At 39.5% G+C, this 60948-nt stretch overlaps 1 protein-coding gene across 1 annotated transcript; it reads right to left on the bottom strand.

Moving 5' to 3' along the window:
• Positions 1-2984: 2984 nt before the first annotated feature.
• On the bottom strand, positions 2985-35348 carry BMT2 (base methyltransferase of 25S rRNA 2 homolog). Its single transcript, XM_032205787.1, has 6 exons — positions 35220-35348; positions 34971-35061; positions 23392-23533; positions 14325-14498; positions 8718-8832; positions 2985-3743 (listed from the first exon to the last, which is right to left on the bottom strand). Exons 1-6 carry the CDS (start codon positions 35346-35348, stop codon positions 3114-3116), a joined length of 1281 nt encoding a protein of 426 aa, XP_032061678.1. The 3' UTR covers positions 2985-3113.
• Positions 35349-60948: the final 25600 nt, after the last annotated feature.

Genomic DNA, 60948 nt, shown 5'->3' with positions numbered 1-60948 from the left:
CCTTTCACAGCACCTGCACAACTCAAAACCATCATGTGGAGGAATACAGGGATGACTTCAAAGGGCAAACTTACCGCAGCTGCTGCAAAGATATTTCAGAAGGACAGAGGGGAAATTAAGAACCTCTATAATGGAAAGAGGAACTGTATTACTAAGTGGTCACACTATAAGTAGGCAGAAAATAAATATGATACAAGATCAACTAGAGGAACTCCAGAAATATGTCCATAAAGCTCATGTCACAACTAAGATGTAGAAATTTAGTACATGAGTTTCAACTTAACTTCTTTACTAGATTCCAGTTTATAAAACAAACCCAGACAAACCCAAGTGTTTTCTTGAAAATAAGAACTATGCATTGGTTTTATTGGGCTTCAGTGTAAACCAACTGCAAGAGAAAAACAAAAAAACAAAAAAACAAAAAACCAGAACACCCACATATCAAAGAAACAGTTTTTTTTTTTTTTTTTTTTAATAAATGTGCTTTGTTCACAAAAAGTAGTGACATAAAGACAAAAATGCAAATACACTTTTTTTTTTTTTCCTCTCCAGCATCTTAAGAACGAGAGATTTGTGTCATCTCTTGCCCAGTCAAAATTTTCAAACATTTCATAACCTAGAAACATTCCTCTTACACCAAAGCTAAATATCCAACAACTCCCACCATCACTAGTATTGTTCAGGGAGGTGTAAATATTTATGCAAAACTGACTTTCATTCTCCACAATTCACTGTCCCTTGTAAAAAAACAAAACAAAACAAAACAACAAAACAAAACAAAAAAAACACTTCAGGTATTTAGAATAAGCAGCAAGAAAACCAAACTGTTACAAATCTCAGGTCCCTAAACCACAAATACAATGGTGTCAACAAGCTGCCAAGAAGGCCTAGATTTTAAATAATTATGTTTTAAACTCTTTAAGGATAAATCTTGGCTCATTTGTATGAATCACAAACCGATTTACATTGGCCAATGCCAACATTTCTGTCAGCTGGTACGCAACTTTTTTTTTTTTTTTAGAGGAATATAAATTAAAATGCTAGGCAGACTTCAAAGCATGTGCAGATTAGATTTCTAAAAAACAGCTGAATTTATAGCACCAATAGTTTAACACTAGCATTGCTGGAGTCAGTGAAGGAAGAGAGGTTTTGACTGATGAACATTTTAGTGAAATGGTAAAGCAGTAGATGCAAACACTGAATTACAGCTGGTTTTGAATCTGTTGTATATTTCATTAGGTACTTTCCATAAAAATTAAGTCAACCATAATAACTTGTCCTTTTTTTTTTTTTTTTTTTTTCCTAAACACAAGCTGTATGGGTGTTTGGTTTGTATACAACTATATCATTCAGATTGAATAACAGTTTTGAATCAGATGTTTGGGTACACTTTAAATTTATGAAAAGAGACACAGAAAGCTTATATTAAAGAATAAAGCATTGCAGTCCAGTTCGCGTTTGAGTGTAAGCAGGACCAATACAGTATGACTCTTTGTAGGAAATTGTATACAAGAAAAAACAGACAGGTCAAACTGGCACTTTCAGTGCAAAACTTCAATGGAAAGTTTTCATTTTTGTAGCAACTCCTGTTAAATCCACACTAATACTTCAGTTTGCCTGGTAACATCTGTATTATAAAAACAACATGGCAGATTGAAATGGTGTAAGGTGTGTTTCCAACTATGAAACTTTACGCTGTATTTATATTTTCTACTACGTTGCTGCTGTCAGTCTTAAATCCATGATGTAGCACCTAGTTCCAGTCATTTGTGATAGGCACTCACTTACAGATTTTAAAGCCTAACATTCAAATTTGAAAATCCTGGTCATTTTTAAATAGAGGGCAATCTAAGCTAAAGTAATACTGAATCCTCTATTTTTAAATGCTGAACAGATTTTTTTTTTTTTTCCTGCAAAGTACTCACAAATTTATTACACGATTTAAAAAACTTCATAAACATAAACCACTTGGTTTACCTTCTTACAGTGCAGACCAGCTTTCAGACAGCTATGGGGTTTTCATTTAACTAAAATAGAAGACTGTGGTCCAAATAAGCAAACAAAATAGTGTATGTTAACTTCACTTGTGTGGTCTGAATATGTCTTTTGTGCAAATACACGTCCTTGAAAATCTTGTGAAAATGTTCCTTTTTTTTTTTTATTAAACAAAATCAGTCTGTAGTTATCATACAATTGTTCTTAACTGTAGACCTCCCAACTTAAAGTTTGTTTTTAAAACACATAAATAATTTACTTTAAAACATGACAAAAAACCCACCACCACTCCCCTCCCACCCCAAAAAAAAAATGAAAAAAATACAGAACACATTGGGGAAATACTGATGTATGTTAGTGCTTGTACACTGAAAATTGCAAAATCATATTCCAGCTTTTAAGTGAAACAATTGTCTAGACGTACCATACTTCTCTGTGTCTGGGGGATAACCTCTTCAGAAACCTCACATCTATCTGCTCTTTATGCAATGAAATTACACAACATGTATAACTATGGATTAATATATTCCAGTGTTTTGGTGTTATCTCAAGAGGGCTGCAATTAAAGTAAAATTAAATGTGCATTATAGTTTCTCCAGCCCAGGCTTAACCAGAGCAAAAGAAATTTTGGAAAGAGAGCTTTGTTCCATAATTAAAAAGGGACATGTGTAACCAAGCATCTTAACCTATCTGCACATTTAATTAAAGTGCAAATTATTTCTTCCTACGTATACTTCTCAGAAGCCCACCAACTCCAGTGCCTTATGCTCAACCACATTAAGAGTTAAAATATTGAAACAACATTTAGCAAATTAAATAGAATTCACACTTCACAGCACTAAAGAAAAGAATGGTACCTTTCTGGAAGAAAATTAGTGATACATATTCTAAAGAAAGTAACAGCAATTTATGCTATGACAAGAGTCATTTGCATAAAACTTGTATTTTTTTCACTTTCATACAAGAATAGATTTTAAAATTCAAAAGTAGAAAAAAATAGCAAACTCTGTAAACTGTTGCATTTTCTTTATGCAAACCGTTGTTGTGTGTTGAGCCCACGTTAGTATAGCAAAATTAGTTAAGCAAGAGGTTTTTGACTTAGCATGTCAACTACTACGTTAACTTAGAAGCAATATAGGATCTTCGAGCTCATAAAAAGGAATTGAACTAGACTGGCTTTCTCCAGAGTCTGAGTCATACGGAGCATCAGGTAGCTCCATAAAACCGTAAGCTAGCTGTTCATCTTCTGTATCTGATCGAACGTAGCAGGAAGTGTTGGAATACTCCTCATCCTCTATACTGTTGAAATCCTGCGGGATATACAACATTCCCGGATAGTTCCTGCTAACTAAGTCACTTGTTGTTTGAAGGGAGGTTTTCCTAAAAGCCATCAGGTGCATGTGAGAAAACTTGGAATACTTGAAACGTTTAAAACCCAAGGACTCTATGGCAATCTTCCAGCTTTTCATCATCATAGCTCGGCGATTCTGGTGAGATGAATCAGGAGTTATTACAAGCAATAAGCCATTTAAGACGAGAAGTTCGTGTGCCTTCTTGCAGCATATCCATCGTTGATAGGGTGAAGGAAAGTAAGAAAGGAGGAGCGAGAAAACAACGACATGGAATAGTTCTCCAGGTAGAGAATCAATAGGGTTTTTCAGTTGCTTAAGAAAGGCATCTATAGCATCTTGTGCCAGTTGGAGAGGTTGCTGAATTTGTAGATTCAAGAAGTCACATTTGTATACGCTCTGGTGGATTAAGAAAAACAGAAAAACAAACAAATATCAAGGTTAGTTTAAAGAGCAAATACAACTCACACCCAGATAATGATCAATAACATCCTCTTCAATTCCTTGAGAGAATTTCAAGCCTGCTGAACATCCCTCTTGCTATTAAATCAAGCACTCTAAAACAGCAATTTAAAAGTAATGCATATTACTAGCTTTCACAGTTGCCAAGAATGATTTGAGATATGCAGCAATTTAGGGGAGATTTGATAGCTGAGAACTATTCATTTAAAACAAAGAAATGAAATAGAAAGCCCTAATAGAACATATCAAATCAACTATCTCACAATTGATTTAAGAAGAATTCAGATGAGTGTACGTTGCTCGTTTCCCCCAAATCCCATGCTTTCATAGCATATCATGCATTGCCAATCAAATTCCATGTTAAGGTGTGGCAACAGAGTAAAACAGTGCAATTCTTAAAATTCCGATCTAGACTATATTGGGTTTCAATTTATATCTTTTTATTTTTTAAACAAACAAACCTGAAATAAGTAAATAGGAAATAAATTCAACATCATCAGTATTTCCACCAGCTTTTTAAAGAATCCAAGAGGCTTAATAATTTGGTCATTTGGAAAAAAAAAAGAGACGTTCCTTAGTGGTATAGAAAAGGGAAGAAACTATGGCAAGGCAAAATACATCAGAAAGTTACAGTACACTAACTAATTTGTAACAGAGATGAAGGTACAAGTTTTAACCTTGCTGCAAATGCAAAGCTTACCAGTAGACATTTGGGCAAGATAAGAGTTTTAAATTCATCTTTTAATCACTTGTGTGCTCAAGCTGTCAAAGATTGAAAGTGACACCCTGATACAACGTACAAAAGAACAAATTCATAACACCCTTAATCACAGAGAACTCAAAAAATACAAAATAGTAGGCTATTCACTAGGCTTAAGTTTTGACATTTTATATTCAAAGCCTAGTACTGACTTCTCTCATGAAAAGGTATTGAGATACAAGGCTGCAACTTGATAGAAACAAAAATTGTTATTAATGCTTACAGAACATGCAGTGAAAAAAAAAAAACAGACTGCTAAACAGCTATGTGAATATTAGAGCCGAGACAAAACATTCTCCAGAGCATATCAGAAAGGTGGAGGCAGACCTGCTGCATTTTCATATCCCCCTCCCCAAAGTATTTCTAACATATTTTATGAAGCGATATTAAACAAATCAACATTATTGCAAAGGTATTCACAAAGCAACTGATATGCACCATTGTTCCCAAGTAAAAGATAACATTTCTGTATATATCAAATCATTCTCTCCAGAGAACATGCAGAAAACTAGAAAGAGTAAATCAATCTTCCAAAAATTTGTAATTTACTTTTCAATAGCTTTAATCTTGGCCTCTGATGCAGATGAAAAAATAATTCAAGAAAGATTGCAATTAAAATTCCTTGATCATTGTGAAATAATTACAATCATATTTGCAGGGTTATATTCCGCTTCCTTGTACTATTTAGAACAGGAAATCAACAGTAGTAACTTCAGGATATATAGTAACAACTTCAGAAGAAAAGTGCTTTGGAATGTAATTTTCCAGGGCAACATGCTAACTTTGCTTGGAAGGAGAACTTAAAGGCTACACATACACAGCTGAAAAAAGTTTACACTGCAAGCATTTCTCTGCAGTAGGAAGATACTAATAAAACAGTTATGCAGAAGAAAATTTCATGATTAAAATATGTTTCAACTGGAATCTGAACTCTGCAAGGCAGTTTTATGACAAAAATGTTGCTCTGCTGCTAAAGTGGGGATTGCTACTCTAGATGGACAAGTCTTGAACTGATCTTACAGTCTTTCTAGACACTGAAACAGCCAATTCGTATTTCAGTGCATACATTGACATTTAAGAACTCAATCCAACTTGTCTTTTGTCTTTCTTAACTTCAGTACCATTCCAGACTTTTTTGTCTCAGGCTGTATTTACTCCAATACAACATCTGCTGTATATTCAGCTTGTTTCCCAGCACTATAAAATCGTATTGGGACTTTCACCAAATTGAGATTTGCCGTTCATTTCAATTACAGTGTTCTCCCTTCCCCTGACAAGTAAACAAGATAAACTCCTGTAGGAAAATAACAGCTGCTAATTATTCTCTGGAATATTTGTGCCACCGAGTGTTTGAAGGAGTGACCAACAAAAGCACCACTCAAGGAGAAACTTGTTCTGCTTGCCTTAGTCTCTCTTCCCCTTGAGCAGCCCCCCCGCCACACAAAGCACACACCTGTTTAACAGAAATGTATTTCTGCATTCATATCACACAGTTGCATTTTCTGTATAAAAACATAGATTCTAACCATTGTGAAGACATTTATTCTTTTGTTTATGATTTTATGATTCTTATTAAATAAAGATTTTAGTTCCTCTGACAATGTTTCAATTACATCTTCAAAATTCCTCAAATTATCTGAAGTATCTTACTCAACTGCTACTTCTATATCTAACATACTTATATACAGATAGTGGATTAGCCTATTCTTATCAGTACATAATTATTTAACTCTTTATTCAACAATATTTAACAAACTGACTTCCTAAAAAGCCTCTGTGTTTCAATTTGTTTCAAAAAACATTTTAGTATCTTACGTAAAAGATCAGCTAAGTGAGGAGGTTTTACAGGTTCTTCTATTTTCAACTTCAACCACTAAGTTACTGCATTGATTTTTTAGGTCAGAAGGCAACATCAACTCCCACAAGAACCCTCTGGCTGTTATTCTGAAATCTTACAATCAGTGCAGACAACTGCTGGCCAAGAGATAAATTTATTCAGGTTACGCTGCTGATGCAGCTCAAAGCAGAGTCATCCCAAACACCAGCGCTTATTAATTCCAGTTTGGAGGTGGGCCTGAACTTACTACAGCAGTAGCATTTGAGTGCACCAGTTGTGCTCCTTTTTACTCCAAGAACGCTAGCTAAGTTGTGAGGTGCCCTGAATACACCAAGGTACTACCAAGAGGATGGCAGTAAGAGAAGCTGATGAACCTGAGGCAGGCCTCACAGTAACCATGCTGATCTGTATGGCAGTGCTCCAGTGAGTTCCTGTCATCAAGGCATGTTGCTATGTCGGAATGCAGGAAATCAATTATCTTATCGTTCAACTGTACTGGGAGAGAGCCTGAAGAACTGGTTAGTACACAGATTACACAAATGCTGACTACCCCCTCTCTTCTGTTGTCTGGTCTGGATTACTTGTATTCCTCAATTACATCCACAGAAGCAGCCTTTCTAGATTTTTTTCAATAATGATTCTGGTCACTGTAAATTTAAACTTATTTTCTTAAGAAGATTTTTTTTTTTTAAAAAGAAAATAGCATGACTGAATACATAGTAAACTATTACTTATTTATAACCTCAAATTAATGGTTAGACTCGTGTCATGTAACTTCAGGTGTCCAGGCTTCTATTACAGTCACTGTAGAGCTAGTCAATAAAGGATCAGAGATCATGAGATCAGAACACAATTCACCTCACCTGTGAAATTCACCTCATCCGTGAAAGAGGAGATTTTTAAGTTTCGCTGATTCTAGTTTTAACAGAGCTGCACTGACTAATTTGAACATAGAACCTTGGATGTAGACACCCGGGCTGCACACCTCTCAGCTTGAAATTTACTTGCCATATACTGCCATTTTAAATTACTTAGGCTGCCACTTCACAATGGCATTTATCTTCTTCACATCCCACATCATGAGCAAGAAACAACCCTATGCTGATGTCCTACAGCATCTCAAGTGGCAGCAATTGTGTTTGGGCAACTGATGCCTATTCCTAAAATTAGGCAAGATGAAGTCCATTATTAGTTGCTTTGTGTTTTAGCTGAAACTAGCACTGAGTTACTTTAAAAAGCAATTTATATGACTCAAATATTTGTAAAGATTTTTTTTTTTTTTTTTTTTTTAAATATATGTGCTCAGAGATAAACTAGGTGTTAGGAACTAAACCTGGTGACCACAACAAAATGCCAATTATTTTGCGTGTAAACCACGCTGCAGCAAACAGAACACTCACTATTTTCATGTTAACTGTATTACTGTACTCGTACCTGTCAACACCTGAAGAGGGTTACCTTAAGCCACTGATTTTAATTTTACGCTATTATAAAAATTTAACTTTGTAGAAGTTAGCATGATATGTATGATCAAAGGTCTCACATTTTCTGACAGAAATTCATTCCTTTATGTCTCTTTTCTTTTTTCTACTTTGTCATTTTGCCTGGTTAATAAATACTGTGTGCCTGGTTAATAAATACTACTAGGACTGACAAAAAAAAAAAGTCAGATCAAGAGTGAAAGACAGAAGAGACACGATTACAGCAAAGTTAATACAGTTGGAAATCTTACTACATAGGGAAAGTGAAACAATTGTATTGTTTGCATTACCCCAAATGTATTACTCACCTTACAAAGTTCCCTAAACAGTAATCTTGTACTCAGAATTACGGTTTAGTATCTGTAGCAATAAACTGAAAATCCCCTTTATAGAGCACTTCTAGTTACTAAAATTCCCCATAAAAAATACATCAAGTAGAGGTAATGATTATTTCTTTCTGTCAGCAAATGCAGCTTACCAGAGGTTCAAGCCTAAGCACAAGCCTACTCAATTTTCATTTATGGCTTTTAAGATGCAAGAACTCACCTGAGACTGCATTAAAAGATGGCTACTGAAGTTTTTCCAGTTTTAAGATGCACAACAGCATTATAAAGGCACAACTCTTGAACAAAAATGTATTTTAAAATCAAAGCTACAGTTAGCTATTATTTTGGAGCTTGTTCATGGGAATGGATGTAATAGAAGGACCACAGTTCCTTTTAAAACAAAGACATTTAGGATACATACTGATTAAGTATTAAACACAGCCATTTTGAAGCATTCTAAAATATCTGAGAGCCGAATTTATATCAAACATAGTAAATGTTACATACCTCAACAGCTGGAACAATATCTATGCCAACTGTCAGAAATTCTTCAAACTTCAAAAATGGATTAAAGCAGCTACCAACGTCAAGTAATCTGATCTTTCCCAAGGAGTGAAGCAACCTAAGAAGCAGCAAGAATTCAGTTTTATGAAGTGTTATTTTTGAAGCTATATTCTGAATTACAATTTCAGATAATTAATGCAAAAGAAATTCTTGTTGAATACTATGGTAGTGACTAATATAAGTGAATGCCTTAATTGAACTGCTGAGACGTCTAAAGAACCAAAAGAACAGTAAAGCAGATGATCCCCTCAAGCTGAAAAATTAACCTTAAGCACACCTGTAATACTTTTACTTCATAGAAGGGCTCAGGTTGGAAGGGACCTTAAAGACAATGTAGTTTCCCCCCCCCCCCACAGGCAGGGACACCTCCCACCAGACCAGGTTGCCCAAAGCCCCATCCAGCCTGGCCTTGAACACCTCCAGAGATGGGGCACCCACAGCTTCTCTGGGCAGCCTGTTCTGGTGCCTTCCCTGCCTCTGAGTGAAGAATTTCCTCATAACTTGGGTACTTAAAGTAAAACAAAGTAAAATGACAACCAGTGTGCCCGCTCATCATGCTGATCAGTGATTTCTCTACCACTTTATGTTTCCCCACTTACCTTTTTGTGGTACTTATTGATGTTTAAGTGACACAAGTCATTAGAGTTGAAGTTTCAGGAGTACACAAGAGAAAATGACAGCACTCCATGACCTACCTACTCGTCAGCCCCATTTTAAAGGGCATCCAAAGTCAAGTGTCATAACTGGTTTAAGCAGAGGACATCCACTAGTATTCCAAAGTAAACAAAAATATCCCCGAATGCGAAAACTTTTTAGACATTTTGCAGGGAATAGCTAAAATATTCTATTAGCTTTTTTTTTTTTTTTTTTTTGAAAATGGATGACTGCTTGAGCTTCGCTCCAATTTTATTTTCAATGGATGCTATGAAAGTTGGATCAATCCGTACAGAACCACAAACTCAAAAACTGGCGAGCGAAGTTGGAGCAGTAGCCACTTGGACCACAAGTGCTCAGGAGTTTGAATTCCTTCTATTGGACCGTTTACAGGGCTATAGCTAAGAATTTCCCGTTATGTTTTGTAAGAACTTAGAATACCCAAAATCCATTAACGGAGGCAAACAGAAGTGAACTCATAGCTTTCACAGGGAAGAGACTGATAACTTTCCAGTAAGTGAGTGTTGCTTTTTGCTTCAAGTTTCTGTAGCCAATTCTAAGTTGGCACCTTCCAAATATCATTTGTTGCCTTTCTGGGAAAGATTCAGCCCTGAAGAAATGTAACTGTAAAAACTTTCAGAAACAGATCTACAGAGCAAATGGAGTCCAAAAAAGCCATAGCTGTACTCACATCAAAAATAAAGCTGTGAGCAATACCACAGAAGAAGTTTTTTTTTTTAAGAAGCAGCATCAAAGTTCTCTACGTTCCTCCCAAAGCTCTTCCTTAACTTTCAATGACCTACCACGAAGATGTTAGAGAAGCAAGAGAAGATTCCTTGTTGCCTTCAGCTGAGTAACACTACCAATCTTTCAGATTTTCCTTCTACATAGCAGATATCCAGGGAATTCTTCCGTCCAACTACCAGCACCACCAAGACAAACAGCACAACAATTACCTCTAACAATCAGTTAAAACCACACACGTTATCAAGCTACCCTGTAAGGCAGCTGACACTGAGTGGGATTTCAAAATGAAGATGATTGCAACAATTTTTCCCCAACTTGGATGCCAATGACAACGTAATCTGTGCAAAGGATTGAATTACACAGGAGGACCATTCAGCCTAGTGGCAACAAATCATAAACGTGGGCTGAAGTCAAGCAGCGTCTTTTTCCATGTAAGGTCAGCACTTCTCAGAGCAGCACTCCTCCTTGCCTAGCAAATACAGACTAATGGCTCAGTGTCTTTTTCATGCCAAGTCTAATGGCTTTTTCATTCAAATACATGTCTATATGTACACTAGTGTTCTACATTAGTCTAACAGTAACAGCAAAATAACTGAAGATTCATTTTGCTTCCTGTGGTCCCATGCGAGTTTGATTCTATAGTCCAGCTCAGAGGAAACTTCCCATAAAGAAGAGCAACAGCTTCTTGAGTTCTCAACGTCTTCCATCTAAAGCATTAATGAAATACTTAAACAGACTTAATTTTAAGTAACGCAATATAGAACCCTCTGATTTCCAGGAGAACCCACTGCACCTTTGGTGAAATAAAAAAATCACTGTGATGCATTCTGTTCCCCTCTTATAAAACCTACTTTTGACTCAGTGAAGAGGTTGCACCCCTCAGACTACTTCTGAAAGCATTAAGGCACACTTCTGGATAGCTACACCTCTGCATCCCAAGCTGAGCAGAAGCCATCTCTTCTACACTAATGGACAACAGATCCCAAGACATTTGATATAGGACAAAGATAAGTTTCTTCTTTCACTTTAATAGGTGTTCTTTCAATGACAGGTTTCTCTTTCATTCTGGTAAGACTACCAGACTCCAAATTCAATGTGAATACACTTTAAAACCTCAACAGTAGCAGAGATTCAGCTGCTCGCTTGTGTTTTGCCTTTCCTGCTGCTTGTCAGGTTGTGCTGCCCCTCTGAACACAGGTGCAATGAGTAACTTAGCAGTTCCCTGGCTGCCAATTCTATCTATTCAATCAGTAAGAACAGGATCCTAGTTAGGTGCTTCAATTAATTTTGGAGGTCTTCAGACCACTGGTGCAGACCTGCCTTTTTAAAAAACAACAAACAAACAAACAAAAACCACTACAACTCTCAAGTCAGATTCCTCAGTGAAAACATAACTGTCATCTAGATGACAGTCCAGTGAGCCAATTACTGTGTTACAAAGGCAGTCTTGCTGAATTCACTGATAATCACCCTTCAACCCCATTTCCTAATGATTTTCACTCAAAGCAACTATATGGACAGTAAGAGAAATGCTTTGCACTGTAGGTAATCTCCAAGCACATCTTGAATTCACAGTTCTCCAAAGCACTAATATAGTGGCAGAAAATGTGAACAAAGATCAGGAATTGGTGAAAGAAGTGTCCATAACCTGGAAATGAGTCCATTTTAAACTTATCTTACACTTGCTTATTTCAAGAACTTTATTCAATGGACTACAGTTCTTGATTATTAGCCCCTTAAAAATGTACATATTTTTAAGTAGGTGTCTTACAGGCAGGTGACATTTTCTCTTGGAAGTAGATGGAAACTAGAAACTAGGGTAAGTTATATAACCACCAGGAAAGTCATTGTATCTCTGTCATTAATCACTTCAAATGCTGACCTTCTAGTTTACAATTTTCAATTATCAGGCTACTATTTATCCAAGGATGGGAGGGGAATAAGAAAAATCAGAGGCCTATGCTGTTGTCAGAAGAGCAGAATGAAGCTATACAACTGGCTCCAAGTGCCAACACCAGCATATCTCAACTCTTTAGTGACATCCACACGTGCACTCCATGGGAAGGACTAGCTTGCTGAAAGAAGGAATGATGGCTTGACTGTCTCTTAAGGTACAACCTACCACCGGAGAAGAATCTATACAAGGTTAAGATTTTTACCATTAAGGATAAAAATCAAGACTTTAACCTGATAGAAAAAGATGACAATACTCAAACAGAACAAAGGGAGAAGCTAGTAAACAGCAGATAACAGCCACTTTTATATTTCAAGACTGAGCCACTTTGAAGTCCAGCTTCGCAGCAGGTGAAGATGCCATGTTAGGCACAAAGAACTGTTCTTGGGATGGAAATAGGTACTGGGGACTACATGTTACTAGTCCTTTTCCACTTTCATCTGTATGTCCACAATAGTTATTTCTGTGAGATTCACCAATTTTAGTCTTACATAGGCAAGCAACATGAGCATCTGAAAATGGCTTCATCAAAGTACATGTAGCTGAGTGCCCTTCTGAGTAGCAGTATGATTTGCACTTCTGGTTCCCATGGCACCTTCTACCACCACCTTTGGGATCTCATGGAGTGCTACTTACTTCTCTCCGCACCTTCTGGTCTTTTGTTTGTTTGTTTGTTTTAAAACCACAGTGGAACCTTTTACTTCCGAGCTAACTCAGTGCTAACCAAGTTTTGGGTTTTGATGAAAATAGTGGTGATGGTAACCAATGACTTAGCTGTTGCAGAGCAGCACTTACACAGAGCCGAGGACTTTTCAGCTTCTGGTGCTGCCCTGCCAGCGAGGAGGCTGGGGGTGCACAAGGAGCTGGGAGGGGACACAGCCACGACAGCTGACCCGGCCTGACCAAAGCGATGCCTCATAGCATGTGGCATCATGCTCAGCAATAAAAGTTGGAGTAAAGGAGGAAGAAGGCAGGAATGTTCACAGTGATAGCATTTGCCTTCCCAAGAAACCACTGTGTGTGATAATCCCTGCTCTCAGGGAAACAGTTGAATATCTGCCTGCTGATGGGAAAGAGTGAATTAACTTCTTGTTTGATTTTGTTCACGTGGCTTTTGCTTTACCCAGGAAACTCTTTGTCAACCCATGAGTTCTCATACTTTTACCTTTCTCTCCCCCATAGCAAGCAAGTGGCTGTGTGGGGCTGAGCTGCCTGCCAGGGTTAAACCACAACAGCCTTACAAACAAAAATTAGTACTTGACTTCTATGGGCAGTGATTTATAACAGATATGTCCCATTTCTATAAGGTACGTACAACTACTAAAAATCTTACCATCATTTATTGCTTACTCCAGACATGTTACAGTAATGAGAAACCCTCCTCACAGAACAGAGAAAACTGGACCAGTTCTTACAACTGTCCGCAGAGTATGAAACAAGTCAAATATAACATTTAATGGAAATGTGTTTATGCATTCTTATTCCTTTAAACTTAAGTTATTCACATCACACAAGGAATAGTCACAAACATGAGCCTTGTTTTTTAGGAAAAGAATAGCATGGACTGTAAGTGAAATAGAAAAGCTACTCATGAATATGAAAAATAAAACTCTTACTTGAGTGAAGGTTAAAAACAAAAGTTAAAACTGTTGTTAGGGAAATACTTCAAGGATAGTGCAACTTCTGCAGAGCCAGTCGTCAGAACGCTAGCATATTTAAAATTAAGGGCTGTAATTCAAAATTGCTTTTGAAGTATGTAATTGGAATCAAGAGTTTCTTTGCAATTATTTATGAACAGAAAGTTTTAAGTACTCTGATATTTACATTTGCCACTCGGTACTTACATAAGCAATTGACTTTTCAACAATACTGAATAGCCATTAGGTTCTAACTTAATTAACGTCTCCCTTATTTCACCTCAAGCTTTAATATAAATTGCACTGCACAACAATGACATACAAAAGCAAAATTACTCTAACACTTAAATGGCGATGACTAAGATGTCATTCTCAAGCAATCTTTACTGCATCCACCAAAACTTATACTACAGCTCAACTATTTCTTTAAGCATGGAAATATTCACATGAAAATGCCCTTAGAAAAACAAATGTATCAGACTTTTCTAATATATTATGGGGGAAAAAAATCTCATCACACAAAGAGGAAAATAAGCCTGGAAAACAAGTAAAACTTACTCTTCTGCTATAGCCTCATGATTTGTCAAGCCAAGGCTCGGTAAGGGTTCTTCAATCTTGGGAGGCTGGGAAACATTTAAGGCTGGAGTGGTCTTTGAAGCAAGAAGTGCTCTTTTTTCATCTTTCTCAAGTGCTTTTCTTTTCCCCCCATTCTGAAAATATTCTCGGCATACACTGAAAAGACAAAAAAAATTTCACCAGAAAAATAAAACGGTGTTTTTGGTGATTACTGTAGACAGAACACAAGACAGAGGTTTAAGAGATACAAATTCTGTCATCTTTTGAACAAATATCAGTTTTACTGCAACTTTGGAAAGTCAGCTTTAGGAACGACGTGACACACCCCCCAAAGACAGATAGGTGTTTTATTTCCAAATATCAGGCTGTGAGTCACAGTTGCGTAAACAGACTCAAATTAACTTTATCTGGATAGGCTTTCAATGCAAGACAACAGATGCCTTGTCAGAACATCACCAGTGGGTAATTTCAGCTATCACCTGAACTCAGCTCTCTATCAAGGCATGCTTTCATACACGCAATGGTTTAACTAAGCTCCTCCTAAATGCAGGGACTTCTGAAACTTGCAGTGCACTTAGGGAATGTGGAAAAAAGTGAATACAACCCAGGCTTATGGCCTTATTTATACCTTTTTCTAATTTAGAGTCCCCCACCCCCCTTTTTTTCCTTTTTAAAATAGCATCTGCAGTAGTTGTATTATTGCAGAAAGCTTATTCTAGCTTTCGTTTTTTTCCCTGTTTAAGCATTTTGCTAATTAGGAAACTGAACAAAATATTCAGTCACGCATGAACTGAAAGGTTAACCAGTTCAAAGGAATGAATGTTATCAAGAGTTAAATTGCACCTGCATACTTCAGCCAGCAGTCAGCATTACTGTAAGAGGCACGAGCATACGTTCCAGAGAATAACCGAATTGTTTTGTCCACAAAATACAACTAGAAATGGAAACAATTTGTTGCTGTGAAATTAAAAAGCCTGACTCACCCTGCACAAAGCAGTATTTTTAATTAGATGCACCAGCCAAGCATTTGCATGAGAAGTTTAACAAAAATAGTACTCGTTCAAATTATGTGTTCATAACAACGCGTTTTTACGATACTTTCTTGAAACACATTCAGTCTTCCTCTAAAAAATGCTGCAGAGGTTTGAGGTAATGTTCCAGAAGACAAATCCAAATTTAATTTAGTAACACTTTATATTGTCTTTGTATTACCACCTTATATAAAACACCTTATATTATCTTCATCGTGCTTTGTATTTCACATCCTAGATTCAGGAAAAAGACGTGTTGGTATAATATGGCAGGTTAAATCACAAATAGAGACAATGCCTTGGAATACAAAGCCTTATCTAAGTGATGGTGACATTACAGGTAACAAATATATCCAGCCTCTCCACCATAGAGGACGTGAAGGAAAAAGTTAAAAGTGTCATTATTGTTGAGTTTCATAACGAGAAACATATATAATCGAACAGGTACAGATTGAAGCCACTTTACTCCGAGCTGTCAGGGAATGACCACTCTGCATCTGTACACATGTAATTACAGTAGCACATTACATCCACGTTATTAGTTGTTGCTGTGAAGGAAAGAACGAAGTTACCTTGTACACATCTCTGTGCTGACAGGCTTAAATGGCCTCAAGATCAAAACTGACCCGTGCCTAACAAAATCAAAGTACAAGCAAGTTTTACTTGCTTAAGCAGGCCCTAGGCATTCTTGCACTAAATATGAAAAGTTTAAAATGCAGACAGTAACCTTACGGTAGTAAACAGCTATATGAGAAACAAACATAGTAAAAATTATATTCATAGTCAACAAGTTTATAGTTACAATTCCTCAGTAACCAAAGCTATTTTCAGACCAAAGAGAAGCTGGGTGGAAAGGACGCTAAAGAAATCATAAGATCCACGTTTTGGCAGTATTAAGCAAGGTCACACAGAAGCAAGACCAGCAGTCCAGGCTACGATACTCCCAAATACATAAACTGTGAAATCACACCAACTCTATTAGAGACTGTATATATACAATTCTAAAATTAACAAGGTTAAAGTAGAAATCTGAACTTAGGGGGAAAAAAAATTAAACCCCAGAAAGACTTGGATTTATTGCTGTTATGCTAATAAAAGTTGTATTTTACACTATATTGAACTATTTGTTCACAAGCATATAATCAATTTAGAGATAATGTCTTTCATAACTATTTAGCTGTGTGTCATTTAGTCAAAAGAAAACACAAAACTCAGGAAAATCCATTTCCTCACCCTGTTACAGCTACCTTACCACTTTGTAAGCATTTTGCAGTGTCTTAATTTTACTCTAAAAGTCTTTTTTTCTTGTTACCTCTTCTTAAACATTCAGAAGCAACAGATGACGAAATACTGTCATACAGCTGCCGACACCAACAGGTAAATCAGAACAAAACAAAAAAAAATCCACAAACTTGGGAGGAATGTATTGTTTCTTCTGCTCAACTATCGATGTTATCAACTTCTTCCGTCGCTACAAGCTGTCATGCTGCCCAGGTTAACACTGGTGAGCTGTTGTGCAGGAGAATAATCTACTTGCAAAATGTAGCATAACTTCTCCTGTCACTATGAAGAAGCTATTTCTTCCTCATAGTTGGTACTGCTGTCATTCAGTATTTCTTCCCCATTATTTTACAGCTCTCTCTCACGTCAGTGGAGTTCTGATGTCATGAAACACCATAGTCAACTATGGTGAGAGGCACTGTCTACTCCTGGGTTTTCACTGCTGGATAAGAGGGGCTAGAGTCAAAAGGCAGCTGGAGATTGGGTAAAACTCTTCATGTTCAGACCCGTCTGCATACTTGTGCTGTGCCACAAGGAAGCACAAGATACCAAATCCACCCATCCAAACAAATACCCCCCAACAAAAAAAAATTAAAAAAAATCAAGTAAGATAGCAATTCATAACCACTGAGGGTTTTCTCCCCAAGGCCTCACAGGAGCTGTCTCTGTACCTCACACGTATGATGGGGTAGCACCGATCACATTGGCACTTGCTGCTCATAGTTAATAAAATATAAGGCACTCAGCAGGTTACCCTTATGGTGACTTGTTGATGTAGCCACAGGTTTAACTTTACGGTTATTAAAACCCCATCACCAATCACACTGTGGTTTTGAGTATGCAGTTACTTAAGACTCTGCATTTAACAACTGTCTCAAGTAATGAATAGACTAACCCTTAATTATCTACAAAGAGAAATAAAATGAAGGAATCTATTTTATAACTCTGAGAACTGCCACAGCTCCATTTTAACTGACATTTAGGCTTCCACTCTTTGATGATATATTAGCTCTACAATTAACACACTTGTTTTGAAGAATTGTGCAATTCAAATGCTACCTGAGCTAACACTTGCTACAGTTTACACAAACCAGCAGAATAAACTTTTCAGTTCTAAACTGTTTTAAGCTTGCTGGCAGATATTGGTGAAGTGTGCAGTTCATATCTTTGCTTGTACAAAAATTCCAGGTATTCTCTCAGTGAAATATGTTTTCGATACTTCAAATCTCAAATTATAACCAATTTGTTCATGGTGAACAGCCTCCCCTCTGCACCCTCTCCCCCCCCCCAATCCCATTTAGGCTGGACACATATAGAAAGTTCCAGTTAGAGAGTATGATACACATTCATCAGATAAATCGTTTGTTCACACTCTTCAGCTATGAAAGAAAAGCTTTGTTGTAGAATACAGTAACCAAAACCACATGCTTCAATAGAATATAAAAAACTGAGGAGAGGGTCATGTTTCAAATCCTTGATTGCCAAAGAAACACCACATGAAATTTGAAATATGTCAAAAGAATCAGCAGTTATTCTTCTTGCCAAGTAATAACTAACAACTAAATTAATGCTGGTCACTTTTTATCTTGGCAAAGAGCAGTTTCTGATGCTGAGCTTTTTATGAATGCTCAAGAGTTTCAAGGAGACAGCTTTGCAGGCTAAGAACCGAGACAGTCCATCTTCTCTGCTTTTCAAAGAAAAGGTGAGCCTTACTTACGTTCTTTACACTGTTTACTAACCAGAATCTAATATTGAAAGATCAAGCTCAGTGAGGGTATAGAGAAATAACATACTTCCCAGAGCTGAAGAAAAGTCTAGACTTCTCGTCGTGTCTACAAAAACTTTTCTTTCCTGCTCCCACACATTTACAAAGAAGCATACTAAACTCAACTGAAAGAACTGCTGGCCTGAAAAAAAAAAAAAAAAAGGTTGAACTCTTCTACAGGTTTAACCTCTCCTACCTCATCCTGAAGAAAAATCAAGAAATGGAGAGTTCTTAAGGTCCCTTGGAGATGTTAATCATGCAGGATGGCTGGAAAACATTCTGCTGTTGTCATAAGCATCCAGATTTAGGTTAAGAAAATCCTACATTCAGCCTGTATGACAGCACTATAGCACTATGCATTACGAGTTATCTTAATTATATTTCGTTGAAGTTCAAGTTGAGAAACTTGTATGCAACCCATTTTCCCAATTTATTTTTCATACTTGTCTCAGTTCTACGTATTTGGGACATTATCCTTTTGAAAAACACAGCCAGGTCTGTAATCAGACATTTCTCCAGTGTTGTGGCCACCCCCCCACCACAAACCAAGTTCTGGAGGCACTATCCTTCACTACCTGAGGATTCCAAGAATCTGAAAATAGCTAGCAGTTACTGTATGATCAACGCTCCAATTAGCTCTAACACTCAAACAGATACGCTTTTGTCAGAACAAAGTACTTAAAAGGAAAAATAAAGGCTGTCACACAAACACGCACAATGAGCATTAAATCCTTTTTCTATTTTAAATAGTTTCCCTTCTCCTCTTTACCCCACCTCCCTTCTAACTAATTCTATTGAAAGTGAATTGCTCAACTAAGCGCATTCATCAAAAAAGCTACAAAATGGCACTATAACGACTTCAAACATTAATTTGTTCTGTCCTCCAATCCCAAACAGACCTAGTAGTTATTTTCAAAGATCTTATAAGATCTCCTATGACTAAACAGCCTAGGTGACAGAAAAAAAAAAAAAAACACAAAAGCAAACAAACAAACAAAAAAACCCACATTGCTTTTGTGGGAAAAAAAGCATCCCATGGGTGTTTCATATTCAGCTTGTGGTCTGCTACAGAATCCAAATGCTTTTCTAAAAGACTGACAGATAACCAATGACACCCTGGCCTGTATTTGCATAGTTGACAGTATTTGGTATAGTTAACATCATTATTAATCTTAGTCCTGCCCTCAGAGTGAGGATTTTTATTTGGTCCCATTTGCAAATTTTATGAACAGACTGTATTCTAGCAGATCATTAACAAAAATATTGATTAGCAATAGATGTAGAGACAGATGCTTACAAAGCCCATCTCAGTGAAACAAATATTTAAGATAAGGTTCTAACATCTGTTCTCCAGAAGTTTTTCCAAGCAGTTCTGCATTCCCCAAAAAGTAACTTCATCAAGACCGTATTTCTTCAGTTTATTCATAAAACTGTCAAAAGACTTTAAAAAATGCAGGTCTAGATAATGTTTTGTCATGTTAGTTATTTCTAGCTAGTTAGAATTGCAGATTCTGCTTTTTGTTATTTAAAAAAATAGCCAAGTCAACACAAGTCTTAACAGTGATGCAAAAGCAACAGAAAGAAGCAAACCTGCTAGTCTAGCTCATTTTGGTTTAACTAGAACCAGAACAGGCTGGCTTTCACTGTCCATACAAAGGTTCACCAGGCTACCTACGACAGCAAAAATTAAGAGTTAGGAAAATTTTTCAGGGTAAATGCAATCTTATCCCATTTCAGTTTAAGTTTTTTGTTGTAACAAAACTGAAATGAAAGAGAAACAGAAATGTTAGTTTCCAAATATCATTTGCTACTTTGCATTTGATTACTAAAGATATACAAAGAAATCGAGGGAAAGACAGCTCAGTGCAGTCCAGGCTTTTTACAACACCACCAGGCTGTATCTAGAAGGGGACAAGGTTTTGAGCACTCTTCCCCCATGCTAGAAACTGCATAGTATCGCTGTGGAAAGATAAATGAAAGAAAACTGGCCCTATACAATGCAGCAGATGGTCAACAGCACAGCCTACCCCTTACTGCTTTATCTCTTACAGTTTCTAGAATCTCAATATGTGCAGTTATAAATAAAAAATAATGAAGTAAAATTGTAAGTTTTAGGTCACCTGGTATAAGCACTAACTTCACAACATGCATTTTGCCAGTATCTTCAACTAAATAACTAGAAAGACTTTCAAAATGATAACCTGGCAGGAAAATTATTCTTGATGCTGAAAAGAAGTACACACGGCTTCTCTGATGGTTATTCTGCATCCATTGGTTTACTTTATCAAGTATCTGGTTATACAAGAACACAAGAAAAATGAAGGAAAGATTACCAAAAAAAGTATTTTTTTCATCTAGTGGAAAAAAACACTTTTCTGTTTCATATGTCTAAAAAGATCTTCCTTAAAAGGAAAACCAAGAAAACCCAAGCTATCCTTTCTTCAGCAGAGATACACCAGTGGTTCCCAAGTACTTTCAGCATTCCACTCACAAATTAAATTTCATCTAATACATCAGCTACCTTCCTGCTGTCATGATGACAGACAGTTAAAGAACCAAACAAAAACTTTCCGTGAAGTCTCATGCATGTGAAGTTCTCTTGCGTGCAATTAAGCAATTAGACACAAGGAGGAGTAAGGAAAACGGGGCCTGCCATCTGTCTGGCACACCTCCTGGTCCTTTGATAAGGAGGAAAAAAAATTGCAGAACACAAAGCCAATCTGCTGTGTTTTGGTACAGAGCCATCCAGGCCTCAGTTTTCAAAAAATTGATTTTTTTTTTTTCTTCCCTGATGTAAAATTCCTGACCCCTGGACTTTACAGGCTGAAAAGGTCCATGCTTTAGAAGCAGCTTTATACTGAGAAAGAGCATTTTAGTGTCTCCTACCAGGTGGATTTTATTCTTAGTTCATGCTGCAAGGCCCAGACATGTTTACTCTGTAGGGCTTGTTGGAACTACCAAAAAAACCCAACCACCCAACTACCAAACAAGCAAGAGTGTCAAAATGCCTCAGTACAAAGGACATCAACTGTTCCTCCACTGTCAAGAAGGAACATTATCCTGTCCTACAGGGAAACAGGCAAGCTTACCACAAGCTAGGGGAATACTACTTAGCAGAAATTACTTTAGATAATGTGCATATAACTTTACTGAAAAAGTTTCACATATCACTTGACAATCAAGGTGTAAAAAATATCGAGCAATGTAGCATGAGAATCATCAGTCCTGGGTCCAGTACAATTAGTACTTGCACAGATAACCAGGACAGTCAGTATTCCTCTCAACTGCTCTGCAAATGATGCCAAGCTGGACAGAAGAGAAGCTGCAAGAAATCTCAGTATTAGAACTCAGTATAATTTAAGAGTGCAATTTAGTAAAGAGACAAAGATCAACACTTCTACAGAAGTAATGAATAGCATAAATACCAGAAAACAACTCACAACTGAGAAAGCCCATAAAAAAGAAACTCTCAGTTGCAGATCAGAAGTGAGCATAAGTCATTGACACAAAACCAACACAACTGAAAAAGAAAAAAAAAAAAAACACCAGAAAACCCATCAAACAAGGCCAGCTGCATAAAAAGAGTTTAATCAATAGTATTTCTTCATTTTACTTATCTCTAATGATGCCAGTGGAACACTGCGTCCAGTTTTGGGCACAGTTGTTTCAAACTGACTCACCTCTCTTGAAAATGAGACAAGGTAACACAAAAAACGCCCAGGAAAGGGTAAGAAATACTTGAATGTTTTCTTAACCTAAAGAATCAACAATTGATAAATAAAGGAATGGTTTTCAAATATTTAAGAGTGTTGTAGAGAGAAAGAAAATGAGCTTATTATCACTTGCTCCATTTCCTGCAGGCACAGAACATCTCAATTTGCTACCAAGACGATGGCAACTACACCAACTGTTTCACAGTCTCTGCCCCCCAACTTTTTTGTTCGTTCATTAGGCTCAAAAGACCTGTGTTACAAGTTCAAGTTTAGTGATACCATGCCTGTTTTACCTCACTGTCTTTCCCTTATTACTTTGTAACACTCACCTCCATGGTGGCTATTCCAGAACTGGAACAGAATGGTACTTTGTTAATATTTAATCTATTTATTTTCAATCTTCAGTGATTTTAAAGATTGTAGGGAAGCTGGAGAGCTCCACCACTGCACCATTCTAAGAACAGACTAAGAGATGCCTACAAAGACTTAATGACATGTAGTTGATATACCTCCTCTAGGTCACATCATTTAAAAGAACTGTAATACGATGATGGGAAGGAAACAAGGTGTTCTAAACATCTAGATGACTGAAGTCACTCACTGTATGTCTGTCTCTCAGATGTACAACATCTTCATCTGTCTGAAGACAGTCCCAAAGGCAGGACCATGCATAAATTCTTCTCCAGGTCAGATTTCCAAACTATTGTGTTTTTTTGTTGTTGTTGTTTTTTGTTTTTCTGTGGTACCGATTCTATGGTATGCCTCAACTTTATGTAAGAATACTGAGTGACTGACATTTATCCCCTTGAAGTTTCCTCAGAGATTGAAATAGTTTATTTGAACTCGTTCCATGATTTTGTTATCAGGACGTGTAAGAAGTTTAAAATCCATGCACTTATATGCACAAATCAAACCCGAACTCTGTACATTAAACTTGAACTACACTTGTTACATTAGTTCGGTTTAGGTTCAGACAAAATTACTTCATTGGTATTTGCAAACACCTTCAGCATTTGATGGAAAAAAAACATTGTTGAAGATGCAATTGAGGTCTCACATTAGAAGAAACCATTCCATAAGCTATATATCCCTAACAAGCTGGAACAGTAAGACAGTTATTTGTTTCAGCAACCAATAAACCATTAACATTTTATGGAACAAATCTTAAAAATTGAAAAACAAAAAAACTTAAATCCTGTATTATAAAGAATTGCAAATAGAAATGTGCAATTACATCTTTCAAATACATTTAGGTTTACCTGCAACACCACTCAATCCGGCCTTCCCCTTCGCAAGTTTTTGCCCAGTGATTATCTGCGAGGTTTTTCATTGCCACAGCATATTCACAGAGAGTTTCCTCATCCTCACAGTGCTCACGCCAGATCTTATCAAAGTCTCCCACTAAAGAAAACAACAACAAAAAATTGCATGTTAGATACAACGCACACGTATCTAATTGCACATGAGATACGACAATTGCTGCTTTATTGTAGATGGCAAAATTCCCATCTTCCAATTAAAAGGAGTTATATAATGTAGTAAGAGATTGCTTTACCTGCATTTAACAACAAAAAATAAGGTCCTCTTTCTCTAGTTAAAAACAAAATTCCAGGTCTGGGAGATGGAAGGGACTATCAGGTACTGGAGAAGCTAGCAATATTCTCAGTATATGGATTTTGTTCAGTTTGTTCTATGAAATTAGAGTTCCCAGGAAGTTCTGCTTTCAGGTTTCTGTGCATAGCTATTAAACTTGACAAACAGTTTTAGAAATTAAAGACTGAAAGGCTTTGTAGTCACATTCCTGTTCACTGCAACTACCCTGGGTGATGTTACATGTAAAACTGCCTAACTGAAGGTTTATTCAAGGCTATAGATTTCTCTGGATACATTGGAAAAGGAATTCAAGCCTTCACAAATGTCTGCCTATGCAGTCGGTCTTGCCCAATTCGCGTCTAGGTGACAGTGCAGAAGAATCAAACTGACTACAGTCAAAAAATCAGATAAATTTGCCTGCCAACATCCAGGGACAGGCTTATTTTCACTTTCCTCACCTTGCTGAAAAAGAAGGCTTGCAGGTTAAATTCTGACACCTCAAAGTAATTAAACATCATGATTTTCCCACTTTTGCTGGGAAGCACCTACTTCTTGCTTTACATAATGTACTGTCAAACAAAAACAAGGTAAATGCCACTGGTAGCAAGCCACAATTCCTGCTGAGGTTTCTACAGCATGAAAACTCTTGGTATACTTTTACTAAAGGACACTTCTACACTACGAAGGAGACGAAAAACATGCTCATTAGTACAGTCCTCACTAATTCATTTTGCGTTTCTTAATCAGGAATGTGTGCACACACCTGGTATAAATTTATGTAGATCTGCAGAATATTTATCTACCAATTTTGCATCTATAAGCGGATGCAGATAACAGCAAGTTATTAAGAGTAGAGCTATATTTTAAGATTCAACTGACAAGCAACATGCTTTTAACAACATGGTTCCAAAACCAGTTTTCGCAGCACCTTACTACGAGAAAGAAATATTTACAAAGTGTATCCAAGCATAAGCCAGCTATGGCTGCTACAGACTGAAAGTAGCTTACAGTATGACTTGTCCTCATACCAGTAAGAGATTTGTTTTTCACCCATTTACGAGAACTCCTTTGATGTGCTTTGTTTTAATTAGCAGTAATAGATTTCTTCCTGTCCCAACTTTTATTTTCTTTTTGCGTTTGTACAAAGCAGTAATAACTGCTCTCCCCATCTGTCCTCCAGTTCCATCACGACTGGGTATGACAGACAGCTGCACACTCAGAAGATCTAAGCCAGACATCCAGGTTTCTGCCTGTGTAAGTTTGGTTTAGGGATGTCACAACTATTTTCTCTTCTTCAAAAATAATCATCAGCACACTCATGCAATCATCAAAATGAGTCATCCTTCAAATTAGGTGTTTACATCGCCTTGGATGAGATGGCAGTCAAGATGGAAGGCTAGGAGTAGACGTGATACTGTTTTATTTAACAGGATAGGTGAGAGGAAACCCTCATATTTCCCAAACAATGCAAGTCTGGGGAGAGCTGCTCTATAGGAAAGGACCTCATGTGGAAACAGTCAGGCAGGACAGGACAAATTCTAGTGCCAAGAGCAAGAAATGGTACAGACAGTGTCCTCCCTGGAAAGAGGGCAAAACGAGCACGACTCTAGGGAAGTTGATTTCTTACATCAGAAGTGCTGAATATACACTGCATCGAGGCAGAAAGCACCAGCCCGGTCCAAAGTATACTCTTAATAGCTGCTTAATTGGGATGCAATTTAGATAGTTCCATGGGTTTTCTGCCACAAGGCACTGAACCTTGCTGCATGAGCCAGGTAACTGTAAAACAGCTGAATGACACACAGTTGAGAGAGCTTTGTTCGAGGAAAACAGGCTAAAGAGAAACAAAAAAGTTTGAGTCTACAGACAAGGAGTCTTGAATTTAGGTATACAGAAGCAGACCTGGAGCTGACTACCAGCACCCCAGGATGTGAACTTTGGGTTACAATAAAATTGCCTATGGCAGTAACAATTTTTAGCACTGAGAGAAGAAAATAAAACTGAAAGATACAGACTATTAAAGGAGACATGGAGAACCAACATGAAAAATTCATCATAAAATAATTCCATCACACATCCTATATCAAATCAATTCTGTGAGCACTTCTGGTTTGTCTTCATCTGTCAGTAAAGTATCTCTAAAGGTAGGGAAAATGGCAACACAGGATAGATACAGCACGGTTTCTGCCTGTGCAACACCTTGCAGACACAGGGGAAGGATGGATGAAAGCAGAATAGGACTCCTCATGATCATGAGCAAAATGGAAAAGTTCAATATAAAACAAGGCTTTGTTGTTCCAAGATGAGGAGACATCCGGGTAACGCATAAAAGGGCAGCTTCTATGCATAAAGTTGTTTCCTCATAAAATGCATAATTTAGCTTAAAGTTCACGTAGCTTGGCAAACTAAGGGAAAAAAAATCCATGACAAACTTCAAAGATGTGGCTTCCTAGAGTTCCTAGACCATGAAATCACTGACCAACAGAACAGTGAGCAAGTGCAGGGAGATACTTCTGCAGCACTTGTCCTATATTCTTGTCTAAGCACCTGCCTTTGACTCACCGAGTTTGATATGACGACCATTTGTCTGCCCTTTTCCAGAACAACCGCAGACAAAAGGTTTTCTGAAGAGACTGACATCACTGTGCAGTGACTTTCAAAGAAGCATTTGAGGTTCAGCTTCCCTTGAGCAAGTACCCTGGCAGGGAGTTATTTCGGCTTGTTTTCCACATTCTTCTCCAGCACGAGTTTTGAGAAAGCGCAGACAGGCGCATTAGGCAAATTTACAGGAACTCGAATTCCAGCATCATGCTCCAATCCTGCCTGAGTTGGAAATGCAAACAGCGATTCCTATCTGCTGACAGATTTTAAGGTAGTGACTACAACAGGTCTTGCAATATCTGATTTTCAAGTGGTACCCAGAACACAGCAGAGCTGTGTATTAATATTTTCAAACAGTTTTATAATCCGTGTGCAAATACGGCATTAAATCTGGTGCAGTTAAACATTTATTTGTGAATCATTGCTTGTGTAACCAAAAAGACTGTAAAATGTACAGGAAGCTTCCACAGCAAAACTAATGCTTACCAAAAAAAAAAAAAAAAAAAGATATTCTGTTAAGCAATCACTAAACCCATAAATTAAATTTAAGCCTGTGATAGCTGATCTAAAGGATCAAAAAAAAAAAAAAAAAAGCCTCACATCTTTTGTCACATCTTAATATTTGGCTTAGTGCATTAGACTTTTCATCTCAGGTTCTCATGACCATACCATGACAAAGTTTAAGGCTACTCAACATATTTCCTAGGCACTTGATGATTACTTTTTATGCAATTTAAAACCTGTTTTGAGCACTGGCTCTTCAGAGATCTTTACACATCTCAGATCTCCAGAACCAGTTAAGCCAAAATCCATCTGAAAAGCCTCTGATTTAAGGCCGGTGCATAACAGAAGTTTCACATACCTATCAAATCACCACAGTGCAATTACTTTGAAGGTATTTAATGTCTGCTCTCCTCTCTATCCAAAATCTCTTCACCTTGAAGATTAACTCCTCCTTTAAAAACAAAACAAGGCCAAGCCCACCTCTTTCTAGCAATTCAGTCAATGAAGAAATGAGCGACCAACTCGGAGGTTCTTCACAGCCCGACCTTTTCGAGAAGAAAACCAAAAAACCAGTCCTGTTTACCGAGCGCAGACGAACCCCTCAAATCCACCCACAGGACTCCTGCACGCGGAGCAGCCACTCACGCCCCCAAAGGCAGCACTCACTGAAGCCTGTCTCAGAGAAGAAACCCATCACGTATGAGTTATTTTTTAAATAACCCTAATTATGAGAGAGTTTTAATTGTGGGGAACAGCAATAGACAGCTAATGTTAGCTGTAAGTTTTAACAACTGAAGACATTTTTAATAAAGAAGAAAGAATTATGCAATTATATGGTAAGGACTCCCCAAAATTCAGCTTCCTTCCACCCTAGATTTTATTGTTTTTGTTGTTGGTTTTGTTAAACTTTTAAAAGATGTTTCTTATAGAAATATTAGTCAATTCTTCTTATTCAGCTAAGACTTCTGACAGAATAAATCAAATCAATTTGTCTTTTCAAGACAGTTCTCTATAGAAAAGAGATCAGTTTCGCTAAAAACAGTATTTATCACTTTGGCATGGGATAAAAACCCAAACAACTGATCTGAATCATTCTGTTTTATCCAGTGATAAAATAGTTATGCCATATGAAGCTAAATGCACAATCTGCACCCAGGGGGTAGCTTCTGTAGTTACGATTTTCCTTAATTCCCTCACTGCACTTCAGAAAAACTGCCAGATAGAGATGGCTGCAGCACCTCAAAAGCAAATGCAAGATACTTTGTCCACCACCAAACTAGAATTTATCACCTGCATCCCTTGATTTAACTGATACCACACAGTTAAGATTCAGCTAGAAGCAACGTCATTTTACATCTTAATCAACCTCCCTTACTCCCCAAAATATTTTTTTTTAGGACTTGAAAATAATGGCCCTTCTAATTCCAGTTTTCTTTGTTTGGAAAGTTACAATTTTAATTAGTAGCTGCAATAAAGCAAAAGAAAAAAAAGACAAAAACAAGGGTTTGAAGTCTTGACCACCTGCATCCTAGTATCAACTGGTAATGCAAAACTCAGAGGTAGATGCAAAGGGGGTGGATTGCATCTATTTAACAGCACAAAACCTTCCTGCACACACCTTTGTTGGCTCCTATGGAGGGGAAAAAAAATAAGCTTAAAACATTGACTAACAATGAGAGACAGAAACAAAAGTGACATGCTCATATTTGTATAGTTGTGTTAATAAAACTCTTTGAATTGCTCATTGTTAAAAGAAAACCCATGCCCACATTTAACAAGTGTCCATGACAATGCTGGATAACTTGAGATGACAGGCTGCTAGCCATAGCAACGCCTAGCAAGATCTCTGAGCTTTCTTTTCTGTTGTTGTTGATGGCAATGCTCTGTGGAATGAAAAAAATCCATCTCATTTTAGCCTCTTAGAGGCTCTCTTAAACCCTCTGCCTCTCACATACTCGCTAGAAACAGTAAAGAAGCTTCTAAATCATGCCAACTGGTAAATGGGAGAAATCCTACACTGTCCACTAGGCAAAAACTGAAATCAGATTCCTATGAATACTTCACAGGGCATTACTTCTTTATTAACAGAGACTCACCAGTTGGAATTTAGTTGTACTACTACATCTCTGGATGCTATGGCAGTGATTAATTACACGAAGAATGTTAGCTAATGCTCTGCTATTTACTACTTTCAGAATATACGAGATAAACCAGAAACCTACTAACATCTGTCCTACTAAAACAACATCTGAAAGACATTAGGTATTTTTGGCTTCAACGTTGTCCAGTTTTACATGTCTAGATACTGAGCATGAACTTCAACTCGGACAAAGTTCAGGCAATTTAAGCTAGTATTTCTTCTCTTGTCTGACTAGCATTTACTTTACATTTTTTAGGACTTTACATTTCTTACCTGAAATATTTCACAATTAAATCTTCTTTTAAAGTGCAGAAATCTTGCATATATATACACACACACATTTACAAAACAATATATTGATATCTATCTATATAAATACGAAATCTACCTGACAAGGTATCTGCAGCTGGTAAAAATCTTGTGTGTGAACCTACTATCTATCTGTTCACACTAAGCAGACATCTAGGGTACAACTCACCTGCTATTTAAAGCACCTCTTGTGGGCCAGCTCACATCACCCTGAAGAATGATTTGTGTCTCCAACCTGCTACAAATCACTTTAAAGACTGATGGCTGTCACACAGCCAGCGGGGAGCCCGTTCATGATAGCTGAAGCAATTACTGCCCCCAGGTGTTGAATCGACTCTGCTTGGCAGGATCACCCCCTCTCCTCCCCAAACCTGGCTTTGAGGGATGACTGTGTGCTGCACCCTAAGGACACCAACAAGGAGGCAAACACATTAATGTAAAACCGATTTCGGGGGATTTATGTAAACGTGGGAGCAAAAAACTGAAGCAGCTGAGGCACAGGTACGGATTTCATCACGCTGACCCTGCAACAGGAACGTTGTTTTCCCTGCAAAAGCAATAAAAGGAGCTGCAGAGGAGGTTACACATAGCTGTTTGTGCAGCGAGTGCAAGTCTGTGCTGTAGCCAGTGGGCATTCAAGATTTGCGGGCTAGCCAAATGATACCAGGAATTTTACTGAATTCCCCATCAGCCTGTAAAATAACATGGGATTTTTAATGAAACGTTCGCTCAAACTGTGGCATGCAAACTGTGAGGACAATCATATCTTAATGCCTACATCATAAAACGCCATCAATTTTCATTTATCATAAAATGAAATTTAGTTTGTTTGAAAATGTAATGGTATTTCCAAATGTTTCCCTTCTCCAGGACATTAATGCAAGGGGGGAAAAGCAAATGGACCTTACTATATATACACAACTGGTTTACTGTAGAAATAAACATAAGTTTTCATTAGAGAGGAGTAACAACTGTTAGCATACCACGTAGAGCTCAGTAAAAAGGTTTTCCTGCCCTGTGAAAAATGTCACTATTTCAAAATGTTTCCTGTTTCAGATCAGGAAGAACTTAAGCTCTCTCAAGGTTTTTCATGAAAAACAGGAGAGGAAGAGACCATAAAGCAGCTGACTTCAGAACAACGCTTCTCACATCAGTGTCTACGCCACTTACCTACTCAGGCTACCTACTATTGTAGGGCACGGCTGTCAAAAGTCTTCCACATTTTCTGGAGCTCTAAAACCTCTTAATAAAGTTATAACCTATTCCTTCAAAGCCTCATTTATATATATAAGGAATCACACTACCACCTGGAAATGTTGCTATCAGCTTCTGTGATGCAGTAAATAATACTTAGCAGGACTAGTATCAATACTGTGTGATTCAAAGACTAAACAGCCTCAAGAGGTGTAAAGATAAATAAAACACTTATGAAACATTTTCCTGGGTGTTCACTAAAGATACCTCAAAGTTTTTCTACTTATATTAAAAACATGGTTTCCAGTGAGAAGCAGAGGCTGTTGCAAAACATCTTTCCAAACTATATATAAAACCCTCTGTAACCAAGTGTCAGGCTGTACAGAAAATGTTTACTTGATAAATAGAGGCCTGCACGATTACAGAGGTAATAAACAACTCACAGAAAAAAACAGGCTGCTTCTGTACAAGGAAGGGATTTTTATACCACAGTAAAAATTAACCCTACTTGGCTATTAGGAGCAACTGTAAACAAGAACCAAAAGCACACTGCACACGTTCAATAAATCATGTTTAGTTCCCTACAAACTACTAAGTCTGCTTTAACAACCTGACTTTTGGGCCTGACAAACACCAACATACTGCAGCCGATGTATGCTCCAGCCCAGGGCTGCAGGTGCCTAAAAGGTGCGTACTGGAAAACCCTACACAAATTTGGGGTCACCTGTGGTACCAGGCAACTGAGCCAAGAGCAAGAGACTAACCCCAAAACTGCTCTGCCATACCCATTTTGCAAGAGGCTAGTATGAGAAGACCAAATTCAGGTTTCATGAAAAACCCTAATTTGTGTACTTTCTAAGTGCTCATGTCAAGTGTCCAGAACCCCAAAGTTTCTTGTAAGTGACGAACAAAACGCTGGAGAGCTGTTGTTTCGGCTTGTGGATCTCACCCTGGTGTGTAGAGCAATTAGGGCTCAGCGAATCCAGTCCGGTAGGAAACAGGACTCCAGAAAAACGTGAGCTCTACACTAATGAGACATATTCCTAAGCGAACACTTCACACCTCAGCGTGTTTGTTCTCACTTCAGAATGTTTTCTTTACGAAGACAATGCTTATAGCCTAACCTGAAGAATGAGGTATTTTTAGGAACCACTAGACGGGTTTTGTCTGTGTCTACCGCTGCCTTAAAGGAGTCTGACAACTTATTAATGATTAGCTAATTTAGTTGACACATTTACTTACCATGGAAAAGGTCCTTCAATAATTCAAATACTTTATTTTCTCCACACTAAGAAAAGCCACACTGTTTTGTAAAACTTCATGAAACCATCTAAAAATACAGAAGACACACAATAGTGCCTTAGGATCCACAGTAAGAGTATCCTGCAATCCCAAAATACCAAGTCTGCCATGGTACTTATGTTTACAAGCTTCCCCTTCTTTATTTACTCATTAACATCAGAGAGAGTGTAAGGGAAAGGGAAGGAAATTGAAAAAGATGAAAAGAAACAGAGATGAAAGAAAAGAAAGAATCAGTATTTCCACTCAAAGTCACACTAGATTAGTAATACCCAGAAAACAGGAAAAGGTAAGTACTGGTCACACAGTACAAAAGTTAAAATTGTTCAAGAAAGAAAACACACTTTTACACAAACTTAAAAGAATTTAAGCTGAACCACTTCAAACATGGAAAATTCTTGGTCATGAATAGACTGGCATGGTCTGGGACCAAGACATTGCATTAGCCACGGTACAGAAGCACATACAAAACCCGTCCACCAAACATAAGGGTAAAGATAGTTCAAAGAAAGGCAGAAATTAAAAAAAAAAAAGCCAAGATTCAGCTTTGATAAACTTCAAGAGTTCACAGTTTTTCCTTAAGAAAAAATCTGTCAATCAACATTTCTCATAAACTTTTCTCTAGTAATTCCTTAGAAATAGCAGTAAGATGTCATGATGAGTTCCTGGTTAAAAAATACTGCTCTTGCACTTTGACAAGTTTGTGACTTCTTCAGAGAAGTGTCAGCTTGCAGTTTTGAAGCTCACTGCTCTCAGTTTTGTACCGGCTCATTTTCCAGAAAAAGAAAGGGGAACTATTGTGGGAAATAAACCGCGAGTAAAGATGCCAGTTATAAGCAAGTCAGGTAATACATGGACTTATCTTTACAGAAACACAGGCCATGCTAACACCAGAAAGGTAAATGAATTCTCAAAGTAATCAGCTATTAAAAATCAAGCCTAAATAACTTCTAGCCACAAATATCTCTGCATCTCAAGGATGCATTAACTCCTCTCCAACACTTCTAACAGAACACAGTAACTTATGACCATATTACAGTTTCAAGTGGTTTCCTAGACCCTATGCAACATAAACATATACCTTGCAGAAAGGCATTCAGCATGGTTTTCTTCCATCAACAAAATTAATACAAAGCACTGAAGTCCATGCAACAGCAATTCTAGTGCTGTTTGCTTATTTAGATGAAATAGAAACCAGCTTCACAGAACTCCAGTAAATGTGAGAGTAGTCAGCATAAATTAAAAAGAGACAATGTGAGACCCTGGAATAACACAGATAGCTCTGTTACTGCTTCATACGGAGGTGGAAGCACTGTACTGGGGAGCCAAGAGACTTTCCTTGTGGACATAACCAAGGATACTGCTTTTTAACCTTGTTTCTTTCATACACTCAAGTTGCCACTCAAATTTTACCAAGAAATTACAGCTGATGTTCTGCTTTTTTGCTTCTTTAGCAATCCGACAACTTTGATTTTGTCACAGTAATGCATTCGCCAGTCAGCGTAGCAGAGTATTAGAAAATAAAACCAAGGCATTTCAGAAGGAAATTTTCAAGTCTGCTTTTAGAAGCAGAGAGAAACATGGGGAGAAGAACTCAGAACCTCCTTCCAAAAATAAAACTCTGGACTTGAACTAACCTAACGTATGAAGTACAGCTACTATTAATCACGGGTTACTTGTAAAGACTACCTAACCATCGGATAAGCACGTAATGGGCGGAAATCTCCTTGCTGTACAGAAGTGACATGATTAACTACTTGTTTTTAAAGCTTCTCTTTAAAGATACAAACAACATTGTTAAATTAGCATGACTAGAAGATTACTGTAAAGTTTCTGCTAACGTGACTTACACGGCTTATGAAGTAAATTAGAGTACTGTTTTTCCCCTTTCTGTTAACCAATTACATTCAACTGAAGGCAAAACCCAACTCAGCTTTGCATACTAAGTTGCTCTTTGCTGAGCTGTGTGCTTACGCTGACTTCCATGTGATTTAGGCTTCCATCTGAAGCAATTCAGGTATTACAGAGGCTGCTCGCATTTCTTAGAGTTCACAGTGACAATGTTTGCCTTTTTTAACCTGCAGGCACTGTGAAGTAACAGAGAAAAGCGACCTGCTAGAGGCTGGACCCCTCTGCCAGGGCTGCAAGGTCTGAACGCACCGTGTTCCCTCACCCAAATGGCACGGGAACACGGGAGAGCCTCCCTTTGGTTTTGGCTCACACTAAGGCCAAAATAAACAGCAACTCTTGACCAGTGCCTACACAGGTAGATATCTGCGCTCAAGTCCCATGGTCGGGGTCCTGTGGGGACTCCTAGCACCCAACAAGCAGCCTGACCTTGTTGCTTTAACAGATGTGCCACACGCAGACCTGGAAGGGACACAAGGACCAGTGACAGGAGAGGAAACGTCCCTGTTTTACAGGTGTCCTCCTGGAGGAACGCAACCAGCTGTATGCCAGTCACTGGAGTGCGGTGGACACCCTGACAGAATGAATGAATGAATTTCTTGTAACCTGCACTACAAGGAAGGTCGGAGAGATCGCTGAAGTCATCCTGTAGAGGCTACAAATCCCAGAAAAATAAATCTCAACTCTGGACGCTCATCTCCAGACGTTCCTGCGATGTTTGAGGCACCCCAAAGCCACCACCACAACCCCGCCGCCCGGGCAGATCCCCGAGGGCCGGCACCACCCCCGCCACAAAGCCGTGCCCCAGCCCGACCCCCTCCCCGGGGCTGAAGGAGGCAGCCGCGATAACAAAGAGCGGGGCCCCCCGGGGCACCAGGGGCTCCCCCGGGCACCCAGGACCTGCCGACGGCCCCAAATCCTCCCCGCAGACCGCCCCAGCCCGCAGCAAGCCCCCCTTTTGGGGCTACCACCCCCCCAGGACACCAAGCCCCGCGGCCGGGCGCGCCCCCTTCACCTGGCAGCATTACCGGCGCTGCCCACCGAGGCCGAAGGCGCACTCCTCCTCCTCCTCCTCCTCCTCCTCCTCCTCCTCCTCATTGCCGGGGAGGAGCAGGAAGCCAGCGGGAGCCGCTCCGGGCCGCCGCCGCCCCCCGCTCCCCGCCACACCCCCTCGGGCAGCGGGGGACGAGGGGGGCGCCGGGCTGCTAGCGGAGACCCCCCCCCCTTATCCTTCATCTTCCTCCTCCTCCTCCTCCTCCTCCTCCTGCTGCTGCTGCCCCCCGCGGTTACCTTCCCGGTACTTCTTGCGCAGCCTGCGGTGGACGCTCTTCACCACCCCGGACAGCTTCTCCTGCTCCAGCTTGCGCTCCTGCTCCGGGGGCTGCGGGGCCGGGGGGGCAGCAGCGGCGGCGGCGGCGGCCCCGCCGGGCTGGGGCTGGAGCCGGGGCTGGGGCTGGGGCTGTGGCCGGGGCCGGGGCGCGGCCTCCATGGTGGTCCCGCTGCTCCGCGGCGCGCAGCCCGGCCGAGCGAGGGCTGAGCCGGCAGCTGCCGCCCGCCCCGCATGCGCTGCCCCGCCCCGGCCCGCTCGGCATGCCGGGGGTTGGAGTCCTCCTGGGGGGGATCCACAGCCTCCTCCTGGGCTGGGAGGGTTGGGACATGTCGCGACATGTCGCCGCGTATCGTGACGTGTCGTGGTGTATCGTCGCGTCACGTCACGTAGCCGCCGAGGCGCCTGCCTCTTCCGATGATACTGTCAAAACGCATCCTGGGGTGTGTCAGGGATAGTGCAGCCGGCAGGAGCGGGGAGGTGATCGTCCCCCTGCACCTCGGGTGCTGTGCTCAGCTTTGGGCCCCTCACTGCAAGAAGGACATCGAGGCTCTGGAGTGTGTCCAGAGAAGGGCTATGAAGCTGGTGAAAGGCCTGGAGCACAAGTCCCATGGGGAACAACTGAGGGAACTGGGGGTGCTTGGTCTGGAGAAGAGGAAGCTGAGGGGAGACCTCATTGCTCTCTGCAACTACCTCAAAGGAGCTGTGGGGAGCTGGGGGTCGGCCTCTTCTCACAGATAACTATCAATAAAATGGCCTCAAGTTGCACCAGGGGAGGTTCAGGTTGGAAATGAGGAGACATTTCTTCCCACAAAGAGCAGTCAGGCACTGGCACGGGTTGCCCAGGGAGGTAGTGCAGTCACCGTCCCTAGGGGTGTTCAGGGAAAGGTTGGACGTGGTGCTTAGGGACATGGTTCAGAGGGTGACATTGGTGGTACAGGGATGGTTGGACCAGATGATCTTGGAGGGCTTTTCCAGCCTTAATGATTCTATGATAAATGGATGCCAGCAGGCCGGTGTCCACTGGAAGCATGCAGCCCTACAAAGCCTTTATTCTGCCTTCCTGGGGCTGCTCATCCCGCCTCCATGCTGAGCGTGGTTTCCGGCATTTTGGGAGGGAAATGCATCACCAGGGCAGGACAGAACCTGCCAGCAGCAGAGCTGATGGAGCCAGGTTTTTGGGGTTTTTGTCTCCTGCTGAAGAGCTGGGGATGCAATGTCAGGACACCGTTATTCCCTCCTGCCTCACATGCAAGTCTGGCCAAAGGGTCACCTCCAAGCAGGGGCAGTGCTGGTGGGGCAGTGGCAGAGCATTGCCCTGCGACTCTGCCCAAGCGCTGCACAACACCCGAAGCGCTTTGATTCTCTCCTCTAAGCGCAGTTGGAAACAACAGAGGCAAAACCACCCCTCCCAGGATCGTAGCAGGGACATCTGCAGTAAAGCTGTTTCCTTGTTTGACTTGGCTAGAAGCAGCTAATTGTGATCTCTGAGGATGTTCATAAATGCTAAGAAGGTAATTGCGGCTGCAGTTAAACCAGTGACAAATCACACGGACTTGGGCAGGGTCAAGATTTCATCCTAATGAGAATTCGGTGACATGTGCCACTTTGTCCAGCGGGGCGTGTAACAGGTTCTTATCAGCACTCTGTCAATCCTGCCAAAAAGATTATTTCATAGCTAATCACGGAGCATGGCATCAGTCTGCCTTTCTGATAAAGTTCTTTATAAAGCTGCAATTATCAAGACAAAACAGAAAAGTCCAAACAAAAGCCTACCATTATTATTGACTGTAAAAACATCCCTTTTTAACTTTACTCTTAGCTATGCAGTCAGATACCGCATTGCACACATCTCACAAGTGGGTTGCAGATTGCAAGCAAAGGTCCAGCTTTTTCAGTATTGTTATTTTTCAGTAAGTGCATAAAAGAACTGCAGTCTAGTTCAGATCTTCCATTGCTAGATTTACATGCCAGTGGGTATTTTATTGTCAAAATGTTGCAGTTTTTTTTATTTGTTTTTTTACTTAAAATACAGGAACATTACATAAGGAGAATTTAATTTTTTTTCCTAAGAGAGTAAAGAGAAGCCTGGTGATATAGTTATGTTTTTCATTAAATTTTCAAACTGCAAAGAAAATGAGCACAGGTTAATTAGAAAAATATATTAATTTCACTTTACCTTGGAAAGCATCCGGAAATCTGCTTCCCATAGAGGTGATTACATTTCATATTCACAGAACTGATCCAGGAAGCTAAATCTGAATTATAAAGAAGGCTTAGTGCTGTGACTCTATTTTAGCTTTCTGAAATGCTTCTAGTTTTATATGCAGGTCTACATAAGAACAATTAAGACAGTTTAAATAGCGGAGAATAAATTGATAGCTACTGGGAACTTCTTGCAAGAAGGGCAGCCTACACAGTGGTTAATGCTCCATCCACTTTTACGCTGTGTAGGATTTGTGGAAGCACAGAATTAAGAGGAAAAGCATGAGCCAGTCTTCTGTGTGTGACGTGATACTAGGAGGGCACTGAGGGAGCCTCTTCAGCAGACTAGGAGTATTGGAGCAACATAAGGCTGGGGGCATTTGGAGAATGCCTGACGGATACTGCTGCGGCATCAACCCCGCTGTCCCCAGCCCTGAGTCTATGGATGCAGCAGTGTAGGATACACAGTCAAAACATAAGTGTATATGTGATCCAGAAATCTGTAGAATTGGAAAACTGGAGAAAAAATTGCAGAGTTCTTATTTGAAATATATTCCCTCTGAACAATAATTTAAAGTTACTATTTGAATAATGTTATCACTGATGCTTGCCGGTTCTTAGGAATTCTTTCTATAACTGATGTCCTGGGTTGGGGCAACCCCAGACAGGAGCACAGACTGGGAGAACTCACTGACAGCAGCCCTGCTGAGAAGGACTTGGGGGTTCTGGTGGATGAAAAGCTGGACATGAGCCAGCAGTGTGTTCCTGCAGCCCAGAAGGCCAACTGCAGCCTGGGCTGCATCAACAGAGGGGTGGCCAGCAGGGCGAGGGAGAGGATTGTGCCCCTTTGCTCTGCCCTCGTGAGGCCCCACCTGGAGCACTGCGTCCAGGTCTGGGGCCCCCAGCACACGAAGGATGTGGGGCTGTTAGAGTGAGTACAAAGGAGGGCTGCAAAGATGGCCAGAGGCTGGAGAACCTCTCCTATGAAGAAAGTCTGAGACAGCTGGGGCTGTTCAGCCTGGAGAAGAGAAGGCTCTGGGGGGACCTCATTGCGGCCTTTCAGTACTGAAAGGGGGCTTAGAAAAAAGATGCAGAGCAACTTTGTGCTCATTCAGATAATGACAGGACAAGGGAGAATGGTCTTAAACTAAAAGAGGGTAGATTTAGACTAGACATCAGGAGAAAATTCGTCACTCAGAGGGTGGTGAGGCACTTGAGGCACTAGAACAGGTTGCCCAGAGAGGCTGTGGATGACCCATCCCTGGAGGTGTTCGAGACCAGGTTAGATGAGGTAACCTCATCTAGTGGGTGGTGTCCCTGCCTGTGGCAGGGGGGTGGGGCTAGATGATCTTTAAGGCCCCTTCCAACCCGAGCCATTCCATGATTCTAATAAAGTGGGTTCAATTGATCACAATTATATACACATTTACAGTATAAATATTTTTATTTTAATACTACGACATTACACTGTACAGTTTTTAAATCTGACTCTCCCTTTTTATTAAAGTTAGTGATGATGTTGCTTTCTATTGTCAGTGTATTAATTATTTTCTGTGTTTCAGAAATGTGTTAACAACCAAAAAATCTACTCGAATGTACTTCATTGCACCAGCTACGTTTATACCTAGGTGTACAAGCTGTTTTTTGTAAAAAAGGGAATAGAGAAGCGTAACATTAGTAACATATGGGTCTATTTTCTATAGTAAAATAGACCACAGTAAAATTACATTCTTCATTCTTAAAGAAGTAAATTAGAAGTTTAGCTTCCGTAGGCAAGTAAAAGGGAATTGCTGGATTTCATTTTATTTATTTATTTATTTATTTTCTGTGGGGGAAAAAAAAAAAAAAAAATACTAAAACATGAGGCTTTATACTGTCAGGATACACAGATACTTACCTTGGTTTGGCAACGGAGACACTCTGCAAAAGTCCCTACAGAATGTGCGTTGAGAATTAGCTTCCAGCAATGGAATCTGAATGCAAAGCTATCAAAGGAGGAACCTCCACCAGGTGCTGCATGGAGATACCAGAGGGTGATGGCAAGCAGGTGATTAAAGGACTGGTTCTAGCAGGCCTGGAGCTGATGGCCCACTGCTCTGGCGAGGCAGAGAAAAACACTTGTGCTGAATACATTTCTTGAACTCAGTACAGGAAGAGTCAAGGAACAAACAGAGATGACTGCAAGTCTTGTAATTGTCTCTGAGGCATGACAGCAGTACTACTGATAAGGACATGTGCACTTACTCCAAAGGAATGCGACAATAAACTACTTGAGCCCTGATGGGGACACTGGGGTTTCACCATCTGGGAAAGAATCATTTTGAGCAGCTGGACTTGCTATCTTGAATATAGAAAATGGCCAAAAGATCCTCTGTGCATTACTTCTTAAAACAAAACAAAACGAAACAACAACAAAAAAAAGCAGACTTAGGGCAGACTAAGACAGCTTCTTTTGACATTTCTGAAATATTTCAGCACCTCTCACTTTTCATGAATAGCTTTAGAAACAGAAGTCTAGATTCACAGACCAGGAGGAGAAATTACCCCTCTCTACCCAGTGCTCAGGTGGATGGGATATTGACTGAGGATGTGGGAGAACCAGTTCACATCCCTGCTCTGCCTGAAGGGTTCTGAACCCACATCTTCACTCAGGGATGATACAGAGTGGAAGAGGTCTTCCCTCCTTCCTGAGGGAAGGGTGGCAGCAGTCTGTATTTTCTGTCTTTCTCCCCAGGAGAACCATGGAAGAAAAGTAACATAAAAACTTTCTGAAATGAGCAAATTAGCAGCACTCTTCTTCCATCTCTGTTTCAGTGGCATTTTTGACAATCAAGTCTTCTCAGCCTTTTCATCCCTTCTATCTTCTAGTTGCTAGTTGTATGAAAAGGAACAAAAAAAAAAAAAAAAAAAGACATCATCAAAGAGAAGTAACCTTTCTAGATAACACTCTTTCTCCAGTGTGATGACATCATCGTAAGAGTCTCTAATGCAATGTAACCTGCAAAAATATTACCAAAAGCATTTAATGATTTTAATGGAATATTGAGATGCTGCGGTAATTTAAAAGGAATAAAAGGCTTCTTTGTTGATGGGGAACTGTTTTTGCTATGTGTACCCAAAGGGAAGACAAAGAGGCATCAACAGTATATTTGGTTTGCATTTAAGATTTTACTTATTAATTGTGGTGTCCTATAAGCCATGAAAAGCAGGTAATTTGATTTAAAAAGTGGAAATCACATCTCTGTTTTTGCACTGAGGCAATTATTAAGAGCTAGTCCATTATTACATTTCTCCAGACTACACATTTTGGCAATTTAGTAGTTAGAATTACGTGGTAATTAAAACTGCTACCCCATAACAATAATTTTTGAACTATAGATCTGTGACTCCATTCCTGGAGACTGACACCTCTAAAAGTAAGTTTACATCAGCAGTTCCATTACTTCGTCCCCTGTGCTTTTTTAGTGGCAAACATAGGTTTGATAATGACTTCAGTTTGGATCTGAAGTCCCAATATTTACTGAAATCAAATTTTGCTTCTGGAAAACTGAGGGTTCTTCTATTAATGGACCAATTAAAGTTGCTCCCCAAGTAGCTGGAGACACCCAACTTAGAGAAGAAGACTGAAAAATCCGTCACATCTGCAGTCTCCTTATGGAGTCTAATTATCTGTTCTCAAGGCCACTAGAATTTGATACTGATAGGAGATTTTATTTATTTTATTTATTGAAATCACATCTTTTGCTTGCTAGCCTGTGTTGCAATAAGGCAAGGATAATTTTAATAGCAGCCATCATTTCTGCATTCAGTGCCATTCCAGTCGGCAGACACCAAGTGTGTGTATGCATGGAAGGCAGCTGTTTCTTTGGACACAGGAAGGAAGAAGTTACGAATGCTTTAATCGCTTCAGTCTGACACTTGTTTAATAATACAGTGGGAATTAAATTCTGTGGAACTACTCAATTGCGTACTGAAAACGCAGCAAAATACTTTATACCTCAGTTATTTTCAGTTTTATGTATAATGTAGAAAGGAAAACGATCCTTTAATACTGAGAATAGACTATGCGTTTTTCAAATAAAAGCTGTACTTTATTGTACAACTTCTTTGCAACATGAGCATTGCAAACATACGTAACACTCTATTAAAGATCATTAAATATAAACATAACTTATTGAAAAGGAATTCCAAATTCCTTTAAAAATCTGTGTTGTTGTTGTTGTTTTTCATTGATTTTAGTCTAAGCACATTCTCCTATTATTTGGAAAGTATAAATTATTAAATGAAGACAGTCAATACAACGATTGCTTTAACAAAGACTACTAGCTACTCTTTCTAGACGGAGTTTCTTCCTAGCTGATTTCTTGCTGCCATGAAAGATTAACTCATAAAATCACTTTGATTTAGCAAGAGATGTCAAAACCACCAGCAGGTCTAACTGGTTTTCTTCCGATGTCAGTCAAAATAGTATGTGGTTTTAGCACTGATTCATGTTTCTGTCAGTTGCTCTGCATAAACTTGCTGAGTAATCAATTCAAACACAGCGACTTTATGAAAAGTTGGAGCTAGCAGGAAGGCTTTTATGTCTGATTATTGCTGTATCTAGGGAACCTGATAGCATTAAGTTCAGTTCCCGGCATACAAACCCCAATCTTCCCATATGGGTCAGGTATGTACAGCTCCAGTTCAGTTCAACAGCAGTGTAGCTGTACGTTGGGTCATTCTCAGCTTGGGAAATCCTGCGCTATCCCTGTAATCTTGTACTGCAGGTATGATAGCCTGACTCATAAACTAAGATGACCTCACTGTCTGATGGGAGTTGCAGGTGTTCAAAAGCACCCTGAGAAAGACTAAGCACTGTGTGAATTTTTGAGACTTGGAAAAAAAAAAAAAATCCATGAGGAGCTTCTGTGATGCTGCGGATAGGTCTGGGTATGCTGCGTCATTTCACTTTTCTCTTTCTTTTTCTTCCTGAGGGGGTGTGTGAGAAGATATTTTGGGTATCATTAGATATGACCTATAAAGGAAATATATTTCTGGTATGCGTAAACTATTCTTATCTATCCCAAAGATGGCCCAACTCCTTTTCATCTCTTCTGTCTCCTGAATACCGTCACATGGTTCATCTGGGCCCTTACTGAAGTTCAAGTCAGGTTTTCAGAAGGTGAGAGAACAACAACAAATTCTATTCATAGACCATCAAACAGAGCTGTATCTTCAGGATGGTATACTGCAGGTGGCATAAAGTACTTTGGGAGGAGCAAGGAATGCTAAAGCTCCTACTCTGTACAGCTTGGATATAGCTCATGCTTTAGTAGGGTAAGTCTGGCTTCAGTGACACTAATGTCTAAGGTATTGTCAATAAAATCTAAAGGGTTAGTACTTTACTAAAGGATCAGGAAAGGATTGGGACATGGGAACCTAAAGAAAAATGGTAGAACAAATGAAACCACAAATAATGATGCTGTTTCAGAAATTTAGGCAGTAAGTACATGAAGGCTCGCAACAGTTTTCCCACATAAGCACCACGACTAAAGATTAGTTAGAAGAATGATTTCTCACTTCTTCTCCAGAACACCTAATAAGCCAACTGTGACACAAGTACCATGAAGTGAGCATTCTCCACACTATGTTTTTTTTGTGTTTTTTTTTGGCAATTTTATCTCCTATTGTTATGGATTAAGAATGATCTGATAGCAGCTGCCCTGAGGTATGAACAAGACGACAGTCTGCCAAAGAGAGAGCAGTTTTGGAATGCTTATTTAGAGGTATGTAGAGTTGTGATAAAATTAAATAACTGTTTCAATTTGTTGAGCATGCACTGATAAAGTATTTTATTCAAAAACCAGGAAATTGGACAGCAAGGCACTATAGCAGTTAATGGAAAGCATACATTTCATATCGATGTTCACATTTTAGTTAGGGAAGTATTTCAGATTTCTTGCTAATAAACATTTCTGTAACCACTCTCTACATGTAAGGGTGTTCTTTGACATTAACCACCTTGTTAACTCCTAGAAAAACTTTATAAAAAATAAAAGTCCATTGTTGAGTGCTATAATTATTGTTGGAATTTTCAGTGTTGTTAAAAGAATGAATTCTCACACATTGAAAACACTTCAAAAATAATTTAAACTGTGTGTTTGAACAATGTATAAATCCTTACATTAAATGCAGGTTAAAAGTAGAATTTTCAAGTAGCAAGGAAGTATATAGGTATCTTCAAATGCTCCTTCTTTCCCTTCCTACTGGACTTTGAATGTAGCTGGGACCACAGTAGCACCTATTCCTCAGCATTGCATGAGACCAGGGGTTGTGATGCTGAGATTTTTCAAACTGGGGTTGTGATGCTGAGATTTTTCAAACATCTTTCTCATTAGAGAAAGATGATACAACCAATGTTTTTATAATAAAAATATATATTTGGACTACTAACCTTTCTGTACCGGTCACCAATAAAAAGACAATTTTAGAAGCCATAATGCCAACATGCTACAAGATGGGGAAGATTATTTGACAGCACACTGTAATGTAAGGAGGGTGTAAGAACCAGGGACAGAACTTCTACTTGCTGGATGTAAAAGGTGGTTTTTGCTGAATGGCTCCTGGAAATCCAAATGAAATGGCTGCCAGCTCCTGGATCACATACTCAGTAGGTATGTAATTTCACATTATAAAGTTTAATATTTGCCTCTTGTGGAGTGTGACGAGATCAGCAAAATGCAGCATGAGCCTTATTGCAGGGCTTGACAGGTACTTGAAGCATCTATGTCCTTGATTTTTCAGGAGAATGGTCTCCTGAAGGCTTTTCTACATAAATAGAAACAGCCTTTTCTTAGAAGACATAGAAATAGTTTTGAAGCATCAAAAAAGGTAATTGTGGCCAATTTTCTTACATTACTCATGACCTTTCAAGCTCTAGAATTCATAAAGGTGAATTTTATCCATCATTACTTAAAGGTCCATGAACCAGAAATAAAATCGTGACCAAAATGCACTTTTAAAATAATTTTGAAGTGCTCTTTTCTTTTCTTTTCTTTTCTTTTCTTTTCTTTTCTTTTCTTTTCTTTTCTTTTCTTTTCTTTTCTTTTCTTTTCTTTTTTCTCTTCTCTTCTCTTCTCTTCTCTTCTCTTCTCTTCTCTTCTCTTCTCTTCTCTTCTCTTCTCTTCTCTTCTCTTCTCTTCTCTTCTCTTCTCTTCTCTCTCTCCTCTCCTCTCCTCTCCTCTCCTCTCCTCTCCTCTCCTCTCCTCTCCTCTCCTCTCCTCTCCTCTCCTCTCCTCTCCTCTCCTCTCCTCTCCTCTCCTCTCCTCTCCTCTCCTCTCCTCTCCTCTCCTCTCCTCTCCTCTCCTCTCCTCTCCTCTCCTCTCCTCTCCTCTCCTCTCCTCTCCTCTCCTCTCCTCTCCTCTCCTCTCCTCTCCTCTCCTCTCCTCTCCTCTCCTCTCCTCTCCTCTCCTCTCCTCTCCTCTCCTCTCCTCTCCTCTCCTCTCCTCTCCTCTCCTCTCCTCTCCTCTCCTCTCCTCTCCTCTCCTCTCCTCTCCTCTCCTCTCCTCTCTCTTTTTTTTTTTTCTTGTTCTGAACAATACTTAAACTTGTCTGAAAAGGTAGGAAGAAGAAATCTTCAGTTTTAAAGTATTTCAGGTTATACTTCCCTTTGGTAAAAGGTTGCCTCCATTCTTTTGTCCTTCAAGCTGAAGTCAAAAGACCGATAGATAAATAGAAAGATCTAGCTGACCTTACAATTGCTGGAAGGTTGTATGTGTGTATTTTCACATGATTCGCTTTTTCAGAAGAAGTTGCCTATAAACCTACCTAGATAAGACAAACAGAATTTTGTCAGTCCATGAAGGCTTATTCATAAGAGAAGTGGCCCAAATGAAACAATGTGGAATAAATACTTTGACTTTGTTGGCAGTGTGGATACTGGTTATATTTAAATATAGCACTGGGAATTTTATCTTGTTCCCACTCCAGCACAAAGCATCCCATGGCTGCTTCTTGACAGATTCTTTTTCAGGCTACCCAGAAATCTCATTTATTGACATTGCTAAAGATGCCTGGGAATTACCTGGGATTCTCATGTGTTCATGTCTCCTATGTGATGTTTTTCCGTAACTTTAGCCTGTAATTTGTGGCAGACCAGCAGTTGCTGCCATAGCTGCATTAGACTTATCATGGAGACAGAAACCTCTGAACTGGGGGCACAAGTCCAGCTGTGAACTGCAGCTTCTGTAGCCACCCCAGCTTAACATGCCAGAGCCGTAAGAGAAGAATAAACATCCACAAAGAGAAAGAAGACAAATGGCTATTGTACTTTACATTCACACCTGGCTTATTTTGCAATGGCTTCTTCATACAGATGAATGGGACCCTGGCCAAATTTCTTTTGCTGGAGGAAGGAACCTTTTACTGCTGGGGATAGAATTGGTCTGTCTCCTTTAGTGGTTAAAAGGACTACATAAATGTTTCTGTGATGTGAATCTCCTCTGCCTGTGACTCTTCTGCGCTCGATGTTCTTTAAGTTACATCATTTAAGGCCTTTGGAGGACAGGAACTGGATTTCTTCCTGAAGAAGTTTAACTGGAAATTGCACACCGGTGATTTTTCTAACACACCCCAGAGGTAATTGGAACATGTAGTCTTTGGGCTGTTGAGAAAGAATACAGAGGTTGATCCTGTTATTATTTTGAATTGTGCTCCAGCATCATTTCCTCTTTTATCCTGAATAAGAGAAATACTAACACAATGGTGAGCTTTTAAAGCTCTCAATTGTTGAGACTTCTATAGAGGTGCTAGGGTTTACTTTTTTGCGGTCTGAAAAACTTGATGAGGTTTTTGAAACTGTAAAGAGAAAGACCTTTCAAAATACCTATGTCATTAGTATGGTGTAAAGGACTTCTACGAGAGCTACCTAAATCTCAGTGAGTCATTTTTAAAGGGAATTTATTTTTAACAAAATTACCCTTTACATTCTCTCTACTCTAGGGTATATGCTTAGCAACTGTAATACTTGCTTTTCTGATATTTCAACTTACTATGCCATATGTAAATGTCAGGAGACTCCTCTTCCTATAGAACCTGGCACCAAAATTAAGGCAACAAGCAAACGGATGTAGTCTGATGTCTTCTTGAGCTATTGCAGATTACTGAATTCACATGTGCTTGCTGGGATGTCTGTCATAATCAGCTACCACTTCTGACAGCAAATGCTTACAAGACTAAATCTGAATCTTTTCAACTTCATGGTAAGGCTTGGGACAATAAGCTTAGTAAGTAGTTTGAGTTCACTACTGCTCTGCATATACTCTTTTTACAATAGTTTTACAAACACTCGGTTGGCTCCAAACCAGTGTAATCTGTCGTTCCTCTAATACAAAATCAGTAATGGCCATTGGATCACATGTTGGCACCTGCTGTGTAAACATGCAAATCTTGCTTGATAAATGGGTAAAATAGCTGTGTAGTTTTGGAACTGGCTGTAATTCTAGCTGTAGGAGTAGCAGTCAGTGTGATCAGAAGAATTACTTTCTCACATTAGTCCTTTACTGTTTCTTGTGTGATTTTATAATTTCACACAAGTTGAAGTCTGATGTAAATTTCTTCCTAAACGTACACTTGCTGAATCCTTAAATAACAAGACCAGAACAGATTGAGAACAGAAGAGATTTGTATACCAAACAAAGCTGAAAATAAGCAGTTTTTCAATCTTATTAATTGGCACAATACTCCATTTTTTTTTTTTCATTAATGGAATTGTTTTCAATGTGGTCATGTCTGCTATATAAACAATTCCCAAAGCTCAAAATGTGCATTACAGCCAATGTGCAAGACCCCACATTCAGGATCACGTAGTGGTGACAATGATGTATGGGAGGTATTCAACATTACAGTGGGCCCTACCTGGCTCCATCGCCTCTTATACTGGCACAGCATGTAAATCTTGCCTAGCTCTGTCTAGCATGTAGGTAGGTTATCAGTGTGGAATGGTAGCACTGTGCTGTAAATTAATAAAATTTGGACACCAATGCAAGGAAACATGAGACAAAGATCCATTAAGTGACTGTCACACACAATCTAGAAAATCTGACAGGTTTGTGCATAAACTGAGGATCACAGCTACAGCTGGATTGGGGCAGACTGGGCTCTAGGTAGACTATAACCCTAGGTCAAGTGCAATTCCCCTCTTCAGAACAGTCCTTTGGGATTATTTGTGGGGAAAAATCAATTCATTAATTTTACCTGGTTCAGACTTTAAATAATTTCTTAATAAAGAGCAAGACTGTGTTTTAAATGGTATATTCTTGGAGAACATATGATATAATGCATCACCTCACGCCACAGGTAAACTGTCCTGGAGCAACTGTGCCTTAACCTAGTCCTGATCAGAATATCACTTTTAAGAAAGGAGGTTTCTTTAACAATATTCAAGTGGGAATTGGGTCCAGCTACATCACTTTTTTTTTTTTTTTTTTTTTTTTTTTTTAACTCAAGCAAATTGAGACATCTGTTTTCTGTCAAGTCACACACTTGTAGTCACTTGTGCACAGTTTACATGCTAAGGAAAAAAAATGACCCTTTGCATCATACATGTGTTCTACTTTCTCAGAGGATCATTTATTGAAATCCTCAAGTTCCTCTTGCCAGATGGTTTTAATGTAGAGAAAAAAACAAAGACACTTGTCTTCCAGCCACTCTGGCACAGGGTAGCCTCTACTGCAGTGCCACAGAGATCCTGTAATTCCCACAAGACCATGCAAAATGTTGAGACAGTTCTTACCATTTCTGAATAGTGGAGAAAAATGCTACTGCCTGCTGAGAGACCCTTAAGGCAGAGTAAGGTAATGAAGAACTGGACTGTAAGTCAGTTTTTTGTTCTTCACAGAATCACAGAATGGTTGAGGTTGGAAGAACCCTGTGGAGGCCATCTGGTTCAACACCCCTGCTCAGTCAGGACCACCTAAAGCCACTTGTCCACAAAAATGTCCAGTTGTGTCTTGAATATTTCCACAGATGGAGACTCCACAACTTGTCTTGGCAATCTGTTCCATTGCTCAGTCATCAGCACAGTAAAAAAATATGAAAATAAAAAAAACATTTCCTGATGTTCATATGGAACCTCCTGTGTTTCAGTTTGTGCCCATTGCCTCTTGTTCTGTCACTGGTTACCACTGGAAAGAGCCTGGCTCCATCCTCTTTGCACCCTCCCTTCAAGTGTTCATATATGTTGATCAGATCCCCCTGAGCTTCCTCTTTTCCAGGCTAAAAAGTCCCAGCTTTCTCAGCCTTTCCTCCCAGGAGAGGTGCTCCTGTACCTTCATCATCTTTGTGGCCCTTCACTGCACTCTCTCTAGTATGCCTGTGTCTGTCTTTTACTGGGTGTCCCAGAATCGGGCCCAGCACTACAGATGTGACTTCTCTAGTGACCAGTAGAGGGGAAGAATCATTTCCCTTGACCTGTGGGCAACACTTTGCCAGATGCATCCAAGAATGCTGTTAGCCTTCTTTGTGACAAGGGTGCACGAGCACTGGCTCATGCTCAACACGGTGTCCACCAAGACCCTAGGTCCTTTTCTGCCAAGCTGTTACTGTATGGTTCCTGGCTCCCAGTTCAAAATTTTAACTGCAAAATAATGCTTCCTAAATGAAGGCTGCATACCTTGAAATGGTAACTTTCGCCAAATATTGATTTATTTTTTTTTTAAATTGACAAGTTTTCTTATACATGATGGTACATGATCTGATGAATCACAGAAGAAAATATAAAATTAAAGCTTACACTAAATATGTCTTCTTGGATTTCACCAGATTGATTTTAAGTCTATAGGCTAAGTAAAGATAATATCTATGAGACTGCTGTTTCACAAACATTGCTTGATTTATAATACTGAAACTGAATTGTAGCACTTGCAAATTTCCGGCAAGCAAAAAATGTAGATTTCTTGCAGGAGCCAATTACCAGTAAATGGGAAGTGACAAAGTAAATGCAGCACTTAGAGACAGAAAACATAACAGAGGAACAGAACATTGCTTTAAAGCTCACAATGTGTTTAAAATATGAAGAGATACTAGAAGCCTGGTCTGTATTCAGAAAAAGAGAGTACTGTAAACTGATTTTTAATATTCTCTAAGAATTTAAAAAATAGAAACTGAGAGGAGGAAAGGGGAACATTCCCCCGAGAGGGGAAATGTCAGGAATACATTTTAATCCAAGCAGCCAGTTAAGCGATCAATTAGACAACATAGCAAGGGCAAACAGATCAATGGTTCTATCCTCCAATGAAAACAAATGTGCTTACTTACCAGCATTTGCATCTTTGATTAGGATAAGCACAACATCCTTTCATATTGGTCAAAACCCAAAGTCTTGTTGATGTTGCCTCTTTTTTCCCCTAAACAATTACTTTTGTATTCACCTTTTTTCTCTTTACCTGGCTTCTTGTAGAGACTAGATGTCAGAAGGGAGTCAACGGTTGACACCATACAGGTCTCCTCAGAACATCTTGCAGTAGGAGATTCACTCACAGAACTCACTCTCCTTGACCCGAAGTCACAGATTCAAATCTATTCTAATTGAAATTAAAAATAATTAATTTCTTGTGACTGCAGTTCAGTAGCTTCTTGTGTGGTGGGGACAGTTCCTGGTGGACAAGTGCCTGTGTAGCAGCAGCTCAAGTGCTAACAGCATCTGCAGGTTGATTTAGGAGTGGAAGGAGCCACCACATCTGCTAGGACTAATCCACCACAGCCACGGGAAATCCTGTGATACACCTGTACCTCAGGAGGTTCTGCAAATCATCTCACTTCATGTGCAACAGTAAAAGTTTGCTACATGTAAAATAAAACTGAACTAGGTGTGAAGTAGAAGGTCAGAAAGCATAAGAAAAGATCAGACTTCTTAGGAAGGACAGTTTCAGCATGGAATAGAACTATCTCTTGCATTATCAAAGGACTTAATTCTCTGAAATAAAGGAGGAAGACCTCAGGAAAAGGGAATTGCACTGCCACTTGCTGAACCACTTCCATAATGTGGTCAAAAAGGATCCATTCTCAGGGTATGAACCTGGAAGCTTCCACCAACCCTACATGTAATATTAAGTCACCTGCTTCTTTTTCTGGTGAATTCCACAGGAAACTCTCAGTCATAAAGCCTGTGCAGTGTAGAAATCTTTTTAGCCTTGAGCTGTGCAAAGCAGGATTGAGCTGTGCAAAGTAGGCATAAAATGCTCTCATTCTGCCTGGTGTACAAGTAGGCAGTAACACACTATATTCAATAAAGACAAGAAAAAACAGGTATGTTGCTCCCAAGTTTGAGAAATCATGGGAATGCTTCTTAAATTATACTTCTTGTGAAACAGAACTTGTTTCAAAAACAAGCTGGTGTGATTGGTGATGATGATGATATACCCTACAATACATTAACCCCCCTCAGAATCTTATTGGGCCATTAGTTTACCCCAGGGAAGAAAACCAGCTGGAGCCACAGCTGCACTGGCAGCAGATGTCACATCCATAATGCTCATTGCCGTTAGGTGTAAGACCTATGAAAAAAAGTATCTATTCACATGGAGTAGCAAGACGGTAGTACAGGGCTGTCTGAGCTACAGAGACTAGCTTTTGGTCTCTCTAGCTGAAGGCCATATTAAAAGCAACTCAGCTTCCTGGGCCTAATAAAAGTAATGGTAACTTTAGCTGAGGCATAAAACCATTGGTTTTGCATAACACAAGTGAAAGTTTCCAAAAATAAAGTAAAAAAATCTTCATTTTCAAGATTTTGTCTTCCTATTAGTTTGGAAGAGCATAAACAGCATTCTTTGGGTATATAGCATTGTGAAAATGCATGCCACTCCAAGTGAAAAATGCTGTCAGTCAGTGCCTCAGCGCTGGCATGCAGTTGCAATATATAGTCATTGGACAAAAATAAGCTTATTGCAAAATCATCCTAAATTCCATGTTCTGCTCCTCACATGAAAAAAAAATTAAAAAGAAAAGAAAAAAAAAAGAAAAAAACTGTGTTTATTTGATCTTTAGCTTTGGTTTGCAAATTAGAAGTCACAAAGAAAACTACATTTTTTATTTTTGTGTGTGTGTGTGTGTGTGTGTGGAACTTACCTGGCAGAGAAGTGCAAGAGCACATATCATAAATTTTCTTGCTGGAAATATGTGGGTGTAAAGGTTAATGGCATGCAGCAGCACTCTGAGTTCTGGGAAGAAAGGTCTGAGACTCAGCTCACTGCAATTCAGAGCAGCTGTGGGGTGTGAGTGCTGGCATTCCCTCAACCTGCTTTCACGTCTCAGGGTTTTTAGCTGCTTTGCAAACTCACAGTTTCAGTGATCGCTGTCCTCAGCTGTCCTTAGCTTTATATCTTATTGACAAAGCGGCTAGGAAGAAGCCAGGCTCCCTGTTTCTGTCCGCAGCCGTATGGCCCAGGTCAGGGCTCAGAAGGCAAATCGGCTCGGCACTGACAGGAGCAGTATGCGAAGAGTTCATCACTCGCTGTGAGTCACCCGCCCAAGCTGCCAGAGAGAAAAAGATCTTTTGTATTTTCTGCCTGCTCCTGGCTCTTGTTGCTGTTGGGAGACAGGAAAAACAAGGCATTCATTGACTCTATTTTTATATTTAGACGTGTTTTCTCCTCTTCCGTTATTCAGTACTTGACGTCTAAAAAGCACTGAGATGCAACTGACTTTCCTGCTAATTTCAGACAAAGTAGTGTGTGAAAAGAACTTGTGGTCATTATCTGCTCCATCTTCTGCTTCAAGGAAAACTCTTCTGATACTAAATGAGACCAGCAATGGCTTTGTCTAGGCCAGTCTGGAAAGCCTCTGAGGATGAAGGTCCCGTTGCCTCTCAGTAGTAACTGCAAGGTAACACAAATAGGAAGAGGAGCTGACCACTGGCTTTCCTTTTTCACAAGTTTACTGCTTGGTAGGACTGCAAACTTCAGAAGTGAGACTGAGTAAACTGTCTTTCAAATCATGGAGCCAATTTTGCAGCAGTTAACCTTGTTGATGCAAAATAAATCACGCTGTAGTGTGTTGTGTGGTTTTTGTCTTATGTTGATGATTTTCATGGAGCATCAAGTTTTAGAATGATATCAACTAAGAATCTCATCCTGCTCTGCTTTATGCAGAAGTTTCTAGAGGTCTTGACTGCAGAGATGTAATTTAAAATGTAACTTCAGCATGCTCCCATATTCTGAATTAAATATCTTAGAACTAGGTCTTGACATGGACAAGAAAATGCCCACTTGCCACCAACAAAGGGTTTTCCAGCTTTCAGCGGATATTCAAGGAGAAGATGGAGATTGTAGAGTAGTGCTTCAGAGAGGTGTTTAAAAAGGAAAGGCGCTAGAGCAGATGGGATTATAACAAAGAAGCAACTCTTGGTTCCACCCTCAGGTTTAATGAGTGGTAGGTAGATATACACCAAGTGTGTACACCTACCTTTCCATAATAGATCTGGAGCCTCTGACACAGTTTTTTGTTTTCTTCTCATTTTCTTCTCAGCCCACAGCAAAGCTTTTTTTCAAAAGTCATTATAGTAGGGTTGGTGTGAGGTGGGAGTAAATATGCTTGTTTGCAGTGTGACTAGGGAGGATGGAGTTAGGAAAGTAGAAGAATATTCTGTTGGATTGTTATTTTTATTTAAGGTCAGTGTGTTAATCATAAATTTTAAAATGCAGTAATGCAGAGAAAGACCTGAGGGTGATGGACAAATGAGACAGGAGTTCACAATGTGATGAAGTGGCAAAAAATGTGTACCATACCATATGTATAAATACAGTATGCCTTTTTGGGATAGGAAAACAATTCTGCTTCATGCAGCTTCCCTTACACTTGGGAATACCGTGTCCAGGTCTGAAAATTTGATGGAATCCTAGACAGCTGACAGCAATCCTAAGGTTTTAGGAAATCGCTCCTGTGGAGCTAACAAAGGAATTTAAGTCCAGAAGGAAAAAGCTGAGGCTTTGAGCAACTCCTCAGCCTGGAACAACCAATGTTACTTCAGTCATGAGACAATTGCTGGTATAAAGAAAAGGGCATGTCCTGAAATCAAAATAGGTGCCCTACTATTTAATTCCGAATGAGCTTTTTGTGATTTACCCTGTTTCACGAATGACCTATGTACCACTATGGGCCAGTGACATATTTATTGCATCACAGAAAAATGTCAGATGCATCAAAATCAGGTTGGTGGCAGGCACTAGGCTCCTCTATACAAGCTTGTTTGCCAGCACTTCTTAAAAGTACAAGTTACTCTGTCTTTTCCAGAATTTTAGTTACTCCTGTAAATGGAAGATACACGTTTCTTTCCATGTATAGCCATGCACAGAAATATCAGTCAGAAATATTTGTGATTTATCTAAAACGTTGGATCTAAAACAAGTGTTAGTAGACTGGTAGGTTACTACGGACCAGCTATGCTATTGCAAGGTATCTGTTCATTATCTTAGTTTGGTAAGACATGAGTATATTGAAATTAAATCAGGCAAACAGGGGATGATATAATTAATTAGGAGTTGCCAGTTTGGATGTATCTACTAACTGCCATTGCAAGCAGCTTCAAAGTTCTCACAAGTCCCTTGTTTTTTTACAGTGTTTTTAGTATGTAGTGCATAAAAATGCTGGATTTATTGATAAAGTGAGTTACTCCCAGCCCCAAACATAATTCTTTTATTTAAGTATGTGTATGAGTTATTTAATCTCCATATTTTTCCAACTACCTTGTAACTATATTACAAATTTGGGAAAAGCAGACTCTTAACCTAGCCTGATCTCTGTCCTTGGATATTACATCTCTAACTTATCTCCTGTAGATAGCAACATCTTGGATGTCAAATACCACCAGCATGTCAGGTACATTTTGATGCTGTTTTAATGCATGAGTAGAGGCTGAGTGGCTAATGCCAAGAAAAAATGACGTTCTTTAATTTGCTTGGTATGATAACCCAAGAGGAGACAAAATGGCTGAAAGAGTTGATAAGTGAAAATAAAATCTTCTGCTTCTAGGCATAAGTAGTTACTAAGTAATTATCTTTTATTATATATCCAATGCCAGAGTTAAAAGACAATGTTATACAGGTGATGATATTATACAATATATATATATGACAAAAGCAGCATGTTTCTACAAAGCTGAAAAAAAAGTTGAAAAGCTGAACAAATTTTCAGTAGCTGACTGCTTCTTCTTCTGAGGTATTTTTTCATAGAAAACAAATATTTGTGAACATGATTCTAAGCTTTCTTTTATATTAATTGTAGAGAGAAGAAACATTAAGTTAGGCTAGATGTATTTGAGCTTTACTGCCATCCTTTTCCCAGCATTTCATCTGTTGCACACAAGGTACAATAAAGCCAGGGATAATGTCATGACATCCATTTCCAGTGAAGTGAGTGGGAGCTTGCAAAAAATGAAGAGTGTTGCTGTTCAGTGTTTTTTGCCCTTGAGGTGCCCTTCTATCTCTGCTGATGAGACCCAGACAGTGGTGCCTTTTATAATGCAAGTTGGGCTGATCTCCTGACTTCTTCAGTGCTGTCACAAATATGTCTCATCAAGTAAAGAAATTTCCATGAACCCATGTGACCTGTCCTACCTTCACAGTCCTACCCCTCACTGCAAAATAAATATAATATTATGTTCAAGATCACCTTCCTCTTCATTAATGGACATTTTATGGTATGCATCTGGGTTAAGACAGCAGCTGTCATCTCAGGTACAATGAACCTGACTATCTCACCTGAAGAGTCAATGCGTGAGGCAGAGCTCTCCTGGAGACTGATTCAGGATCACTTCTGATCTCATTACTTTCTGTGCCAGGTAAAAGAAGAACTCAAGGCCTGTCTTCATGTATAAAAACACATGTACTTGATGATGAATGAACGCATATGCAATTTCTGTCCTTTCTCAGGTAAAGTAGGATGGGCTCTGTATGTGACAAATGCTGGTTTTTTTTTCCTTCCTTCCTTCCTTCCTTCCTTCCTTCCTTCCTTCCTTCCTTCCTTCCTTCCTTCCTTCCTTCCTTCCTTCCTTCCTTCCTTCCTTCCTTCCTTCCTTCCTTCCTTCCTTCCTTCCTTCCTTCCTTCCTTCCTTCCTTCCTTCCTTCCTTCCTTCCTCCCTCCCTCCCTCCCTCCCTCCCTCCCTCCCTCCCTCCTCCCCTCCTCCCCTCCTCCCCTCCTTCCTTTGGTTTGAAAGCATTCATTGTGTGGCATGAAAATTGGCACAGAAACCTGAATGGTGCTGCACAGCTAGGACTAATGTTAACGCAAATTATTTTTTTTTAAAGCCTGGTTCAGGCCTGAAGTAAAGGTTTTATACATGCGTATGTACAAAAATCTTCTATATATGTAGATGTATTTTTTCCCTTTTCAATGTTTGCATCAGGAGAGAGAAGACCTTGTGAGATCCCTGTGCCCTAGAAGGCCAATTCACATCAGTACTGCAAGGTTCTACTTCTTTGGCTTGGTGCCTTTTCTGATGTATTTTTTTCTGAACATTAGCCCAATAGTAATTTGTTGTCCTTTGGCACAAATGGTTTGCCAATAATTGGAGCTTCTGTCTTCTCCCTATTGACAGCAGAATCTGATCTTCCTTGGGTGTTTATTTGTTGCAACTTCGCTTATTTCCTGCAACACACCATAGAAATGGACTCCCATGACCAACTTTTTAGCTGATTATTGCCAAGTCTGACTTTCGCACTGGTCCTGCACAACAGCAAGCATTTTATCTGCTCAGTACAATTTGTGACACTTGCTGAGTTGCTTTTAGCCCTTTCAGTTCTCTCTGCCTCTAATAACAGAGCAAAAAACACATTTACCTCAGCCCATGGCCTTGCAATCAAATGAGGAATCAGAGAAGACTATTGACCTAACTGGCTTAACTGCTTACTGTACAGGCTTTAACCTTGGGCAGGAGTTTCTGTTTCAGGTGTCATCACACATGGGAATAGTTAATTACTCCTTCCTTCAGTCTGAATGAGAGGTACTTACCAGACCTGTGTGAGTAATGGATTTTGTTGTGGGGCAAGCATAAAAATCAGATGTAAAATTGTTTGGATTTATTCCACATTAAATGTATCATTCTGACTTGAAAAGAAATTTTAATTTTGGAATGGAATGTGTTTTAATTAAAAAAGCATTAAAATTGTTCACTTAATTCAATCTGATTGTAATTCCTTCCAGATTTGTATTTGCTCAGCATAAATTCTGATCTCTGAAAACGTCTTCCACCTCTAGTGTTCAATATATCCGTTTACTTTAACTGTACTGGTAAATTAGTAGCAGTCTTTTATAGTAAGACTAACAGTAGACTTTGGGGGACCATAGCTTGGAAGTGTCTTTTTCTGTTGGAGGTTAATTTTCAAAGCCATTTTTATTTTGGGGGTTTATTTTCAGGTTTCTCTTTTCATGGACTGCTCTCTCCAAATACTGAACAGAGCAGAAAGCTGTCTAATGCTCTTTTCCCAGCACTTTATCCAAATGTGAAGGTCCTCATGTTTTCCTTTACTTCTATTTATCTGCTTACATTAGCGGCTCATCTTCTCTTACCACATGCTCAGACTTACTCCAGACCATGTTCAATATCATAGTCATTTTTGAATCATTGTTAATTTCTGCCCCGGTCCTAGACCTACTTTTACATATATGTATTTAGTAAAGCTCTTCATAATCCTCTTACCCATTTGCCCAGCATTGCTAACACAGAATACTTTTTTGATGTTCTTGCTCTTCCTGAAGTCCTTGAAATTCACTTCCTGAAATATAGCCATTTACAGCTGAAAAGAGATCTCATCTTATGCCAAGAAAACTATGATAATTGTTTCTTTAATTGTTTCTTTAATTCTTCAGCAAGGTGGATTCTCCTGTCCTTGAAATCTTTGACTTCAGGATCATAAAACTGTAGCCTAAGTAATTTAGTCTTTTCAAAGCTTTATGCCATCTTTGACTCATGACTCCGGAAAAACACGCAGTTGGAGGACTGATGTCTAGTGCCAACTTTCACAAATTTTCATAGAAAGATAGGATTTTTAGATGTCTTGATAGATAGGGCTGTCTTGTGCAGTTAGGGCCTGTGATGATTTGGTTATGTTTACTGTTTTCTGTTTTCTGTTGATGGCTTATCAAGGGAGCCACAAAGATTTTTGATATGCTGGTGAACTCCCTGTATTTTGCTTTTTGAAGCTTTACATTGTTTCTCTTTTTGTGAATGGTATGGCTATATACTCTGAAGATTTAACTGGTACCTCTGCTTATGCACTCAGCAAGATAGGGTTTGGGTCACTTTGCATGTTAAATTCTGTATAATCTTAATGTACTCTATAAACAACTCATAATCTAAAAAGAATTGAGATGTATAACATTGATGTATAATTCATGCTTTCATTTATACAGGGTGCAATATGCACATACTAGCAGCTTCCTCTGGGGCCTGCAAGCTGAACTGAAAATTGTTTTGACTTGTGTTCAGTGTAGTGTATAGAATAGTAATTTTACAAGATATATCTTAATTGTCAGAGGAAGAAGTGAATTACTATCCAAAGTAGAAAGTAGGACAAGAAATCTGTGTCATGTCACAGTCATTAGTCCAATCAGAATATGAGCAAAGGGGAGGAACCATGTAAGTGTTAACCTTGTCAGACATAAAGGAGAACAACCTCAAAATTGAGATTAATCTCATAGCGATTATTTAAATATTATGAATATCTTCTTTCATCAAGTGTTGTCAAATCTTAAGAGTGCTGTCTTACAAAATACATTAAAAGGAGGGATTCTAATGGATGACTGGTTGGCAATAAGAAGGAATAAAATTGTTTTGTATCGAAATCCTATTAATTTAGTCCTCAATTCCATGGAGCTAATGCGAGAAACAAATTACAATCCTATCCTAGACTGTGTGATACTTTTCCTAGGTTGCTTAGCATGAAGGATGCCTATATTATACCCATATTTGATTAATCAGGTCTTGTGATTTTGAAAGTACATTAGGAGTGGGCACAAAGAGTTAACAGGAAGAATAAATGGTACTGTTATAGGAAAAAACAAAAATGAAAATAAAACAAAAAACTTGTAAATGCTTTGGGGACTTTTTATTTCTGGTTTATTTCTGGTTTATCTGTGTGTGTGGATTTTATTTATTTGTGTTGATTTTCCTCCCCATCCCCCCCACCCCCCTTTTTTTTTTAAATAATCTCCTTTCTGAAAACGATTTCATTTTCTCGGCTCTTTTCCTTTCTTAATTAATTTTGCAAACTTTTTCTTCTTGTCCTCTTTTTGGTTTTGCCTTTCCACTGTAGTTACTTTAACTTGAAATGCCCTTGTCTCTGTTGTGTTGCCCCCTCAAGGTTGGACATTACCGTGATTTCTTTCTTTCCACTGCTCTATATTTGTAACAATTTAGAAATACTTCACTGATTTCCACTATGATTCACACCTTATCCATCAATGCTAAAGTCAGTGAAACTGTATAGGGTATGTATGACAGGGATTTACTCTATTTACTCTGTGCTGTAATTATCACATCAGCACGATGCAGGCAGATACCTGTTATATAGATGAGGACAGTGGGACAGGAATTTCATTGCTTCAAGTCAGGGGCAGGATACAGACAGAACTGGGCTTGGCACACAGTTTGGCACCCATTATTTATCTATCAGTCTTTATTCCTTTAGACTGAGTGGTGTCTTACCCTCTCCTGGCCATGAAAGAGGTTGTATACAGTTGCAAGCAGCTCCTGGCAGCTTTAGCAGGGAGCACGTGGTGGCACTAACAGCCCTGGAAATTTCCACATTTGGTTAAAGCTGCATCCAAGAAAGCAGAGAAGCTGTAGCCATCCAGCTACCCTTCCAGCCCTGCCTGGCTGCGTGCAAGACAGATTTTCCAGAGTAGAAATGTCTTTGTTGAATACAGAACATTATGAAGATACAACAGTGTGCTTGAAGGGAATTTCAACATTTCCAGCAACTCAACAGCACGAGAGCAATTGGATCCCAAGGACGAGCTCTGGAAGCTGTCTGGCTTGGGGAGGCTTTAAGACATCAACCTCCTCTTGTGCATGTATGGATGCAGCCGTGCTAACACCACGGGCAGCAGCCAGGTTTCCTACGTTGCAACGGAGAGCAAAAGAACGTATCTGAGTGCTTTGGAGATGCGTCTCTGGGGAGGTTTTGTCCCAGTTCTGCTTCTTGTCATTCTGGGTCATGTGAGCACAACCATTACAGTGAGCAAGGTGATAGTGTTTAAGAAAAAAGATCCCCTTGTATACTTTTCCAAAGGGTTTCTTTTGACCACACACTTTCTTCCTCCTGCTCACGACAGCACTGGCAGCATGAGACTACTGGTATTAGATAGATACGTTAGTACCGTGCATTAATTTTAATGAGATGGTGAATTTAGGGCAGCATATGACTACAGTAATTTAGATGAATTTCGAGATCTGAACCTCCTTGCTGGAGCCCTCTTTGAGGCTGTCACTGTGCCCGTGTTAGTCAAACGCACCCAGACTAAACCCAGACCTGTGCTGGCTCCTGTCCAGCCATGTCAGCTCTGTGTCCTACACACTTCTGCCTCTGGGGCAAGCACGGGGGAAGTAAATGCAGATCTGCCCATGCTTGTCAAAGCAGGAACAGTCTAAGTGAGCCCCTGGTTGGACAAACTGTCCTTTAAACCTACGCTGAGACTGATCCACAAACTGGTCCAAAGGGGGCATCTGAGTCATCTCCCCTTGATGGTGGATTGTAAAAACATGCATTTCATAGCTATAAATAAAATTCAAACAAAATAAATTCACCCCCCTGTCTCATAAAGGAAACAGTTTCTGTGTAAAACGAGGCACAGTACAGCAATAAAACAAAAGAGAGCAGGGAGCACTACTTGGCATGATGGACATAGATGCTACGATCAGTCAGATCAGCTGCTCATCTGGGTCCTGCGGGCACCACTGAGGAGGAGATGTTGTAGGAGGTTTTAGAAATCTTTGAAACTTTTATCCTGAAATGTGTTTCACCGAGGAGAATTTTCAGAGGATTTCTGAAGACTTGGCAGACTTTTATACTGAAATCCACTTGTGCATGAAGGAGGCAGGGGAAAAAAAAAAAAAAAAGCTACATGAATGTGAGACAGAACCACAGAAACACTGCTCACAGAGTTAGGAAAGGGGAGGAAATAAACCCTAGGCGCAGTGATAGAGCAGAGGGGTTCAAGAATTTAGCATGGGAAGAATGCTAAATAGGGGTAGGGCTGGTATTAAATCATCACTTGTCATCTGCTTCTGTCACCAGGAGGGCAGTAGGATGCCAGCCCTTGGCTGCCCGAGGTGCCCTGCAGGTATGCTGCGGACCAGTGGAGGAGTGGGCAGGTGGCAGAGTGTCACGTTTCTTCCCTCTCCTCCCCTGTGCTGCCTGTGATCTCTGCAGTGAGGGCTCAGCCAGCCCTGCACAGTGCTCACACCTCGACTTGGTTTTGTCATGGTCTGCAGCCAGGATAAGGACCCCAGCACCTGGGGAGGCTTTGCCATGGTATTTTTCCACTGTTTGCAGCTCTGTCTCCAGTTGCAGTTATTGGGCACTCTCTTGCCCCTTTCGTGATCCCTCGTTCCTCCCCGCAGAGTGATGTGAAATACTGTCAAGCAGAAAAGCACTTTATACCCACTTTACCCAGATGTAGTGACTGCACGAAGTCCACAGAAGCAGAGAACAAGTACACCGTGTTCTGAAAAGTAATTAGTCACTGTATGCGAAATATCAG

This window comes from Aythya fuligula, chromosome 1 (genome assembly GCF_009819795.1).
Source record: "Aythya fuligula isolate bAytFul2 chromosome 1, bAytFul2.pri, whole genome shotgun sequence".
Classification (NCBI taxonomy): domain Eukaryota; kingdom Metazoa; phylum Chordata; class Aves; order Anseriformes; family Anatidae; genus Aythya; species Aythya fuligula.
This window is presented reverse-complemented; position numbering and strand designations above follow the sequence as displayed.

What these genes read in the sequence shown, in the direction of transcription:
- BMT2 (XM_032205787.1), bottom strand. Translation starts at nt 35,348, where the DNA reads ATGTCGCGACATGTCCCAACCCTCCCAGCCCAGGAGGAGGCTGTGGAT. An exon ending in CGGATTGAGTGGTGTTGCAG is followed by an intron (nt 14,499 to 23,391) that starts GTAAACCTAAAT and finishes TTGTCTTTTCAG; the next exon opens with TGTATGCCGAGAATATTTTC. An exon ending in ATATTGTTCCAGCTGTTGAG is followed by an intron (nt 3,744 to 8,717) that starts GTATGTAACATT and finishes TTAATCCACCAG; the next exon opens with AGCGTATACAAATGTGACTT.